The sequence below is a fragment of the Colossoma macropomum genome, unplaced genomic scaffold (assembly GCF_904425465.1).
Source record: "Colossoma macropomum unplaced genomic scaffold, Colossoma_macropomum, whole genome shotgun sequence".
Taxonomy (NCBI): Eukaryota; Metazoa; Chordata; class Actinopteri; order Characiformes; family Serrasalmidae; genus Colossoma; species Colossoma macropomum.
In genome coordinates, this window is record NW_023494792.1 from 23,206,298 (window position 1) to 23,263,964 (window position 57,667).

At 38.4% G+C, this 57,667-nt stretch overlaps 4 protein-coding genes across 5 annotated transcripts; 3 read left to right on the forward strand and 1 right to left on the reverse strand.

Annotated features, from left to right (window-relative positions):
* Positions 1–5,837: 5,837 nt before the first annotated feature.
* Positions 5,838–10,122, forward strand: LOC118811975 (dispanin subfamily A member 2b-like). The gene is made up of 2 exons (XM_036576601.1): positions 5,838–6,046; positions 9,777–10,122. Exons 1-2 carry the CDS (start codon positions 5,870–5,872, stop codon positions 9,954–9,956), a joined length of 357 nt encoding a protein of 118 aa, XP_036432494.1. The 5' UTR covers positions 5,838–5,869; the 3' UTR covers positions 9,957–10,122.
* Positions 10,123–15,303: 5,181 nt separating this feature from the next.
* Positions 15,304–17,251, forward strand: LOC118811334 (interferon-induced transmembrane protein 5-like). The gene is made up of 2 exons (XM_036575493.1): positions 15,304–15,580; positions 16,753–17,251. The coding sequence occupies exons 1-2, from the start codon at positions 15,374–15,376 to the stop codon at positions 16,972–16,974; spliced, it is 429 nt and encodes a 142-aa protein (XP_036431386.1). The 5' UTR covers positions 15,304–15,373; the 3' UTR covers positions 16,975–17,251.
* Positions 17,252–19,279: 2,028 nt separating this feature from the next.
* Positions 19,280–33,614, forward strand: LOC118811977 (uncharacterized oxidoreductase YjmC-like). 2 transcript variants are annotated; one of them, XM_036576603.1, is made up of 11 exons: positions 19,280–19,609; positions 22,914–23,062; positions 23,805–23,993; positions 24,275–24,336; positions 25,026–25,079; positions 25,696–25,794; positions 26,198–26,333; positions 28,745–28,863; positions 29,070–29,165; positions 30,165–30,275; positions 32,499–33,614. In XM_036576603.1, the coding sequence occupies exons 1-11, from the start codon at positions 19,596–19,598 to the stop codon at positions 32,559–32,561; spliced, it is 1,092 nt and encodes a 363-aa protein (XP_036432496.1). In that variant the 5' UTR covers positions 19,280–19,595; the 3' UTR covers positions 32,562–33,614. The 2 variants fall into 2 exon arrangements, with proteins under 2 accessions (XP_036432496.1, XP_036432497.1); XM_036576604.1 differs by having other exon boundaries at positions 19,294–19,601.
* Positions 33,615–51,552: 17,938 nt separating this feature from the next.
* On the reverse strand, positions 51,553–54,484 carry cdkn1cb (cyclin-dependent kinase inhibitor 1Cb). The gene is made up of 3 exons (XM_036576605.1): positions 53,171–54,484; positions 52,962–53,076; positions 51,553–52,612 (listed from the first exon to the last, which is right to left on the reverse strand). Exons 1-2 carry the CDS (start codon positions 53,730–53,732, stop codon positions 52,964–52,966), a joined length of 675 nt encoding a protein of 224 aa, XP_036432498.1. The 5' UTR covers positions 53,733–54,484; the 3' UTR covers positions 51,553–52,612; positions 52,962–52,963.
* Positions 54,485–57,667: the final 3,183 nt, after the last annotated feature.

Below are 57,667 nucleotides of genomic sequence, written 5' to 3' on the forward strand. Positions count from 1 at the left end.
CTGTGAAGCCACGCTGTTGTGATGGATGCAGTGTGTTGTTTAGCATTGTCTTGCTGTAATATTCAAGGCCTTTCCTGAAAGAGATGCTGTCTGGATGGGAGGATATGTTGCTCTAAAACCTCTATACACTGTTCAGCATTGATAGCGCCTTTCCAGATGTGTAAGCTGCCCACGCCATAGGCACTAATGCAACCCCATACCATCAGAGATGCAGGCTTTTGAACTGTGTGAAAATTCTTCTGAAATTGTTCCACAATTTTTAGACACAGTTGTTTGGAATTGGGGTTGTACTGTTGTCAGGATATATGACAAAAAGTTTTTATGTGGGTTACCTTCTGCAGCATTAATGCATCCTCTGGTTTGGTATGGTACTGCAGTGTGTGTTTAATTAAGCAATGTAGCATTTAATTAAAACCTACTACAAAGGCTGCAGAACAACCTGGTAGAAGGTATATGTGCCTAGGTATGGAATGTTAAAATATCAAAGCTGAAATTGCAGCTCAGTTACAATTATCTTGCTTTAAACCTCAGTAAAACCATGTCTTTAGCGGGTTTAAGCCTAAACCTTAGTGAAACCTGATATGCAGCGATATCTAGAGGAAGATGTGTAATTTAAATGACACAGATATTGGGTTGAATTTTACTCACAGGTACGCTTTAGAGTGCAGCTTTCAAGGACACAACGATGGAGTTTAAAAACCAACATGACTCATTTGGGTTTAAACTTGGGTTAAACTCTAAACCACACTACACTAATGAAAGCATAATTGCCCCAACAGGATCAAAGCAGAACACAACAACATTAAAGAAAGAACACAACAGTGTATATAAAGAACACAAGAATGTCAAGGAAGAACACAACAGCGTAAATAAAAAATACAACTACATTAATGAAGAACACAACAGTGTAAACAAAGAACACAACAACATTAATGAAGAACACAACAGTGTAAACAAAGAACACAACAACATTAATGAAGAACACAACAGTGGAAATAAGAACACAACAACATTAATGAAGAACACAACGGTGTAAATAAAGAACACAACAACATTAATGAAGAACACAACAGTGTAAACAAAGAACACAACAACATTAATGAAGAACACAACAGTGTAAACAAAGAACACAACAACATTAATGAAGAACACAACAGTGTAAACAAAGAACACTACAACATTAATGAAGAACACAACAGTGGAAATAAAGACAACAACAACATTAATGAAGAACACAACAGTGTAAATAAAGACAACAACAACATTAATGAAGAACACAACAGTGTAAACAAAGAACACTACAACATTAATGAAGAACACAACAGTGTAAACAAAGAACACAACAACATTAATGAAGAACACAACAGTGTAAACCAAGAACACAACAACATTAATGAAGAACACAACAGTGGAAATAAAGACAACAACAACATTAATGAAGAACACAACAGTGGAAATAAAGAACACAACAACATTAATAAAGAACACAACAGTGTAAATAAATAACACAACAACATTAATGAAGAACACAACAGTGTAAATAAAGAACACAACATTAATGAAGAACACAACAGTGTAAATAAAGAACACAACAACATTAATGAAGAACACAACAGTGTAAATAAAGAACACAACAACATTAATGAAGAACACAACAACGTTAGAATAAAACAACACAATTTTAAGAGAGAAAACAACAACCATAAAAGAGAAAACAACAACATTAAGAGAGAACACAAAAATATTGCTGTGTTCTTCCTGTGTGCCGTGGTATTTTGCCTCTCTGGCCCAATGTGTATTTATATGTCAGTTTCCTGTCCTTTGCAGAGGCAGGTTTTTCCACTGTTTGAGACTGAAATACACTGAAGTACATTTTATCTGATCTGCATGTGGTGATAAGTATTTTAAAATGAGAAATGTGACAAGAGGAAAATGAACGGACTATAAAAAACAAACAAGTTAAGTTTAGTTAAGTTTAGTTGCAAAGTTAAGTTTAGAAAAGCAGGGCAGGTCAGTGCTTCATTTCTGGATTCTGTTGCTTTTAATGCACGTAAAAATATTTAATGCAAAAATTTGTGTGTCGCAACACATCAGAAAGTCCAATTTGTGGTTCATGACACTCGCAACAATTCCTCAATCCAAATCAATAAATTTGGAAATCCACATCCAAATATAAGGGAACTGAATGGTCTTCTTCAAGTGACAGACCTCTTTTGCCTGACCAGCACCACTCTGCACGTTCTGTAGCTTAGACAGACAGTCATCACTTAATGTTAATAAAAGTAATAGGTAAGGTTTGGCTGCTGGCTGGTTTTTTTTCCTGTTTTACAGAACAGTGCATGTGTATACTCAGGGAGGAGCACCTGCCATGGCTACTTTCTCCAAGATTGAATACAGCTACTTACACCACTCACATCTACTCACATACAAACTCAGTTTGAGAACTCAACCTCTCTCAGCTCTTCCATGCCTCAGAATCTAAGACCAACTCCACACATCCATATTATCATTTACATTATCATTTACTTCTAACAACAGTGTTTGTGACTGATTGTTGCAAATAAATCTAGGTCTCTATCTGGCCCAGGCATGGCCACAACGTCAGATTGTTCAGGAATCTGTTTTTAAAAGTCTATATGCACAGCCTGAACAAATTACTAAACAATATTGTATCTTGACGATGCTCAAATCTGATCTGTTTTTACATCAACACTATAGCAATTTAATATAAAACCAACAATTTAAAAATATATATTATTTAAAATATGATCTTATATTTAATACAAATGCAAGCCTTCAGAGGAGGAAAGACTGAAAGCAGAGAGGTTCTGTTCTCATTCAGAGAACTTGTTGTTAGCTCTCCGCCGAACTGGTCAGTCTACTCTAATGAGGGCAGAATACAGTCCAATTACAGACAAAATAGAATACTGGCCTGTTAAAAAGAGTTAGTAGCCAGTAGTAGCAATATGATGGGGCCTAGAGGTCTCAGCCCACCCTCTATTATCATTGTCCCAACTGAATCAATGCTGAAATGCTCAAATTTAGTTCAAGTATTAAAGTTTTATGAATAAATAAACCAAAACCACAAATTAAATGGCCTCACAAAATATATATCAGATTTGAAATTCCTTTTCGATATCGATCAATCTAAAGCTCAGGTGAACCAGTAACTATAACTGTGAAATGTTTGCTAAGCCCTATTTCCTCCTGAGTTACCAGCACAATTCCAGACACCCAGCAGTTTTCAGCGCTGAATCTAAAAGCTTCTTAGAGACGTGTAAAAACATGGTGTTTTAAGCACTAAGGCAGACCATAGCCCATAACATTAAATAAATGCAGTAGCTACAAATTGTTACCCAAAAGGGAAAATTATGTGGTGTAAATGATAGAAATAACCAGCACATTACAGTTATAGTCATTATTGCTCCCATGTGCGAAGTAAGAGATACAAGTTGTTATTCTTTTTTTTATTATGAGCCCCCATGCTCTTAGTGCCAGTAACATTTTCTTATAAGGTGATTTAGGCTATCAAAATACCCTACATACAGTTTTATGTAGGGATCTACCTATAAAAATGCCTATACATACAGTAGCACATTTTGATAAGGCCAGAGTCTTTTTAATCAGTGTAAGCTAAGCAGTAGTAGAAAATTTTATGAGCATTTAGATTTAATTATAGGTCATTTTTTAAAAATGGGTGAATGTAGATTAGACTGAATTGCATGAGTCTCATAAGCCAAACGTCAAGTCTGTCCAACAGTAAGAGAGGTCAGGATCGCTCCTCTAATATGGGCTGTGCTGCTTTGTGTTATACCTCTCTGGCTGTATTTTAAAGCCTCAGTAAACACATTTTGATACACATTCACTCTTCGCTGCTCTCTCATGAGAACTGTATGAGCACACTCACAACCTAAAGTGCTGCTCCACTGGGGATTTAAAGCTGAGGAAAAACTGACCTCACAGGCAGTGATACTCATGAACTTGTCTGCTCTCTCTTACACTCACTTTCACAAGCCAATGTTCTCTCTCACCCACATTCTCTTAGGGAAAGTTTCCAAAGATGCTGGGACAGTGGAGATTAAAGAAATCAATACACGTTTAGTACAGAAAGCTTGCTGCCAAATTTCCAGTGGTGGGTAAATGTAATTCGTTACTGTACTTAAGTAGTTTTTTAGTGTATTTTTACTGAAGTATTTCCATTTTGGCCGACTTTTTACTTTCACCCGCTACATTTCAAAGTCAAATATCTTACTTTTTACTCCACTGCATTATGCAAAATCTGTTGTTCCTTTTGGTTAATGTGTGTATAAAAACGTAATGCCAAAATGAAAAAAACGTGAAGCAAGAACACCAACTGGGGTACAGCACGCACTTTGTTTTGAGCTTCTTTTGACCTGTTGGACATACCTAACCAGTCCAAGCACACGATTCAATGTCAGTGCAGCAGCGTAAAATTTAGTTTTTTTTCCAACATAAATGATGGAACTAACCTAACTTTGTGTAAATAGACCACAGTATAGAAATATGTACACATATGCAGTTGTGACTGCCGTGTGTCTTTTTTTCTGAATTTATACAAACACTATTTCATTTTATAGTAAATTTGTTTTTGCTAGTTTTGTGCAATATAGTAAAGGAAGTTTATGCTACAGATGCAATATAGTAAAGGAAAACTCATTTATGAACCTGTGATTAAAGCAAGTTTTTATTAAATTTAAACTTGTAACTAAAGTGCAAATAAATCTTAAACTGAAACTTTGCTTGTTTGCAAAAATTTGTTTAATAGCCACTTGGTTCTGCCTAATGGAAATTGTTTGCCTTCAGTGTTTCGTGCTTTTGATAATTTTAATAGACATGCAGCGTCAGACTAATTAATGACATTCTATTTAAATATTGGTGTTACAAGAGTGACACTGGAGTGTTTTCACCTAAAATGAGTTAATGAAGCAAGAGTCTTGTTACAAAAATGGTAATAGGACATTAGAGTCATAATTAATCTTTTAATACTTTTACTTTCAATACTTAAGTACATTTGAAGGCAAATACTTTTGTACTGTTACTCAAGTGGAGGTCTAAAGGGAGGACTTCTACCTTTACTGGAGTCATATTTTACCTTGGGTATTTCTATTTTAACTCAAGTACATGATTCGTGTACTTTGTCCACCACTGCAAATTTCTCGCAAACCATAAACTGGTCAGCAACTCCTTTTTGTATAAGTGGTTACAGAGTCAAAATGACTAAAGCTATGAAACTGTGTCATAATAGCTCTGAAACTGTGGTTTATCTAATTCTGCCTGTTACCTCAGTACTGCTCATGCGGATGGATGAAATGCCTGCAACATGTTCAAAATAGTTTTACAGGAGAATGTTTACCACTGTGTTACATCACCCTTCCTTTTAACAATACTTAATTTATGTATAAGGACTAAAGACACCACTTGATCAAGTTTTAAAATAATAAATTTACACAGTAATCACAGTTATACAATCATCAGCTGTGCAACCGTTCAAGGCCTTTGTTGTCGGCATTTAAGCTTAATGAAACACACATTTATAATGGGAGACGGTTCTGGACTGCAGAAAGGCCAGTCTCTTGTCAAATTTTGAAATAAGTGTGGACGTCCCTGAAAAATTAAAACAGAAAGCTATGATTTGTAAATATGCTTTGACCTAAATTTAAATTAAAACAGTATAAAGTCAGATGGGCAAGTTTGTGGAAATACCGTGGCCACTTCGATGTCACGAGGCCCACTTCCTGAAAGCAGTGTGGGCGCTGCTTGTGAGTGTAGATTTATCACAACCTCCACTCCTGCACACAGGCAGACAGATCCAGCTATTCAACAGCACAGGACTCAGACTGCTACAGAGATGCAAGGCTCTTCTAGACCCCTGGAGAATTTCCCCCTGCAGGGAGGTGCAGGAGATGGAACTGTGGTGATTCCCATACGCGAACATCCTAAAGATTACATAGTTTGGTCCTTGGCCACCATCTACTGTGGAAACCCACTCTGCCTGGGGCTGCTGGCCTTTTATTTCTCAATAAAGGTGAGTACAGCATAACAGAGTTGTAGAGATTCTCAGAGTGAACAATCAGCGTGTGGTTGTTATGAAAATGAAAAGCTAATTTATTTTCTTTAAACTGTTCAGAAGATTATGAGGTCATTTTTTTTTTTTTGAGAATTGTTCATTTCTTAACTTTTCTTAACTGTTTTTATTTTTCATTTTTTCTTATCATAATTTTATTATATGTATGTCATGGATATTTTAATAAACTTTTCTTTTAATACAAGTAATTTATTATACATAAGTATCTTTTACTGAGGAACCATTTAAAAAATATTCTGAAATAAAAGTATTAATTATGAATGTGACCACAGGCGTACTGCACATGAAATATAATATAATATAATATAATATAATATAATATACTTTTAAACTATAGACACATTTTAGATTGTTGTATATTAATACATCAAATGCATAATACAATATTCGGTAACACTTTACATTAAGGGATGCAAAATAATTGATCATTATCGGCTAATTAATAATTACATACTCATTATTTGTTATTAACTGCTTATTAAGAATTAGGTACAGATTAAGTACTTAGTAATTGAGTACATTGTTAATTTGTCCTTAGTTCACAGTTTATTTACTCATTAACTGTGTACTGCTGCTTTTTACACTGCTAGTGAACTGATAAGTGTGTTCAATCATATAAATAAGTAACATGAAAACTAGGAATTACTTATGTGTTAATCTCATTAATGATCCGTTAATTATTCTACAGATCCGCCGTTACATATTCCTCTTCTGTGCAGTAATGCATGGAACATTCATTGGGCTTTGCTGTACACTTCATGTGACCGCCACATATTCAGCTCAGACATATTCAGAGCTGTCTTTACATTTTCACCATTAATTACTCCTTACTTTATATCACTTAACCATTAATTACTATTTTATGTCTCCCTCCAAGTGAACTGATAGTCTTCATAATTGTTATAATTACAATTATACTACTTATATTACAAATGCATAATTTAGAGCAGCCTATACACACTCACTGTGAATCAGAGAAGAAACTAAAGTGGACATACAGGTCTAAAACACAGGCCCCTGATTAAAAGACAAATGTGGACAGTTGCCTTTAAAAACATAAGCATGAAATATGCACATACTGACAATATCTGTCATACTATTTTCTTATTATCTTAAATTAAAAAGTCTTTTTGGAGCAATAAAATGAAAACTCAATCTTGCATCTCTAAAAAATCTAAATCTGTTATTGGATGAGATGTGCAAGTATTAATGACTTGTTTTAGTTTAATAAAAAAAAATGAGCTCTTTATTGTATTAAATCATTGAGAATAAATGTTAAGTGATTATATATGTATATTTTTCTATTTATTAAAAAGACACAAAAAGAAGTAGAGAGAAATGTCAGCAACTAGTGAAGTCTTAATCATGAGTTTGTAGTGTAATAAATAGCAATTTGATCACTTTACTGGGAGTGACACAAAGTAGTAAATAATGAATAACAATAAATAAATTAATTAACAGGTAATTAATGGGAATAAAGGGGATTTTGCAAAACTAGGAGCCAGACGTCCAAAGCATTTAATGGCTCTAAAAGCTATATCCCATTAAGTTATTATACAAAATGGTTCTGAATGCGTTGCTCGATACCTGAAACATTGTTTTGTGGTAGTTTTGTTATAAAGTTTTGGCCTAAAACGCATTTTTAACATAAACTACTACTCCAGGATTAGTTCTGTGTCTCCTTTCAAAACAGCATTCTCAACTGAGATCAATGTGCGCAACCTAACGTGCTTTTGTAGTCACTAGCCTGTAGCTACAGCTGTTCAACACGACTAACCGCCGGTGTTTTATCCGATTCAGTTCCCCCCCAAATTCACATTCCCTTTGACAAATCAGATCCTCGGCCATGCGCATTCACTGAACAGAAAACAAAGCCAAGCAGCACTGGAAATACAGAAAGTAAAAAGGTTCAAAAATAGGTTTGTACAGCAGCTGTATTCACCCAATCGGTGACAAACAGTACAAGAAATATTTATGAGTTATGAGTATTATTTACTGTTTACTTTAATTGAAATTAATATTTTTCACATAATCTCAAATATGCCGTGTTGTCTTGGGTGGATTTAAACTGGGGATTGGGTGAAAACGAGCAGTCGTTTAATCTTTTTTTTTTAACCTTTTCGCTTTCCGTAGTTCCAATGTTGCTTGGGATTGTTTTTTTGTTCAGTATATGTGTGTGCCTGAGGACCTGATTCGTCAAAGGGAATGTACATTTGAAGGGGGGACTAAATCAGATATAACACCGGTAGCAGCTTTTATTTACAGTTTATTGGGAGAGAGAGAGAGTTTATTGGGACAAGAGAGAGAAAATAACCCGCCGAAGCAAAAGAACCCAGGGCAAATGGAAATTGACCGTGTCAACAACAAACTACTTGTTACTCTGCTCACCACTTTTTAGGGCAGGACAGTGAGAGAACTCTGATCTATCGCAGTGAAAACTCAGATAAACTATGAGTTTTGCGGACACAGTGTGGAGGAACGCCACCAACCCAAACAACACAAAAGGCGTGCAGGGCAGAGAGGTACCTACAGGGCGTTATAAGGAAAAAATAGTGCTCAAAAACGTATTTCTTTGAATTTAGCACTGTTCTACAATTATCAGCATAACATATAAGACTGTATAAGACACAGGTTAGTTCACTGGTCATTTTGGAAAGCAGATAAAATAGTGATATGTGTACTGTAGACATATGGTTCTTAGTACTATAATGGTGAACAATTTTGACTCAGTAAATTATTCTAGAAAGGCGCAGTTCACACCAAACTACTCTGAATGATTTTGTTTACATCTAAACGGTTGAGTGATAAAGTAATTTTGCAAAATTGGCGTCCCCTTTAACATATATATATATATATATAGCTCATTATTGAAGTAGTTAACATTGGAAGTACATTTACGGAATGAACAGACAGATTAACTAATGTAGTAACACTTAATAATCCATTATTCATAACAGATAATTACCATATTTCCTCGTGATTTATTTGTGCATCGTTTCTAGATTACTAAGGAATTGTATTGTAAAGCATTGCAAAAAAAGTTAAATTAGATTAATAATCTACATTTAGAATTTTGTTTTCCTTCACCATCCAGGGGCAACGCTAGGGTTAGTGGACATCAAGGGCTAAAATATATTATGACAATTATTTTCTGTAAAGTTCTACCACAGGTTTGAGTAATTTAATTTTAGACAGTACTACAGGAATATTGTATTAAGACGTTCTTATTATAGATATTACAGATCACTCATACAGAAGTAATATTGAGCTGCACTTTATTCGTTTATTTGACAAATACTGAGTCACAATACATCCATTATCACCACTGTTAGCGTTCTAGCTACTGTGGTAGGTACAGTCACAAATTTCTCTCGATGAAAAAAAACATGTCTGGTGGAAAACAGATGTTTGACTTTCTGGTGGTTATGGCACATAATCCTATTACATTACATCACTTTACTTCACAGGAATATGGTTTTGTGTCAGTTTCCATTATTTTGTTTCCAAAGTTTTGGTAAGGTTATTTGACGAGAAATCTATGTAATTTTCTGAACGCACTGATCATTTATCATTTCACATTTCATTTTCATGTTACATGAAATGTCATAGTAAATGAAATTGTCAGAATGCCCCAGTGTATTTTTTTGTATGACCTGTGTGTGTGTTTCAGTCCAGAGACCGGAAGATAGTGGGAGATCTGGAGGGAGCAAGAACATACGGATCTACCGCTCGTTGTTTCAACGGATGGGCCCTCGCTCTGATTATTATCACCATAATAATCGTCATCATCGTAGTGGTTATGGCTGTCAAGGGTGGCTTAGTGGCATACAGTCTGCTTAACAAAATATAAAAAACTGTTGTCTCTGTCTCAGCTTTGCTAAGCAAAAGGATCATTGTCAGAATGAAAGCTTTTCATGTTGATCTCATTAACATTTCACGCTTTGTAACTGGATGCTTTGTCTTGTTAGAGATATTTTTTGTGAACGAAAAGTAAAATTTCTCTTACTTTTATGAAAACTGAATAATTAAAGAGACTCCATACTCGAAACATTGACAGACTGTGTTCGTTAATGCGAGACATAACCCCTTGTGTATCCTTCTTTGGGTTTCTCTTGTTCTTCTGGGTTTTCCTTGAGTCCCTTTCTATAGTTTTCAGGGACATATTACATAGGAGTTCTCCTGAGAGAAAGTGCTGAGACCTCTCAATCAGTCACTTTCCGCATCCGGAATTCTTTGTCTTGGCTTCCTTGCTTCTTTATTTGTCTACCTTTTCCTTTTACACGGGTCCCCCTCTCACAGCGTAACTCACCCCCCTGGGTGAGTTACCCTATTACAACATGTCAAGTGTGCAAAAACCATGTGTTTATTCACACATGAAATTCATTACGAGACCAACATTCCAAAAATGTCAGGACAAAGAGGCGTCTCTTTCAACTCAGTCACATTGTATAAACATGGTAGAAATTTGTAACTGAACTGTTAGCACACCTGTCATTGTCAGGCTGCTGAGACAGACATTAACTCAAGAGCCCCCTCCTAGGAGGGGTGTCCACATCATTACTGGGCTTTTTGTGTAAAATTTGTGCATCAAAAACTAATTTGTTCACATTTTCTTTCAAACCAAAACAAGTCATGATGCAAAACCATAATTAGCTCTACACACATGGAGGAATAAATGTAACACCTCATCCAAAATATTCCATTAGAACAGCAACAGCAACATCCCATGAGTTCATAAGATGTCTCTCAAAGAAGTCTGAATTAAATACTTCTAAGCTAATTTACCTTGTTTGCTTTCTTTACTTTTTTCTGGGAAACACCGCAATTCCAACACTTATGATCTTTTCTGTTCTGGTTACTAAAAGATGGCCAGCAAACCTCTGAGATACCGAGTACCAGTCATGAAAAATATGAAAAATATCATTATAAAACAAGTTAGCCTATTTCCCTGCATACATTGTGGTGTTAGTGGTCTTTCAGGTATTTTGGGTAATCATAAAAGACAAAATAGTTTACAAACAAAACTGAGCTTGTTCTGAGCATGTTATGTGTTTGAGCCAGCATGTGTGTGGAGCCCAGAAAGGTACCTTTAATCTATATATTAACATAGTTATATAAAAAAGAGTAGAAAGTATGAATTAAATATAAAATTGTAGAAATGATGAAGTAATTGAAATGTATAAAAACCTACCTTACAAACTCACACACCCTCACTGTGCCATACATGCACACATTCACATTGCTCTAGTGCTGACTAGCAGAGTTATCGCACCCAGTTGTTACACTGAAGTTATTGCACAGGTTGATCCAAATTGCACACGAGATATGTAATTATGGTTGATAACAACTATATTGTTATCCAATTTATATTATTCTCGTCTTTTATTATTATTATAGCCGTTTCTTTGCCGCGTAACTAGTCCCGCAGCTTTTGAGATATCGACACCATTCCAACTCCAGATTGTCCGGCCTGATTGTGTGATGCGTGCTTGTATACAGCTTTTTGATCGGATGCACGGATTCCGTGTGGCAAGGGAATTTTGCAGAATTTTTTCCCATAGAGAATGAATGGGGTGAACATTTGCATGCCAATCTAAGGTACTTCTGCTTGTCCGAACGACACCGTTTTTCATACACTATCTCAGGGCAGGCCCCCAAGCATGAATCCACTTTCGTTCTGACCCGCACTCATCCATTTGTCGTTTTATTCCATCTTTCGTCTCTCTCATAGGCTTACATTGAGCGGACTGTTGGCAGCATGCCAGACATGATGTCACAATGGGCCGTTAACTCACACACCCATCCAAACTCACGCATGGAGCCCAATGTCTCACCCACTCCCAGCCTAATGCTCAGCAGTGTCAGCACACATAATGATTTTTTTAAGGTGGAACTGCTTTTAAGGTGGAATTGCACTTAGCTAGCACAAACACTAATCCACTGCCGTACTGACCTGCACTCCTCTTTGGGTCATTTTTTCATCCCTCGTTCCTCTCATTGAGTCTCATTCATTTTCGCCACCACTCAAATTCTATTACTTCTTTGCCCGACACCCACCAAAATGCAAGTACTCACTCAGGTTACTGCTCCACGCCCTAATGCACAGCCATACTGACCTGCACTTGTCTATTTGTCATTTTTTCATCCCTCGTTCCGCCCTTAGAGTCCCATTCATTTTCACCACCATTTAAACTGTATTACTTCTTTGCCAAACACCCACCGAAATGCAAGTACTCACTCGGGGCAACGCTCCAAGCTCTAATCCACTGCCATACTGACCCGCTCTCCTCTATTTGTCGTTTTTTCATCCTCGTTCCGCCCTTAGAGTCCCATTCATTTTCACCACCACTCAAACTCTATTGCTTCTTTACTCAACGGCAAACAAACTACATATACTCACTCAGTGCAGGTCCCCAAGCTCCTATCCAAAGTCATTCTGACCTGCACTCCTCTATTTGTCGTTTTTTCATCCCTCGTTCCTCCCATAGAGTCTCATTAATTTTTGCCACCACTCAAACTCTATTACTTCTTTGCCCGACAGCCACCAAAATGCATGTACTCGCTCAGGGCACATCCCCAAGCTCTAATCCACAGCCATACTGACCCACACTCCTCTGTTTCTGATTTTTTCATCCCTCGTTCCGCCCTTAGAGTCCCATTCATTTTCGCAACCACTTAAACTGTATTGCTTCTTTACTCAACGGCAAACAAACTACATGTACTTACTCAAGCCAGGTCCCCAAGCTCCAATCCAAAGTCATTCTGACCTGCACTTCTCTTTCTGTCATTTTATCATCCCTCGTTCCTCCCATTGAGTCTCATTCATTGTCGTCACCACTCAAACTCTATTACTTCTTTGCCTGACACCCACCGAAATGCATGTACTCACTCAGGGCACATCCCCAAGCTCTAATCCATAGCCATACTGACCCGCACTCCTCTATTTGTCGTTTTTTCATCCCTCGTTCCTCCCATAGAGTCCCATTCATTTTCGCCACCACCCAAACTCTATTACTTCTTTGCCCGACAGCCACCGAAATGCATGCACTCACTCAGGGCACATCCCCAAGCTCTAATCAATAGACATACTGACCTACACTCTTCTGTTTCTCGTTTTTTTCAACCCTCGTTCCTCCCACAGATTCCCATTCATTTTCGTTTCCTTTAGGAAATGCACTTTTCTAGTTACATTATGTATGTGTATTTAGACGTCTGTGAGTGTCCTATTAAAATACTATCATATGATGCAGTGTTCATGAGGATGACTGCCAGACGTTACTGAGACAACGTTATGTAGTGCATTGTCCATGAAGACAATTTCCCTGCTAAAGTAACTGTTCCTGAGCCTGGATATATGATTAGCTAGAGTCCTGTACCTCCGGCCTGATAGAAGGAAATGAAGGAGTGATGACTGTTCTGTACAGGTTTGTTAATCTGTTGCAGTACTTTCTGCTCAGTTTTGTTACAGCTGGCATATCACACTCTTCACTGTCTAATTGCACAGCACCTGACAGGATGGACTTCATCTTTTCAATCTTTGCAGGTAGTGCAAAGACTGTGCTTTGCCTGTGATTGAGGATATTTTAATGCCCCATAGCTGGTAACTGTATCTTTGAGTCACCTCAGGCCTTGTGGTCTGAGAAACTTCAAGACTCCTGGCATTCAGAGTTTCCTGGCTACTAGCCTGGTGCAGTATGCAGCATACAGTATATACTATAAATATGCACAGTATATGTACTGTAATATGTACAGCATACACTGGTGCAGTATGCAGTATACAATATTAGTGCAGTGTGCAGTATACAGTATTGGTGCAGTATGCATTATGTACCAGTACATACCATACTGCTGATGGTGAAGAAGAAGAGAAGCTGGCAAAAGAGAAGCTGGTAGCAGAGACGGCACAGGGATGGCCAGTGGCAGAGAGGATGGCGGAAGAGATGGTGTGATAACCAGCCGGCTAGGCACATCTGCCTCCTACAATGGTGAAAGTGTGTGAGTCATACTGTGCACATAATCTACAAATGGCAGACCAGCCATGATGGCCACCATCCAGCTGTGCCTGGCCCTGGAAGGAGAAGTGCTCCAGGTGCTCACGGACCTGCCAGCGGAACAACAGAGCGACCTAGCGGCATTGACTGCGGCTCTCCATGAGCGCTTTGGGCAGACATTGGCAGCGCTTTTACCCAGGAGGCTACTATTCTGCAGATGGAGGCTAAAGTGAAAACACGATGGTTCGACAGGCCATCTATGTGGCTGCTGCCCCTTGCTCTGGGTTGCAGAACGGGCGTGAGAGAGTTGTGGTATTCAAAACTACACTGCACGCTCTGCCTTGCCTCCAGTTGGTTTGAGGTGTGTTTTTGTGTTGTTTGTGTTATTTCTTGTTGGGCTGTGGTGTTATAGTGGGAGGTTGTGTGCCTGTCATTAGAAAAAAAACTGTATGGCTAGAAGTACCTGTTGCTCCCTGGCTGTGTTTATATGAGACTTTTCTGCTAGTGTAAATAAAAGAGCACTTCTTGTGGCAGAAATAGTGGTCTGTCCTGTGTCAAATTGTCAAATAGCAAGTCCCTGGGATTCTAATGAACATCTACGGAATGTAGATAAAATCTGAAAAATAGCGGAAATAATACAGCTTGTCCATTAGGGGGCAGTGCCTACTCATATTCTGACATACTTTATAATACCTAAGTAAGGACTGACTCACCAGAGAAAAGCAATGTTTAGATTTGTAGTGTTGATTAATGATGCTGTTATGATGATGGGAAATATTCACAGTTTTGTCCACATTTTGCTGTAAAACAATAGTTTGATTAATCTGATAAACTTGTTGGAACTGACTTATCAGAGAAAAGCATTACTGAGATTTTTAGTATCCACATTTTGATGTAAAACAGTAGTTTGACTAAACCAATTATATTGTTAATATTGTTAATTAACTAAATTAAGATTGGACTATTTCTTTGTTTAAAAGGTTTTATTTAAAGATCAGGAATGTAGGTGAGACACTGCAGCAGCAAAGTTAATATTTCTGATCAAAAATTTCTGTAGCAGAATCAGCTCAGTGTGCAGAGAGGCTGTAGAGGACCTGTATGGAGGGGCAGCAGCACCCTGCCCTGTTCTCCACATAATAACAGACCTCTCTCTCTCTCTCTCTCTCTCTCCCCTCTCTTTCTCTCCACCCCTGCATACTGTGGATATAAGCTGGAATCAGGGTTTCTGGGGCTGCAGTGAAATCAGTGCTCTCAGTCCTCTCAGGTCAGCAGCAGGATGGACAACGCCACGTACAGCTACTCGACCGACTGCACTCCTCTCACGAGCTGTAAGTCTGCTCGCAAGCCAGCCGGCTCCACAGTGGTGAATATGGGCGCAGCCGGGAAAAAGCCCCCCAACGACTACCTGGTCTGGTCCCTCTGCAACACCCTGTATGTCAACTTCTGCTGCCTGGGCTTCATGGCCCTCATCTACTCCATCAAGGTGAGAAACAACAGCAAGGTCATGTCTCTCTCTCCCTCTCTCTCTCTCTCTCTGTGTAGCAACCTCTAAAACTGTAAGAGCCTGGGTGTTGGTCCATACTTAAGTTTTTCCCTCTCATAACTACAAAACTTAGATATTATATCCATAGTAGTTAGTGAAAAATGTATAGTACTTACTAGATCATTTATATTAGTTACTGGAGAAGTTTTTATATTAATTGCTGAATAAAAAGGCTGCAGTTTAAAGGGTTAACAGCTGCTTCTGTGATGCAACTGAACAAAAAACAAGAAGAAGGTAAATCACATGAGAGTACCTACTCTCAGTGTGTGACAGTGTGTTAGCTGAAAGCAGAAATAGACCCTGTCATGGTCGTGTCCAGCACCCAGACCTATTGAGCTAGTAATGCTGCTTTCAGGTCTGATGTAAAAACAGCAGCAGACACATTTGAGCAGAAAGTGATTTAACCTGAGCAGAATGTACACTGAAAAAAGTGATGTACTGAGACAATGAAAAAGCATAGAAGAGAGCAAATTTAAGAGAAAGAAGGGAAAGAGAGATAACAAAAGAGAGAGAGGGAGAGAGAGCTAAAGAGAAATAAAAGAAAATGAGGAGAGAGAGAAACTGGAGAGATAAAAGAAAGAACAAAATAAGGAGAAGAGAAAGAGGACATAAAAAGGGGAGAAAGCAGAGAGAAAACAGGAGAGAAAGAGAGATAGAGAATGAAAAACAGGAAAGAGATGATTGAGAAAGAAAAGAGCAAGAGAGAGAGAGATAGAGAGAGCAGTAGCAGGCCACACTCCCTCTGCGATGCTGAAATTAGAGAGGCTGGAGTTTATAAATGGAGTGCTGTAATTAGTAGGTAGCTAATGGTACAGCCAGTCCTCCGGATTACAGACAGCACTGCAGACATTGCACTCTCTCTTTCTCTCTCTATCTGTCTATGTCTCTCTCTCAAACATACTCATACATTTATGTCTTGATTACACTGCAAAAAAGTACACACCCCAGTTCTACGCAGCAGAAACTCACACAGACATTCACCCACTGTGACCATCAACAATAAAATTTCTATTTAGCTAAACGGCAAACCAGACATCCGCGTATCTGATGAGCTGTGACTTCCTCAGACCATAACATGCTTGTGTACGTGCGTGTGCGGTTTCTCTCTGCAGGCGCGAGACCAGAAGACGCTGGGAGACTTGCGTGCTGCTCAGGAGTGTTCGGACAAGGCCAAATGGTACAACATCCTGGCCTCAGGCTGGAACCTGCTGGTGCCTCTGCTGATGTTGGGCCTGCTGGTGCTGCTGATCGTGCACTTGGGAAGCTCCCAGGGAGCCTTCGACTTCTTCGGAGAGGACGGCTTCCAGAACTTCATGAAGCTGTTCGGCAGGTAGACTGACAGACAGACAGCAAAGGAACCAAACAACAACAACAACAACAAGCCGTGGACTTATCACCCTCTGTGCCTCGCAAAATGTGTCTCTCTGCTCTTTGTTTTTATCTTATTACCAATGTCTTATTGTATTGTTATAATTGTTATGATTTTTTGTATGTTCAGAGTCTTGTATGCTAAATGAGAACTTTCCAGTCGTTTCCAAAAGACAATTTTCCCTCTTTATTTGAAGTAAATGTGACTTTTTAGTGGAATAAAATATTTAACTTCATGAATAACTTTGCTCTCATGTCGCTGTGTTGGGGATTTGTGGAAAGCGTTGTTAACTTGAAAGCTTCTGAGATCTCTCACTGAAAACTGCTTTTAAGGGAAATTAGTCTTTCATTAGTATTTCAAAAAATCATTGTTTTAATTATAAACATAAGTCACCTGGCTGACTTTTATTTGTTTAACCTCAAAATATTAAGTTAACAACACAACAATATTTGTTGTATGTATTGTTTGAAATTCAGTAAAATAAACATTTTAAGGTTGTCAGGTTACCTACTTAAGTTAAAATATAGTGAAAAGTTTTTACAGTGTATTGTCACTGTTTCAAAACCTTGTATCTCCATTTCATTTATTTATTTATTTATTTATTTATTTGCTAGCTGCCGTTTAGTGGTAAAATCTTGTTACTTTAACTTCCACTGAAGGTTAGGGAAGTTTTTTCCTTCTCCTGTAAAGTTATGTTTCTGGAGACATAAGGTTTTGTTCCAACAGTGCTAGTGTTTATGGAGACCTCCAGAGCAGAGCACTGGCCTGAATGATGCTGGTCTTTCACATATCCAAACTTTTAATGGTACCATTCATTAAGCAGATCTGACCACTCGCCACCTGTAATATCTTACAGCGGTAAGTGGTCAGAGCGGGTAGAGTTTGTTCTCTTCATGCTAAAAAGCCATAAGGATCATATAGAACCGTTTTTGTTGAATCTCTTGTGAGAGATGAACATGGCACTGTGGTCTCTCCTCTGTAATAGAGTGCTGTATGTGTGCTGTGGGCTGCCCTGCCCTGTTGGGTTCCACTGCTGACCACTCCTGGTCCTGCTGGTATTTATATGATCTAAATAACAGATCTGCTTGCCAGTGCTCCAGTCCTGCTCTATTTCTGCCGACTAAAAGAGTGGAGACAGATGTGGTACAGCACGATTAAAGAGCAGGAACACACACACACACACACACACACACACACACACACACACACACACACACGCACACACACACTCTCTGAAACACACACACATGCACACTTCAATTAAAGACCAAATATGCTCACCCAGAATACATTACAAGACCTCTGTGATCACACACATAGACCTTTAACTCTGACTCGTATTACATGACAGAAGCGGCTTATGCCAACAGACACACACCTGCCTCAGACACACAGCTAGAATTTAAAGGGGAATTCCTCTAGTTCTTCTAAATGTCTTCATAACTCAATCATCAAATTGTAAATAAAGTTATTTGCAGTGGATTGATTTGAAAAGCTCCGTTTTAGAGAAACTGACTGAGTCTGAATTGTTCACAGTGGTGGTGATGAAATGAAATGGCTATATTTGCACTGTGACCTCTGATTCCAATCAGCTGGAGTGTAAAGAAATCTGAGAAGTTTAATTTCTCTATAATCAAACCACTCTGAAAGACTCGGTACATCTCAGTGATTGAAATATGCAGTACGTTTAATAAAATCAGTGGAATTACCCTTTAACAACAGACTTATATGCTGTGCAATTCAATGATTTGTGCAATTCACTAAACAACACAAACGTAAAGAAAGAGGCTTTTATATTCATATTAACTAATTAATCCATTGACCTACACTGACACAATGGATGGCCTGAATTTAGTTGATTTAAATTTGTACATCATTTCTACATGGATAAAATATCAACAAAGTTATTGTCAAAAGACAAAACTGTGCTGGTGTAATATGTTTCATTCATGTAAAAATGATGTACACATTTAAATCAAGCAGATTCATCATGTTTTTCAGAGTAGGTTTTTTATTTAAGACATTATATTATATTGTGTTACATTCAAATATTATATTGTAATATATTATATTCTAAGGCCTAGCTTTAGTAAATCTGCTGTCCTAGTTTAACAACACATACAGGTCTTGTCCTAAAACATACTTTCCCCACAGGTCAAAAGATCAAAGGTAGTTGAGACCCATTTCAAATATTAGTGAAAAGCTAACAAAACTGTTCCACGCTGCAGAGTCTGCATGACCCCCGATTCCTGAACACGCCATTGGCCCTGAGGGCCTGACGTCGCTTTCACAAGCGCTTAAACACTCTCAATACAGGTTCGATGTGACAGAGCGGGACTTTACACCTGAATTGAACCAACACCGCCAAACCAGCTGAGTCTGCTCCTTATGACCGGATCCTAATGACCAGCTTCTAGCAAACAGCTGACAAGCTCCTAGCAACCAGACCCTAACGACCAGCTCCTGGCGACCAGACCCTATAACCAGCTCCTACTGACCAGACCCTAACGACAAGCTCCTAGTGACCAGACCCTAGCAACCACATCCACGCGATCCATCTCCTGGTGACCAACCTCACGTGCCATAATGAACGTGAGCAGGTACACTTTTGCTGTGACTAAACGATAAGCTATATCACCTCACAAAATATTTGGTTAAAAATACCAACGTCAGTGTAGGTATCCAGAGTTACTGTTTCCTTTTCATTAGTTTCATTTCATTAGGCAATTAAAACTCTCTGTGCAGACCTGTCTTCTTAAACAAAATCTAGCTCTATGAAGGGCAAAATTCAAACACTAATTGTTCAAAACATCAATTTGAGTAGACCTGATCAGGCCTAGACCGCAACTATTGAGATAATTGCCTGATTGCCATAGATATTTGAAGCAAAAAGGCTTAAAGAAGAATCAAAAAGGATAAAAATCTTTAATGAATATTGCAGACAATACGATACTGCCACACTTTATTAATAAATAACCAGAACTGGGTAGAGTGACCTAAACCCACATTTAAGTAAAAAGTGTTACTCTGGTGAAATAATGACTCAGGCAGAAGTAAAAGTACCTTTTCACATAACAACTTAAGTAGAAGTACAAAAGCACCAGGAAAAAATACTGAGTACTAAGTAATTAATAGAACTGCAATGGAACTTCATAGTACTTCTAGCATCGCCACACACTCTCAGAAAAAAGGTAACTGTCACTGGGGCAGTACCCCTCTTGTCACTGGGGTGGTACCCTCAAGGGTACATCTCAGTACCTTTAGTCAGGTAACATGATTGTACCATAATTATAAAATATAAAATTTTATTTTCTAAGTTGTATTGACTCCACACACCCTGTCTCATCTCCAGGCTTTTTATTTTATTGTTCTGTTTAAAAACATGTTAAGTTATGAAAAGGTACAAATATGTACTATTCCAATGGGAAAAAACATACTTAAGGGACACAACCTTTATTTCTAACAGTGTAGGAAGTGAAGTTTGTTGAGCCATGTTCTTTTGTTTTTGATGTGCTTTTGGTCTAAAATAAAATACTGTCACCTCATATAATTAATTTTATATTTACATATAATTCACTAATAGAATGAAATTGAACATTAAGAATTAGTACCTCAATGTGAATAACTTAAATGTACTGGGGTAAAAAGTAGATGTCTTTACTCACTGTTAAAAATCCATCAAAATTTTACTTTAGTACATGTAACTATGTAAATGTAACTAGCTACTACCCACCTCTGTAAATAGCCACAGTGGATAGCCACAGTTGGAGAAGAACCCTACAGTCAAACAGACTCATATAAAGACTCATACAATTTCATATTCATTCCATTTTACAGGTCTTGCTTAACAGTCAGGTCACATATTTGACAGAATGTAGGTTGTGTTTGCATATTTGCTGTTGAGGAGTTGGATGACCTCATGTTCCAGGCCAACACAAACTGTGAAGTTCTCTTCACATCAGAAAACGACCCATTAAGAAACTGAAAAGTGTTTCTACTTACAGTGTTTTAGGTCATTTTAACTTAACTGGATTTATAGTTGGGGATGGGTAGGTATTTTGTGTGACCGCGCTGGTGGTGTTTTAGGGCACTTGGGTGGATCACACACTCCATGTTCATGCTCACAAGCTAAAATTAGCAGCTGCAGCAGATGTCTATATAGAGTAGATTTCTGTGCTGTTGGAGTTTAAGGTATAATCTTCTCCGCTGGGAGATTTTACCGGTAATGATAAATGGTGCAGTTCATCAAATGAAGCTTTCTGGGTGTTGTTCAGATCCCACCCAGTTCCCGTAATAGCTTGTAAAAGCATGTATGCTATGGTACAGTCATGTGTCTGCATTCGAGCAAAAGTACTGAAAACCCTTTTTTGCGTCATGCTGTAGTGTTGACGTGGTATCTGTAATATGTGTAAACCCACTTAACTGTTATGGCTTGATTTTGATATCTAAACACACACAATTTTTATCCCCAAGGAACTCCAAAATGTAATTTTAATCAAATGCTTGTGCATGAAAGCCTATTCATCTTGCAATAGGATTCTGATGTTCAGATCAAAAGTGGTTTGCAACTATATCATGCTGTTGGTAACACTATATGCATGTTTTTCAGTCCACTTTTAGTCTTACTGAATGAAAGAGAGAGGCCACTTTAATGTTTTCATCTCGAAGTAATCATTCTCCAACAATCTACCAGACTGTTTTGGGAAAGAAGTCAAGCCTAGACTTCAGAAGTGCAATATTCAAACCAGTGACATAGAAAAAGTAACTGAAAAAATACTTTATTGTGAGATAAAGTGTGTTAGAACCTAAAGGTGTAAATGGACAATCATGTTTTTGTCTTCTTTTTCTCACCATGCATCCATTCTGGACACATTCAAAGCCAACCCATCTGACTCTACTATGAAACACAATGAACTGTGGGATTATGAGTTTAAGTGTGGATGTTTATTGTCCTGTTGACTTGAAAACAAAGGTTCCACAATTTTTTTTTTTTGAGCAATGCCATTGAAGAACCACTTTTTGTGCTTAAAAGATATTTGAATAAGACATTTCTAAATGCGAAGAACCTTTGAAAGGTTTAAAGGACCTTCATGTAATGCAAAGGCTGTGTACCAGTTTAATGGTTCTTCTTAGAACCTCTACATTCTGCTGAGGTTTTTAAACTTGAAAAAGGTTCTTGACACTCAAACATTTCATCATATGTCAAGGTTCTCCAAAGAACCACCCACTGAAAGGTTTTTTTATAGAACCTAAAGTTGTTCTTCCATGGCACGTTTATTTTAAAGAGTGCAGTTACATTGAATTGTGTTTGCCAGCAAAAACAGTTGGGCATTTTGTTGAGTAAGCTCAGTCTCAATCAAAACATTATACTCAGAGTGCAATGTCCTGTTTGGAGTTTAGTCTCTTGAATGTGAGTTGTTTAGAATTCGAGCCAAACGTTTGCTTCTCTCCATCACACTTGATTTGACGGCATGATAAACACTATTGATCTGTTCTGTTTGCACAGTGGATCTGTTCTGATTGTCCTCTGGCTTCTGTCACAACAAACCACAGCTAACTGTCTTCATCATACAGACAATCTAATCTATACTTTCTGAAATGGGCTTCTCACTTCCCACATCCAAAGGCAAATAAATAAATAAATAAATGAATGAATAAATAAATAAATAAATAAAATCTCTGTATAAAGAACTAAATGAGCAATCCATTGTGAGCTGTCCAGTGTCTACAGTCTACTCTCAATGTGTGTCAGAGGTTAAAGTGACTCAGTCGTTGTTTATTGTACAGCCAAAAAAACAAAAAGATCAGGCTAGAGCAGTGAAAGAACAGTGAGTGAAACAAATATATAGATAGGTCGATAGATGCTACTGTGTTTAAGCAGTCTGTGTTGTGTTACCTGTGCAGGTGTCTGCTGTTGCAGGCAGAGGTTCAGGCGTTTATTGAGCACTGCATGCTGGCTGTGGGCACCAGACCCAGTCATGCCCACAGCCTGGCAGAGGTGCTGGTGGAGGGAGACATGCGCGGTCATTACAGTCACGGACTCAACCGCCTGGGTGAGTTTACCAAACTGGAGTACATTAAAGAGAAAATTCAGGTATGAAGATGGCTGATCCTGCTGTTCAACTTATTTATTAATATACTATGGGTAGTACGTCATAAAGTGTCAGAAACCACATAAGCAAGTCAAATTAATAAACATCTTGTCACAGTTTGCAGAAGCATTGGGTGGTGATTTAGGAGGTTTTCATGATGCTAAGATACAAACTTCCATTATTTGTTAGCTACTTTGGCCTCATAGAGTTTGGTGTTTGGATGTTAGACCACTGAAACTCGTAGCTCCAGTGCAGAACTAAAAAAGCAAACTTTAGACACCAAAGATTTGTGTAAGTTAAAAGTTGTGTTAATTTGGATTTTTGTTGAACTCTTACATTAACCACTGTGCTGTACACACAAATCATGACTGTTAGACTTAGGCCTTTAGTTTGGGCTGTGAATGTCAAAACTCTGTCAAAAATAGGGAAAAAACACTTCTGTGATAAAGTTAATTTCTGCCAGCACCCCCTGTGATTTTTAGCTGTGTCTTAGTGCTAAGTTAACAGCTATTCAGTTGAATCACTACTATGCACAGCTTTACATTATATATTGACAAATAATAACAGACACTGTGATGTAACTTTGTAAATTAACTTTGAAGAAGTTAATTAAACCTGTTACTGAGAGGATCTCTTTCCATTCTGTTCCAAAAATACTGAACATCATGCTCCTGTATGTGTGTGTGCATGTGTGTGTGCGTAGATTTGTATGTAAAGGAGATCCATGCAGGAATCTGTGCGCAGGAGGGGGAGCCTCTGCTGGAGAAAGAGTCGTTGGCCACGGCCCTGGTGAACGGAAGGAACCTCTTGGGTCCGGTGGTGGGAAATTACTGCATGAGTTTAGCTCTAAAGAAAGCGCGAGAAGCGGGCATCGGCTGGGTGGTGGCCCACGGCAAGTCAAACACAGCTTCATGTTTCTAATGCCTGTATTTAAAACCCACTCTTCAGTTCCTCACAGCATAGCTTACATATAAGTCTCAGAGTACAAAGTTTTTTATTAATGAAAGTCTTACAATTAATAAATAAATAATAGGCCTGCTGTTTAAGAGTAGTGGTAATAGTGATAACATGGTTTTGATGTTTAGGTGTTTGACTACTGAAACTACATGTGTATAATGTAAATATATTGGAAGTGCACTGGTGTTACCATGCACTGTTTTTTGTTCTGTTCAGGCTCCAATCACTACGGCATTGCTGCTTATTATTCCATGCAAGCACTGAAAGAGAACATGATTGTGAGTAGTCTGTAAGTGTATGAGGGAGATGGTGTGTGAGTAAGAGAGAGAGAGAGTTAGAAGGGGAGAGAAAGAAGGAGAGAGAGAAAGCAAGAAAGAGAGTGTTGAAGAGAGAGAGTTATGGAGAAAGAGTGTTAGGGAGACAGAGTGAGAGAGAGGGAGAAAGAGAGTTAGAGTGAAAGAGAAAGAGGGATAGAGAGAGAAAGCAAGAGAGAGATAGAAAGCGAGAGTTAAGGACGGAGTGAGAGAGAGAGTTAGAGACAGAAGGATAAAGAGAGTTAGAGGGAGAGAGAGTTCAGAAGAGAGAGATTTAGGAAGAGAGTCAGAGACAGAGGGAGAAAGAGAGAGAAAGACAGAGAGAGTCAGAATGGAGAACATTAGAGAGAGAAAGAGATAGATAGATAGAGGGATAAAGACAGCAAGGAGGAGAAAGAGAGAAAGAAGAGGAGGGAGAGTTGAAGAGTTAGAGAGAGATAGAAAGAGAGAAAGGACGAGAGGAAGAGTTAGAGAGAGAAGGAGAAAGAGTTAGAGAAAGAGAGAGAAAGAAAGAGAGAGAGGGGAAAAACAATGAGAAAGAGTGAGACAGAATTACAGAGAGAGAGAGAGAGAGAGAGAGAGAGAGAGAGAGAGAGAGAGAAGAAAGAAAGAGAATTCAGTGAGACAACTCTAAGTCTGTTTTGTGCCTGCAGGGAATGTCCTTCACTAACACCTCTCCTCTAGTGGTTCCAACACGAGCTAAAGAGGTGAGTGTTCATTATGACCTCTAACCTGTATAACTCTTAACCCCTTAAATGGCCCAAAGTTTTATTACACACTTCTATAACCTGAGAATAGCTCGGCCAGTTCAGTGAATTCATGGTAGTTACTGAATAATAAGCCTTAGTGTGTAATAAGCCTGAGATTTTCAGGTCAATTTTAGTCCCCCAAGATACAAACCATGCAAATGTATCAAAGGTGCATCATGGTCCTTAAGGTCCAATATGATGTTTTATTTTTTTTTAAGTACAAAGATTACTTAAAATCTGGAGTCCAGACAGGGTGTATGGAGTAAAAGCAACTGCAGTAGAATCTGCTACAATCATTTTTGTTTTGTTTTGTTTTTTCTTTCTTGATAGTGTATTTGCATGTTCACAGTGTCTCGTCTTTATCAACACTCACTGTACATGATATTTCCTCTCAGAGGTCAACAGAAAAACTTTCAATTCAGTGCAGGATTTTTCTTTGCCTCGAATTAAAGTTTCATGCCTGCTATTCCTTATTAATTTATTTTTAATTAATGAATTATTAATGACACTGTTTCTGCTGACTTCATTACTAGTATTTGCTCTGTCTGTGTTTAATTGTGCATTCTCTGCTTAGTGCACTGTGGGCACAAACCCCATTAGTGTAGCAGCTCCTGCTAAGAATGGAGACAGCTTTGTTTTGGACATGGCAACCTCTGCAGCTGCCCTCGGAAAGGTATGGAAACACACACACACACACATTCGCATACACATACCAGACCATCAACCCTCCAGCTGTTGATAGAGTGTGTTCACATTACAGGGTTGAAGTGGCAAAAATCTGATTTTTTCAGGGCTGTGTGAACACAAAACTTTGAGCCACTTTCATATGTGCTCATAGATCAGACATGACTCATGGCCATGTGACCAGAGTAAGAATGGTCAGATCAAAATTCACACTAAGGGCAGATATTGTGCACTTAAAAAATGTGAGTGTGAACCAACAAGGCAGACAGATCAAAGCAAAAATGGATAAAAGAACATGAAGAAAGCCAAAATTATGTACACTGTCTTCTCACTTCATACATTGTGTCCGTTTCTCATCTCTCTCTGTCTTCTCACTGACCGTGTGTTTGTAGGTGGAGCTTCACCACCGTAATGGCATCTCCATCCCAGAGGGTTGGGGGTGTGACGCAGAGGGCCGTTTCAGTACTGACCCCAAGGCTGTGCTGAGTGGAGGAGGTCTGGTGCCGTTGGGAGGCAGCGAGAACACAGGTCTGTTTCTGTCTGTCTCAAACACTTCCTACTCTGTGAGGTCTCAGAAACCCCAATTAGACCCCACAGCATCCCACAGCCACCTATTAGCTGCTCATGATCCCTGTCATTACAGCCACTAATACTATCAGTTCAGCTTTTAGATACGCGCTGTAAGGAGTCATAATGATCAGTGCAGTTGAAACTGGCGAAAGACCTTGTTAGATTAGGGTGTGACAGTTCTGTCTAAAATCAGCGGTGCAGTTAGGGTGGGCGGTTCTGTTGATATTGTTGCTTGTATGACCTTTTCCACATTTCTCACAGCACCCTGGCTAAATGGGTTGTAGAATCTTTGTCATCTTTGATAGGTTCATTTGGAACAGATTTTTAAATGGGCATTATTCATCCTGGATATGTAGTGATTTTTGCAGGCTTATTATTCAGCTATTAATCGTATTAGGCCTACTAGTATAATGCAATTCAGTAACTAACATGAGAGAGTTATGTAATTAAGTTTTTCTTCATCTAAATGTTTTTTTGGATATATGTTCACATTTTTATGTTAAAGTATAGAAAATACTTTATTTGTTTCATATACAAAACTGTTGCTAAATCTAATGAGCTAACATAATTTATGAAGCATATTTTGGTCAAAACATTAGTTTTTTCCGTGTCACTACTCATGTTATTTCAAATGCATACAACGAAGTTACAGGCTTATAGAATTAAAATTTCATTATGTAAGTGTTAAAGTAAAACTTATTTACATAATTACAGTTGTTGATCTGTCATATAATTTTTTCCCAGAAATGTGTTTGTCTCACAGTTATACTTTCTTACTGTGGCACTGACCAAAATGACTTAACTCTTGTGTGGTGTTCAGGTTTGTGGGACCCATTTTCAATGTTTACCAAAAGAACACATGATGCAGTTTAGTATTATTTCAACCCCAGATTCCTTGGCATTTGCTCATTTTCTGTGAAGAACATATAAAATAATACATTTTCAATGACTTCACTCTGTACATTCCCATCCCCTTTATATTGTAGTGGGTAACACCTCTGCCTTCTACACTGTAGACTGGGGTTCAATCCCCGACCTTGGCAAGCACCCTACACTATACCAATAAGAGTCCTTGGGCAAGACTCCTAAAATTACATTCTCCTACCTGTGTGAAATGATCAAATTGTAAGTTGCTCTGGATAATTTACATAGATGTAAATGTAATACACATTTACATTACACATGTGGTGTTTAGGTGAACCCGCAGGGAATAAAAGTGCAGAGGTGCTATGTCCCTTCACTTTGTTCTCTTCCTACATGGCCTGCTGTTAGTGTGTGTGTGTGCCTGTGTGTGTATGTGTTTGTATATATGTGTGTGTGTGTGAGGGTGGACAACATGGACAGGCTGCTGAAGGAGAACCTTACGCTGACCATTTGTGATATTTTAAACATCTGGTATTTTTACATAAGTTGTTATAACTGTATTGATTGAAAAAAAAAAAAATAATAATGCGGTGGGTCCACCAGACCACTGAGTAACAAAAACATCAACACCACACAAGGGTTAATAAAAAGACTATGTTCTAACGCTTTACTTGAACCCTATCATATAACATCAACATAACCATGCCATAAACAGGTCATGGCAGATGTCATATCCTGTTATGAGTTGTTGTGACAGATTCTGTTCAATAATAGAACAGTGTCACGATGAAGGTCGTAATGTGTGACATCATAACAGCTAACTAAAATGAGCATGTCATGACAGTAAACATTATGGCAACATTACAATCACCAGTAAAAGTAGCATGTTACTGTTACATTACTGAACATAATCTGTCATGACAGCTCACAACAAGATGTGACATCTGCCATGACATGTTTATGGCAGGGTTATGTCGGTGTTTTGTAGCAGGGTTCAAACAAAGTGTTACCATTTATTTCAAAACCAAAACAACTACTTTCTACTTTCAATGGAAACATAAGTTAGCCAAAGAGCACATGGATAAAAGTGTGGGAGGTCTATTCTCGGTGTCCCTTGATGCACAAAATAGCATAGTAAATTTAAAAATGTATTATTGCTGTTGAATTCAAATATGATAGAAGCAAATGTAACTACTGCTCAATGTCCTTCATCATGCTGAAATAGCATTTAAACTGTAAACAAATTTTAAACAAAAATGTGGATCGCCAAAGCTGCTCATATTCATAGAAATATCCTGTTACGGGAGTGAGGTAATGAAATGTGGACCCACATACGTGCCCTTAGAGTTTAAGTGGATTAATAATAACCTTTATAATGTACTTTACATACCAAACAGGGCTTTAAAAAGAGCAGATCCTCTCAACTGAATGTGTTTTGTTGAATACCACTACAACACATCCAGCTGTGCACAAACTGTCACAGTTTTTTTCCGTATATGTGTCAGGTGGTCATAAGGGCTACGGCCTGGGCCTGATGGTGGAGGTATTCTGTGGGATGCTCTCTGGCTCCCAATACAGTAAAAACGTCCGCACCTGGAGAATGACTGACCGCAGAGCTGACTTGGTATTTCACTCACATGTACTCACAAATACACACACAGTCAGTCAATATGGAAGATAGATTGGGTCACTTATCACACTCATTTGCTGTTAGCTCACGTTTCTGGATGAAGTGTTCCTGTACGTGTGCCTGTGTAAACTGTGCGAGCAGTGTCCTCTAGTGGTTGGCATGTACTTTGAAACACACAAAGTGTTCTGTCTCCACTCCAGGGTCAGTGCTTTGTGGCCATAAACCCAGAGAACTTTGCTCCTGGATTCAATGACAGAATGGCAGATCTGCTGTCCATGCACAGAAACCTGGCACCAGTGAGTATCTCTCTCTAACCTGCAGCAAACACATCACATTGTTTACCCAGACTTATTAGTCCTACAGCAACATGGTATATACGTATACAGTGCTGTGCAAAAGTGAGGGACCACTCTTCATTTATTTAATTCCCAGTTAAATATGCACCACTGAAGAATGAATTATGAATTTTTCAGGAGATATTTCTGAGGAGATGAGATATATGGTGAACCTGTTTAAGGAAGGGGAAAATATGTCAAAAATTTCCAAAAACTAGAGCTCAAAAAAAAATTAAACATATAAAGAAAATGGGACTCCTAACAACCATACAATACCAAATAGACCACCAAAACTGTGTCCATCAGATAAACGTTACTTCAAGCTTTCATCTTTGAGAGAGAGGAGAAAACCAAGCTTTACTCGTCCTTCAGATCTGAATAAATCCACAGGATTTTCTGTCCATCCTTCTACTGTGAGAAGAACAACTCAACATTATGAGTCTAAAAGGATGTGTAGCTGTCAAGAAGCTGTTAGAGAGAAAAGAAAATAAGAAAATAAAAAAAAATAATAATAAAAAAAAAAGAAATTTTGCAAATCAAAGAAAGAAGCTGTTGGAATTCACAGTCCAGACCTCAACATCATTGAATGTGTATGGAATTATTTGGATCATGAGGAGCAGAAAATGCACCTGACTGATCTTTGGAGGTGTGAAAAATATCCCTGCAGATTTCTGAAAACTGAAAGCAAGTCTCCCAAAAACAATGGAACCTGTTACAAAAACAAAAAAATTGACACACTAAATACTGAAAAATGCTGTTGATGCTTCTGTGTTATTTTATGTTAAATATATGTGTTTGCTTTTTTCCTGATGCTGAAAAATTATTACTTTTTTGCCTTAAATAAATGAAAGGTGCTCTCTGACTTTTGCCCAATGCTGTGTGTAAGATGTATGAATATGTCTGTATTTTCTTCTTTAAGTGCCTGATCTGTGTGTGTCTGTTCTCACTGTACTGCCGTAGGCAGAGTCTGGGATGCCTGTTTTGGCTCCAGGTGACCCAGAAAGGAAACACATTCAGATGTGCAGAGACCTGGGGGGCATTCCATACCACCTGAAAGTGGTCAACCACATGGTAAACACATAACACACACACACACACACACATACACACACACACAGTCTGTACAGTTTAAGACACACTAGTTAAATTTTCCACATTTAGGGAAAGTGACCCAATAAAGCCCATGTGCAATAAAAGCCCACCTGTTCACTTTTTTACAATACAAAACATACAGGAGATATTATAAAAACCTGATATAGATAGATTAAGAATTTGTTTGTTTCACATAAAATGTAAAAAGATACGCTCATGATACTTTTTGGTGTTTTGTTTTTGATTTATGCACAACCTTGCATTCCTGCTGTGCTCTATGCATTTCAGAAATCACCTCTAAACTTTGTTTTATGAGAAGAAGACATTTTTCTGGAATTTGGCAACTAAACATACTGATGAGAATGATAAAATGAAGAGATTGAGATCAAATAAAGCCCTGTATGATGCATTTGCTTGTTATTTAAAAGCCTAATTTGGTATTTGAAAGATTGTAAGATTGTAAGTGTCTGTGTGAGCCTGTCATGGTTCAGAATGATGGTCACACAGATAAATACAGTAGATCAAAGGTGGATTAAAACAGCTGATGATCGCAGTGACTCAGAAGACTTTGGAAGCTTCCTCAGACACCAAAAATATTCAGTGAACTATCTATAATTATAAGATACACGTTTTGCTGTTTTCGGGCTAAAAAAAGAACAGTGCCATGAAAAACCTTATTAACACAAGTATTTAAGGTAGAATAAAGATTTAACAACTATACAAAAAATGTCTAAATAAAAAAATAAAATGTACTTTATTTTTTATTACGTTTTTGAATGTTTACATAAACTTTATGATAAATTATTTAGACTAATTTCCCTTGTACTACTTTTTAATAGTAACAAGCCTCCTGAGCTCAAATAGATTAATTCAACACAATTCATTTTGATTTATCAACTTAACTGCTTCTCTTCTTTACATTATAGCCTCTGCAGGGAGAGTAGGTAGGAAGAGAAATTATTATGGCCACTGTCTGAACATGAAGTCAGCCCATTACACTGGAACAGAGATCATTTTGTTAAGTGTTTTTAAGCAGAGGGGCAAAAGAAGGCCTGGGCATCCATAAGGAGATGGAGAGGAACAGTTTTAACCAATGAAAAAAAGACAGGAAAATATAAACATGAAATAAAATCAATATGTGACACATCAGCAAATCTTCTATTTATTCCAGTTTTTAGACTAGTCAGTGAAGTTTTCTATGTTCACTATGGCTGTCCTGTATGTTTACTTGAAAAGTCAAATTAACATAATATAATAGCTTTATGCAATATTCAGCGCTGTCTAGTTTTGTATTTGAATGTTTCTTTTAAAAAGAATTATCTCAAAAATGTCCAAGGCTAAAGATGTACCATATTGATTGATGAGATTTTAATCAACAAGAGATTATATATATATATATATATATATATGTGCTATTGAAAATGAAGTGGATTTATTTGGGACATGTGTGGGTTTAAAAAACTTTAATTCAATCATTTTATGACTAAATGTATGACAAGTGTTCACACGAAAGCCTGATCTTTCATTTTAAACTGACTTCATCTGGAAGAATTTCACATATCTGTGAGAAGACATGCTGTGTTTGATTGGGTCACCTCCACTATATTTCTATATAAGGGATTATAACAGATTCTGTGTGCATTATAAATTATTTTATTTGACACATATGGCTATGGTTTCTAGGACAAGTGTAATATTTATGAAGTTCTCTTCCTTGTGTTTAGGCCACAGCTGTGTACAGCTATGAAAGCAAAGTATTGTCCAAAAGTCTGGAATCTGAGAAAAATACCAGCTTTGGGCCAGTCAATGGTTCAATAAATTAAATCAGTGGTGCTGCTGATAGAATTTAACAATCAATTAGAATTTTTTTAATGTCCTACCAATAGGTGGCACCAGACTCAAAGCTCTTAATATAATCAATTATAATTTAATGAATCCATGCAATTGCTGAATAGAAAGAGGAACTAAACTTGTGTTCTTCTTAACAAAATCTCAACAGTAATTTTAAAACATGAGGTTCTTGTTGCATTTTACTGTTTATTGGAATGCATTCTAACGTAATGTGATGCTTGTATGAGCAAAAATCATTTTTTTAAGCTTTGATAAGTATTTTAAAATGATTTTCTTACCTGGTTTTTGCACAGTACTGTATACCCTGCCTACATTTTCTCTTTGTGTATCTTTCCTTCTCCTTGATACCAGAATGAACTTGCCAGCACATTAGGAGTGAGCCCCCTGCTGCCCACTCACAGACTCACTGAGTGAGACTGCGGCCTGTCTGCTCTAACCCACCTTCACTGAGTACAGCTATGGACACCTCTGCTGCTCTGTGGTGCCCTTTATTTGAAACAGCAGTTATTAAATGAAACATTATTAATAATTAATAAATTACTCAGTGCTGAGGACTGCAGCTTCACTTACAGACCTGCCAGCTGCAGACTGCTCATATCGGCCTGATGATTTATCCTCTTAAATGTGGATATGGGAAAGTGGAAATGTTGAAAAAAGATTTAACACTCATGTATTTTGCTTAAAGGGGAATTCCAGCAATTTCTTCTAATTTTCTTCATAAGTCAATTGTTAAGATGTAAACAAAGTCATTCTGAGTGGTTTGAAACGCTCTGTTCTAGAGAAACTTAACAAGTCAGAATTGTTTACAGTGGTGCTGATAGGAACCAGACATCTGAAGAGTTTTATGCCTTTAAAAGCTACATCAGATGTCATGAAATGGTAATGACTGCACTGCCAGATGCCTGAGATACTGTTTTATGATAGTTTTGAGATACTTTAGGGCTACAATGTACTTTTTAAAATCCATTAATGGTGGAGTGCTACATGTAGGGTATTATACGGCAAAGTAGTCCCTGAAGATAACTTTTTTTTCAGATTCACCACTGTTTTACTATTCTCAACATTACAAACAAAAACTCAGAAGATATGTGTAGATTCACAGGTAGTTTTGGATAGTAAATAAAATGGCTGAACTTGTGTTGTAGAAATTGTGACATGACCCCTGGTTCCTATCACCACCACTGTAAAGAAATTTGAGTCTGTAAGTTTCTCTGCAATGAACCATTTCACATCAAACCACTCTGAAGGTCTGTTTACATCTCACTGATTGAATTGTGCATACATTTTGAAAAATCAGTGGAATTCCCCTTTAAATCTACACACATCAGTAATTAGTCTGCTTAAACATCCTGTAAGCAATCTCACCAAAAAAAAAAGAAAAAAGCACAGATCCGAATGTAATTTTTTTTCTCAATATGTGAGATAAACACTGTATTACTGAATAAAGTGAGTTTAATTGTTTTTGCCCTTTGATGTACATGGATGCATTTATTATTACCTTCCAACAGGTGGTGCCAAACTTAAGGCTAAGGTGTTAGCTCTGTCCTCTGTCTTCCTCAGGCTTCAGATATAGAGAGGGTCTCATGTGCACTCACATTAACATTCTGTTCCTCAGAAGTATATTAAGATCATTCCTAGTGAAAGCTTATAATCTACAGCCCCCCACAGACGTTATGTCAGTTTAGATCTACAAGACCAAACCACAGCATATAATACAGTGTTCATACTGCCATATCTAAATGGCCTGTAGTGTAAAAAAATCTGAAGAGGGCGATTCAAGTGCATTGATTTTTTTAAGCTTAAAATCAATTGTAATTAATTAGAATTGTTGAAACTTAATTATAATACTATTGATTAACACACATTCTTATTTTTTAGCCTAAATGACATTTTCAAACATTAAAAAATAACTTGGTGTGTTGTTTTTTTAAACTATGTTCCAGTAATGTGTAAATTGAGTCTCCAGGCACACGTATGTCTTTGATATCAGAATACTAAATCATACTGAAATAACAATTTGAGATACACATACAAATGCCTTTTTCAGACATGGTTCTTTAAGAATCCAAAAGTGGTTCTTTTATGTTTTTAGAGTGCACTGGGGAGAGCAGGGAACAAAAGTAACCTGGGTAAAATGTAACATGGAGGTTTTATGTAGTTGAACAGGTTTTAGTAGAATGAGCTTTTAGTTATGTTCTCATATTCCCATAGCAACATCTCCAAATGCTAACAGCAGTCTGACAGATATTTTACCCTGAAAACTGTTTCTATACCGTAAAAATAAGGTTCTTTTCATCTTAAGTGTTTTTTTATAATTCACACCTGTAGTATTTTATTCTCCTTCTTGGTGGCTGTAAAAAAGCACCAATTTAAAGCAACTGGAAGTGGGAGGTAGACAAACTAGAGTACAGCCTCCACACACTTAGCATTGCAAGACTCTTCAAATATACAATGAGAGAAATCCATATCCTCCCATACAAACTCAAAATAGTCAAGTTTTGGAAGTTTTATGCACAGATTCATTAAAAACATACTATAGATGTCATGTTCATTAAATATATTTCAGTTTTATTGTTCTGTACAGAGCCCCTAAGGTGACTTGGTGATTATTTTTAATAAGGCATGGCCACAAATTAATATATTGAGGCCATGAGTTAAGTTTCTAATGGTCACATAGCCTCAATTATAAACCCCTTACCAAGCCATGGACCCGTCGGCGAGCCCAAAGTTTTATTACACACTTCTACAACCTAAGAAAAGCTCCATTAGTTTGCATTGAAGTCACTGTAGTTACTGAATAACAAGCCGTAGTATGTAATAAGCCTGGAATGTTAAGGAGTAAATTTGTGGCCACGTCTCATGAACAGTAATCACCATGCCATCTTAGGGGCTCCGTAGTTCTGATATTTCGTCTTCTTCTTTGTGATCAAAACTATATTGGCCACATTTCACACGGTTTCTTTTCACTAATCAGATTTATTTATTTTTATGTATTTAGGTTAGAAAACTCATCTCATTTAAATAATATAGAATGTTCATGTTGAATTAATTGTGTCTTGCATCAGTTTACCAGACCTTTCAGTGGCTGTTACAGCTATAGCTGCCCTGTCTGTTACAATTAGCCCCAGGATTAGCTGTAAAATTTGTACTGCTGACACTTTCGGCTGTACAACAGTAGTTGCTGGAGGCAACATCTGTGCTTGTGGCAGATATGTGTATAAAACGTTTTAACTTTCTGAACTGACAAACACTTTTGAAATTGTTTAGCAAAAACCAAAATGTGCTGGTTTGTGCCCCGCTCTCTTCTGCAACTTCTCTCCCACTGATTGTTATTTCTGTGTGCGTGTGGGTGTGTGGGCTTGCTTGGTGGACACGCATCACTTCAGAGCAGAGAAACAGATGGCACTGAGGGTTCAACAGCAGCTCCGGCCTATTCCAATTATCACACAGGAGAGCCAGAGACAGATATCAGAAAATCAATCCTATAGAGCTACAGAGAGAAGCAGTGAAAGTGAGGAATGGAGAGTGAGAAGAGTGAGAGCTGAAAGCCGTGTGTGCTTGTGAGTTCTCCGAGAAGAACATGCAGGCTGAGTAAAGGCCTGTAGGAATATGAGAGGTGTGGATTTAAACACAAGTTGAGCTGCGGGGCCTCCCAGAGAGGAGCTCATCACACCCCACCATCACCTCACACCAGCCCATTACATCCAGCTACACCTCACATCACTGCCCATCACACATTACTGCAGCTCACACTTCAGAGAGGACGCCAGTAGCACATCCTCACAACCCCACATTAGCACACATTCCGGACACATTAGCCAGCAATTTAGATCTGGTGCTCGTCCCCAGACTCCGCCCACACAGGAAATACTACCAACCGCTCTTTAACAGGCAGAGGCTCTTCATACACACGCGTTAGCCTTTAGCTTTAGCATGATCATCAGCAAGCTAGGCTAAAAGGTAGAGATAATGTTAGATCTTGTCTCCTAACAGTACATTCTCTGTTTGTGTGTGTTTGTGAGAGTGTGTGTGTGGTCTGCTGCTCTACTGGCTGACACACAGGATGTAGAGAGATTGTGAGAGTGGCAGAGCTGTGAGTTTAGTCACCAGTCAAGCTGTAGCACCTCCCAGGTGATAAGGTCATCACGTAGCATCACTTCACACCAGGAGTTGCACACTACTGTATCTCACACCCTACAGCAGAGGCCAGCAGCATATCTCCACACTGCCATATGATGCTAATTTACAAGGACAAAATTTGCCACCCATCCAACAGCCCCTCACCTAACTACATAAGAACCAATCATCTATATCACACTTCATTTTGGAATGTAGAGTGGGGTCCTAAAGTCTGAGAAGTCTTAGAAATCTGGAGTTTTATTTTCATTTTAACCTGGAAATAAACATGAGAAAGGTTTTTTTGAAAAAGTACAAATGTTATGACAAATAGAAGAAATATTCAAGCACTATTTTTAGGTCGCTATTCAAATTTAAGCAAATTTATGACTTTGACCATTAAGGCCTTCTTACATAGAGGTCAGCTTTTTTTAAAGTCTCATCTCTCCTATAAAAAGCCTGTGTTCAGATGATGCTTAGGTGGATTTGGTCTAGTGATCAGAGTCTTGTGCACAAACTTGTGGAGTCTCACGTGCATGCTGTCAGTAAAGCTAAAGGGGGAAATAAGAGCTAAGAAATTCTGAAATTCATGTAAATATTCTCCTTTTGTAAATGTGAAGATTCTACCTTTCATGCAAATTGTTACGCTGATAACATCATTTGAAGGGTTTCGCACCAGATCACATTGTAGAACACAATTTTCTCCTTTTTTTCATGATATACACTGGTGGGACTGGACTTTACAGATACAAGAAATATTAATGCTATATAATGATTAGTACCACCTACATTAGAGAAGAAAGTATGTGATTATTTTGTAAAACTTACATATGTATATCAAAATTTCTCACATGTAGATATATACAGCTTTTTGGAATAAACTCTTCATTTGTATTAAAAACTTTGTATTAAATTAGAAAAGAATGCAAAATAGCAACATTTTCAATACAGTTATAGACTTTTAAACCCCACTGTACACTGTTGCTGTCATTTTCTTATTTCCAAAATAATAACTTTACAGGAGAAGAGCAGCACACTCCTAACTGGTAATGTTACTAGCAAAATTTGCAAATGTAAATGTAAAACTTGTAAATGCATACCTTATAAATAGTAATAAGTAATTTTGGAATATTTCTGTTGATCCAATCATCATTTCATGTTTACACAATGTAAAGAGCAACTACAGTTTTGAACTGACACGAAATAAATAAATAAATAACAGAGATATGACAGTGATGCTTTGTGATTTTCAACATTGAAAGGACCAATTGGTGTAACACTGCATGAGGCCAATCATCAATTTGCCTGTTATCAAAGTTCATAACCAAACAGTAAATGTGGGCTAGTCAGGCTCACTGACAATAAAACTGGTTCAGGGAAGTGGCCTGATTTTAACACACCTGCGTTCAATATTGAGAGTCTCCTCTGTGTTTTAATGAGCTGAGGCAGGTGTGCCTGTGGTGGAATGAGAAACAAACATTCACTTTTGCTGTTACTCCAGGAGAGAGAATTGCTTACCTCTACAGTAAAAGGATGAAAGCAGAGCCTTCCAACCAGGACAAATAAGAAAGCATGTTTTTTTGGATTCTTATTGGTGGAAAAATAAACTAGCTTTGGTGTCAGCAACTGTTCAGTTTAGAAAATGCACAAAAAATCCAAGTAGAAACAGTTTCTATACATTCTGCACCAATCCACATGTTTTGATTTTGCCCAGATGTGGTGGAGGTCTACTTTGTTGAACTGTTTTAAGAATTACATTTCTTTATAACTTTTGCCTCTATGTTTTTCTTTTCCTCTTTTGTCAAACAATCTAAAACAATGCAATGGCCTTTTGATTCAATCATAGTCTTGCCGCACAATGATTTTCTTAAAGATGAAAAAGTAGATGAGGTTTTGTCTTGTATAGTAATGAGCCATATTAACCACATCAGCTTTGATTGCCACATTAGTCAGCATTCTGGCTCCCATACAGGTGTGGTGTGTTAACCAGATCACTCTTTTCAAGCTCACAGTTGTTCGTCATTAAGAAGATTAAGCAGTGATTAAGAAGATTAATGCTCTCTCATATGGTCTAGGGTTAGGGTTAGACCACAGCGCCATACTTGTCTACAGATCTGTGAGCCAGAGACAGAAAACTTCATTTCGAAACATTCAGAAAAGTAAAAATTCATCAATATTGTTCTTAAAGGGGAATTCCGCTGATTTTTCTGAATTTCTGCATAATACAGTGGTTGAGATGTAAACAGACATTCAGAGTGGTTTGATGTGAAATGGTTCATTGTAGAGAAACTTTCAGACTCTTTACAGTGGTGGTGATATGAACCAGAGGTTGTGATGTCTACAATACAAATACAGCCATTTTATTTGCTGCCCAAAACCACCAGTGAACCAGCACATCAGAGTATTAAATGCTATGTTGAAAATGAGAAAATAGTGGGAAAATAAGTAAATCTGGAAAAATTTTCTTTGGGGACTATTATGCCTTTTAAGGTCCCGCATGTAGTCCTGTGACATAACGGTATTAAAACATATGTCTAATTCACCTTTAATGAAACTGATTCAATGTATATTTGCTGTGGGACATGTATAGAGCACGACAAGCCATAAGAGCAAAAACTAGAAGAAGGAGGAGGAGGAGTGAGTGTGAATGTGAATGTGAGTGTGTGTGTGTGTGTGTGTGTGTGTGTGTGTGTGTGTGTGTGTCTGTGTGTGTGAGTGCTGGGGGGTGGGGGAGGGATGATACCCTGCTGTGGAGACGTTTAATGAAGGAAAGCCACTCTATTGTTCCAACAGAGACATATATTACTCTAGCTCTGTGTGTGTGTGTGTGTGTGTGTGGGTGTGTGTGTCACACCTCTGTGGACTCTGGTATTTAGTAGACTTTAGATTGATAATAGCCTTAGATTGTTGTCTTCGTGGGAGCTGAAATTTTCACACACACCTGTGTGTTCTCCCCACACTCTGATAAACTGTCTTTGACTGCTTCATCACAGTCCTATTTTACTGCTCATTATATCAAATAAGAAATAGAAAAGTGATACTGAATTAGCATCTACTTAGTATGTACATGTCTGTTTTGCAGAGTGGATCAGACATTTTGGTAAATCATGGCATGATTTATAAGAGTATCCAGATCCATTTCAGTAGAACTGGAAATGTTTTTAGGAGACTTACAAAAAGAGATATACCTAATTTTATTTTTAGTTACATATTATTGCAGTCCAAAAGCTCTAAAATTACTTTGAACAAAACCTCTTTACATTAACTTATATTAAATAATAAAAACGTTTTTTCTTTCTCCTGTAAAGTTACGAATCCGGAGATAAATGTTTTTCCTTAGACAGCGGTGATATGTGATTATATAGTCAGATGATTCATTTCTATGCTGATGAGGCCTAGATTTGGTTGTTCATTCAAATAAATGCACTGGAAGCTCCTGAACAGGACTACTGATGCACGGACCGTCATTTCTTTCTTCAATCAACGAACTTTTTGCATGGTGAAGTGGTCTAGAGACCTACAACTACTTTAATTTTTATGTAAATTCAACCTGCAGAAAGATATTTGTCCCAGCATGAATTATGAAAGTGAAGGAATTGTGTTACACAAAATGACAAATAAGTCTCTTGAGTCCTCAAAGAAATAGCCATTTCAAATATGTCAAATAAAATAAAAGAATAGAGTTGCCTGTAAAGACTTTATTCCACCTGTGAAATTCTTCGTCCTCACAATCCACCCATCATACTTTACATTTCAGATACTTTCTGCAGTCATTGTGTTTTTATTTTTATTTTAGATGTTGTTTAGATTCTTAGTTTCTTTTACATCTCAGCAAACCGGGCCAGGTTTAGTTGACTGTATTGCCAGCACTTCTCCACAGATCGTCTCTGTTCTGTAACACTGATCATGGTCTCTGTCTCCTCTCTCACCTCAGTGGAAACTCTCACTCAAACAACACTTCATTTTTCATGAATATTAATGACTTAACATTCTCTTCTTTTTAGCAGTTCATAACGCGCTCCTTAATGAATTAATGAGAAACACCTTCGAGGAAGATGAAGTGAGAGATTGGATGAGAATGTGTGAGTGCGAGAGAGAGAGAGAGAGAGAGAGAGAGAGAGAGAGAGAGTGTGTGATGTGGACAGGTGGTCACTCTTTAAAGCCATTAGCTGTTTTCCCTGCTCATCATTTTTGAACTGTTTGCACAGAGGTGACAGTTACTTTGATGGACAGGTCGGTCTGAGCACTGAACGACTCCTCAGACACAAATTAGCTTGGCTCAGTGTCCAATACCCTGTATGCTCTCTCACTGTGACCTCAGTGTCCAACAACGAACACAAACAGCACTACTGCTCTTTTTATTTATTGAGTTATATTGTGATCTATTTGAGTAAACATACATAATAAGGGCCCTGTAGAGACAGTGTTCTCTGTTTGTTTCTGCAGCTTTGTTGTGAAGCAACAGGTCAGTACTGTTGGTGAATAAACTGACATGACCACTATAGAGCCCTATATGAAGGGGGTGGGGGGGGGCGTCGATGGAGGGCTCTGCTGTCAATATTTCTGTATTTTCCATATGTCAATAATTCTCTGATTTCTGTATTATACAACAATCAGTACTGGCTACAAGTGCCTGTTGTGATTATTGCCACATTTTAATAGTTAATATTCTATAAACTTGACACCTTTGCAGACAACAAAGCATCATATATTTAATAATAATATATATAAATGTGTCTATGTATGCCTTTATAAATGGGTTAATGCATACTGCTACATATGGGTTAATGCACAGCTATAAATGTGGACACTGTTGTGTTAACGATGCTGTTCGTAAATGTGTTAATACGTAGCTGTACATGCTTATACATACATGTATATGTATGTATATATAAAACCTTACAGGAGAAGAATAACTTTTATTGAATCAGACTTTTTTCCAAGTCATTTTGGGCCATTTCTTTTGGTCCATTCATCATGAAATTTTGCTACAATATAAAGGGCAACAGGCATTTTCAAATTTTGTCAAAAAATGGAGATACAATGTTTTTATATACATATGAATATGCATATCGTTAGAAATGTGTTAATGCACACCGTTATAACGGAATGGACAGTTATAAACGTGTGCACAATGGTTGAAGGCCACTAAAATCCAATAAAATCTCATATATGTAAAATGTAAAATTCAGAATGTATGTATGAATGGATTTAAAAATGCAACTTGGAAACCAATAGTGACCAATGTTTTGACACATTACAAATGCATATTAACATTAATGTGACATACTTGTTTCTTGTCCTTTTGGCTTTTTTTATATTTAATGTTTTGCTCGTATAAAATATACATATTATGTGTTCTGTCATTTTGCTTTTTTTTGTATTATGTTAATATCATATATATGCTTAGTTTCCTTTTCCCAGTTTATTTTCCATTTTTGGAGCACCTAAAAAGAACTTTAGAGCTCTTAACTATAATCTGAGCACTTTCTTTCTTCTTGAGTGAAATTGAAATAGAAACTGAAATTAAATTAAATTAAATTAATCGAGTTGGATGCGTCAGTGTGTCAGCTGGTCCCCAGGCAAGTACTCTCCTTTGCTGACCCCTCCCCCTGTCCTTCCTGCTTGCTTTGGTTGGCCAGCTGGTGCTCATGGCGACGCGGCTGTGAGGTGGCTGAGAAAATTTATGAAGACCCCAACGCAGGAAGCCCCTACATCTGCTGCAAGAACGCCCCCCTCACACACACACGCACACACACCCCTCCGTCAGCTGAGAGATCAGAGGGACAGCTGGCTCTGCTCCTCCAGGATGCTGATGTCACCCTGTAGACCCCCTCTGAACTCCCACCCCCACCAACACACACACATACATACACAATCGGACTGACTCACATTTATGATTGTGCACTGACCATGGCACTGCGCCAAACGCTTACATTTTTTAATGGATTTCTTACCTAATTCAAATCAAAACCTTTAGTATGTGTGTGTGAGTGGTCTCTCTCCATCTGCCCTGTCATTGTGTGTGTGATCAACGAGGTCAGTGTATCATTTTATTAGGTGGCATTAGTCCATCTGTCACATTAGAGAGGTCAGAGGTCGCGTGTCTATTAGTGTCCCTTATTGATTTAGCACTAAAGCGTTAAATTCTTTATTGTTAACGAAACTTAATTAACAGTTTGTCATTATGTCTGGGTTGGATTAATTTTGCTCAAGTGATTTATGTGGAGAGAGTCATATGGAGAAATGAAGTCAGCAGCTGCTAGCTGAGTGTGATACCAGCCAGTCTGTGAACTCCAGCTCATAGAGCAGCTTATGATCATCACTTAACTAAACACAACAGGAGAGTTTAATCCTTTTTAGAAAGTATCATACTGAGAAAAGTAGAATAATCAAGGTAAAAAAAAATAAGATGATAAAGTGCCAAAGATGTGGTCCGTTTACTCACGCTTTTGTCTCAGTTTGCAACCAAACCTTCACAGCAGTGTTCCAACATCTAGCGTAAAGCCTTCTCAGAAGAGTAGGTGCTGTTCCTGTAGCAAAACCAGGACAAACTCTATATTACCCTTGATTTCAGCATCAATGTTGGATAAGCAGATGTCTACAAACCTTTGGACAGATAGTGTACCTCTGCTGTGTTGTTCAATTTGGTACCTACAGTGTTAAACTCATATTTCATCCCAGTTAGTGATCTGAAGTTTAATGGTCGAGCCTTTATGATCATCTCTCCATCCTCGTACTACTGAGTCACACAGCTTGGTTGCTTTGTGCATCTGTATGTGCTTGAAAATGGGTGGAAAAAAACTCTGAAATAACTCCTTCAAAACTGTGAGTCATTTGGAAAATCTTGATTGTTTCAAGCAACAGCTAGACAACAACCAAACACGCACATAGCATATATACTGCCACGCCTATAAACACATTCTCTGACTCAGCTAACCTAGACATCACAATGTTTGCCTCATGGTTTACTTTCTGGTGGTAAGCTGGGTAGAATTACCACAGATGCCTTTAAAGTCACTTATAGCAAAATTTCCAAGCCAATTTGCTGTGACTGCTCTAAAACATCAATAAGTAAGTGTTTGTTTAAAAGGATGTATGAATACTGAAAAAAAAAAACATTGCATCCCACAGATAGTTCCATGATATTCACAAAGCAACAAAAGAAACCAAATACATGCTGTCTTTGCTGGGTCTTCTGCTTTGTTTGGACCAGGAATTGAATTGTCTTGCTCTTCAAATGCATCATTCATAGTTAGTAGTGTTACAGTACTCGAGTCCAGTCTCAATGTTCAGTCTTCGTGGTCTCGGTATGGCTTTGGTCTTATCATTATTTTTTCTCAGACTTAGTCTTGGTCAGTGATGACTGATCATAATATTGGCTGGAAAGGCTAAAAACTAACACCTATCAAAAGCTGTGGTTGGTATAGTGCAGCGAGTAACACCTCTGCCTTCTACTCTGTAGACTGGGATTCAGTCTCCTGCCTGGGCAAACACTCTACACTATACCGATAAGAGTCCTTGGGCAAGACTCCTAACACTACCATTGCCTACCTGTGTAAAATGGTCAAGTTGTAAGTTGCTCTGGATAAGAGTGTTTGCCAAATGCTGTAAATGTAAAAGCTCACACAGCATCACATTTGAGAGGCCCTTCCAGCTGCAGCAATAAATCAATAAAATGAGCTGTCTAGCTAACTACAGGTTGCGTGTAAATGTTGATGTGCACAATGACCTAATGCTATAAGCTAACAGAGCAATTATACATTTATTTTTCAGGGCAGCATTGCACTTTTTATCAACTACAACATGAACAGAAAAATGACAAGATTTGAGTTTATTACTCTAAAACAGCAATAGACAAATTCTAAATTATGTATTACCTGGACATCTCTGACAAGCAGTGTTAGCATGACGCTGACATAATACTGCGAATTCAATAAGTTGCCATTCATAAATTGGTACTATTGTAGAAGTATAAATCAGAGAAATACAGGCTTCATATGAAGCAAAATGCTTATGAATTAAAAATTGCCAGGTAATGATTTATTTACAAGTTCACTGACTCTCAGTGTGAGCAAAATGTTTATTACAGTGACTGTAACTGGGTCTCAGCCAATCTAATTTTAGAACAGACCTAGTCACCACAACCAGTACTGAGTGCGGACTATGAGGAGGCGGAGCTGGAAGTTATGGGCTTAAAAACATTTGGCCAAATGTATAATTACTTTACGGATCATTTCACTCTGTGTTATGTGTCATAACACATTTCACAAAGAATCTACATCCTTGGCTAAAGGTAAATCAACACTCTATTAGCTAATTTTTTGTGCCACTATATTATCTTGTGTTCATAAATACCCAATAATCAGTTTCTAGACATTTCTTAACAGCAATTAAAACAATGTGGGTGCTGAAAATGAAAGGCCTCCTCTGAAGTTTTGCAGCTTGCCACTAGAAAATTGTACAAAATGCATTTTAAATGTTCTGAAAACTCATAATATGGTCATGGTCTTGACTACGTCTTGCACACTGCTGGTCTTGACTCAACACATTCTAAATTCAGGTATTTTGACAAGAACTGACTTGTGCGCTACAGTTTCTTTTTATGTGTAATGGGATTTTGCCAGCATTCTGTAAAGCTTGCTCAACCTCACACAGTGGCACATGAAAGGGCGCATTTGAGGGTGGAGCATGGATAGGTCAGTTCCCAGCTGACCCAACCTTTGGGAACAACTGACTCACAGCACCTGTCTCAACCTCTTGGGGATCACTGCGAAACTGTGAGCAGATACCAGCACACCTCTCAGTCACACTGCCCCCCGTGTCTTCTCCCAGCTGCTGTTTGCCCTGCTTTCACTAATATTTAGAGCTGTCCTCAAGAGAGTGAGTGAAATGTGTGTGGTCACCAACATGGAGAAAGATACATTGAGTTTGTAGCAACTTCAGTGAGTTTTTCACACTCATGCTGCTCTATGGGAGTGTTATTGCCTTTGTATACATAATGTCTGACCTCTACAATTGTTTAATGAATACAAATTATTGTTTTTATTTGCAAACACATGTAAAATAAAAGTAACTATGCACCCTAAGGGTAGGAGTATGGACAACTATGATCTCTGCAAAATTTCTAGTAAACTAATTTCTAGTAACTATTCATTTCATGATTAAAGGGCCCATACCCTGCATTTTTTTTATAGTTTTTTACCTTTTTGAAGTCAGCTTAATATTTGTTTCATTTTAGGCACCCAAGCATAGCAATTCTACTGTGTGTAATCTTTTTCCAACCTCTCTTTATTGCTCAAAATTAAACCAACTTTTTTGTTACTGTCCCTTTAAAACTGATGTATGTAAACAACCTCTGTTCTGATTGGCTGTGATGTATTGTACCTCATTCAAATGTCAATCCAGGCTGAAACACTCCTTATAACTTCAGTGTGAGTGTGCGGAGATAAACCGCTGTAGGCTGAATAGACGGATATGTGTAACTGTATTTAGTTGATATCACAAAAGCAATGAATTCAAAACAAATTTTGAATTTGCAAATGCAGATCACATGGACTGGGGAGTTAATGGTATGGTATCGAAATGTTATCAATGTATACATACATTAAGCCATTTTATTTCAATAAAGTTCAGAAAGTTCAGTTTTTCATGATATAGGCCGTTTAAGTCAGTACAGCAGTGTTTAGTACAATAGAGAGTTCAAAGGAGTTCAGGGCTCAAACAGTACCATCAGCAGAAAATACAAATCTGGAAGTAATAAAAGAAAGGAAAGAAAGGGAGAATGAGGCCAGGAATGGTGCGAGAGCTCAGCATATAAGCTTATTTGCTAACACTATTTTGAGTGAACCTTTGTATATGATTAATAAACTCTTTACAGAGTATCAGTTACACATCAACAACAGTTCATCAGTGAAGTGGCAATAGTGAAGCATCTGAATACATTGAGGTAAATATCTTGTAGATGTACTGTGAATACAGTAGATGAGTTGTTGATATGTTACATGAATAGACTTAATATGTTACTTCCTTTATGCAAAACTCAACCTTAACCAAAACATAACCCTAAACCTGGTCTTAATCCTAACCCTAACCCTTAACCTCAACCTAAAACCTAATCCTAACTCTCACCCTGGCCCTGATTCTAACCCTAACTTAAACCAGAACTTAATCCAATTAAACTCCAGTTACAGAATGGTGTGAGCAGCATGTCTATAACACCTTGTTGAGGATGTTGAGATGGTCTGTATTGACCCTGTTGCATGTTAAGTGACCTCTCAGGTTCTTGAGTGTTTATTTCATCTAAAAAAGAGCACTCAAAATAAAGTGTCACTTATTCTTTACTAAGAAGGTTTATCAGTATTACAGATGCCTGCCATTACAGTTGGGGGTCAAACACCCATCTCACACATGATACAAAAGAAAGAAATGTATATTAATGTTATCATGACCATTCGCTGTTACATTCCCCTAAAAAAACTGTTCACTATTTGCAAGTGAACTTCTCAGGAAGGTTGCAGGGTTGGTGTCCACTGCCTTAAAATCTAGAGTATTTTTCTATTCTGAAAAGCTAACTTAACATCACTTAGACAGGATATATGACAGCAAATATGATATTGCAATATTTCAGTATTTCACCATGCTGTTAATCATTTGCAGAAGACTGTGACTTGGAGGAAAAAAACAAGAAACACAGTGAAAAACCACCTCTTACCAAAGCTGAGGGATTAATTCACAAATAAATAGTTGGTAACACTTTACAGGAAGTACATAATGAAAATCTAAAACATTCATTAAATACAATCATTAATGAATAACTAACAATATAATATGAACTGAACTGAATGAACTGAAAACAGATTTTAGTGATGTGTAGTGTAAATGTCATGATATGATCATGGATACATTAAAATGCACTGAACAAGTATGATTTATGGTACATGGCATTCATAAGATACCTATTTAATATTTAATATTTGTCTCTTAATAACATTTAAGTTGTAGTTAGTAACATTTCACATGTCTTAATTTTATATGAAACTGCTTGTATGTTTCATAAGGTATTCAGTAATATTTCATAAGGTGATCATCTTGTGTGATAATGCAATTGCACTGTAATATTGCTGTAGGAACGTTTCATGTTTGAGTGGGTACTGCAATTTGCTATATTTCATATCAGTCAAAAAAGCTTAATGACCATAAACACTTTGAGCAATAGTGAATGTGAATTTGGATATCTCTTGAGTAGGCTTACCATGTGCACAGTATCATAGGGTGTATTTTTTGAACATGTAATGAAGTACACGGAGCATCACTGAGTGTGTTTTCAGTTCATTAGATTATATGTCCATTACACATTAGTGAATGTGTTTAATAAATGTTTAAATGGTTATGTAATTGTAAAGGCATTGTTACTGTACTGTTTATGAATATGCCATGAATGCTTCCTGTCAAGCGTCACCAAATCATTTACAATATAGCCTAATTACATACATTTATGTAACAGGCAGCAGCAGAGCAATATTCTTTCTGTTCCTAGAATTCCTAGCTACGCCTCTGGCTTGTGCAAAAGCAATGAATTTTGGCTTGAGCCAAACCACATACATAAAATATCATTTTTTCCATTTAGCGCTGCCAAACTTCATGGTATTACACAGGTAAAGGCGGGCAGGAGCAACGTTCTTTACTCTTTTGTTCATGCAACCCAAATAGAAGGGAAGTAGCATCAGTTTCATCATCCCATTGTGATGATGTCATGGACAGGTGTAAGTGACACTGTTTAGCTGGCCTGGTTTCATCCTGTCTGCTTTGTCTGCAGTGAACAGGAAACGCGGGGACAACAGAGCTCCCCATGGACAGGAGCATGCCTGCTTTACCTGCTTTATTGCAGACCCGTGGTGACACACACTGCAAAAGCCCCGCTCTGTGTGGCTGTGGTCAGGGCTTTGTGTGGCAGAGCTAGAGGGGAGACGAGTCCCCACTGCTCTCATCTTACAGATGTCTTTGGAAATCTGCATCATGTGACCTGCTGATGGTAGAGGTGCTCTGCACTGAGGGTGGGAAGAGAAAAAAGGATAGAGGAAAAACAAAGATCATGTCCTTAGAGGCAATTCTACACTCTAAAACATAAAAGGTCCTAAATGGTTATTGGCTCACAGTTCTAGGAAAGACCTTTAGTTGATTAGTTGATCTTGAACCTTTACATTACATGGTGGATCATTAAGCTTTAGGAAGGTTCTTCACACTTGTGCATTTACAGAAATGGGTCTTAAAAAAAACATCTACTCAAAGTTTCCTTAGGGAAACCAAAGTGGTTCTTCTATGGCATCACTCCAAAAAAAAAAGCCCTCTTTTGTCTATTCAGCAGAAGATGGTGAGACTGAAGTGTATGTGTTCAACGGAAAGACCCATTCCCAGCTTCATTAACATGTGCATAATAGTTAAGGACATGTTTAAGGAAGTCAGAGCAGGAAACAGGCACAAAAACTCTGCCTGAATTTCATTTGCATTCCATTAATTTTATTTATATCAGGAGAACTTGTGGCTTGAGTGGGAATATGAGGAAGACAATTTAGTAAAAAAGTGAAACATCAAGTCAGATGAATCACACTGAATTGCTCTTTCACTTAAAAAGAAGAAAATTGCCACAAGGGGTTTTGTGAGCAATGCCAAAGAAAAAACACTTGTTTGAGTAAGAGATTTGTGAGTGTTAAGAACCTTTTGGAGGTTTAAAGGATCTATGCATAACACAAAGGTTCTACAACAATTTAAGGGCTCTTCCTAGAAACTTTACAGTATATGGAGGTTCTATAAGCCTAAAAAAGTTTCTTCACATTCACGTGTCACATCTATAAAAATGGTTCTCTGAAGAATGATACATTGAAAGGTTTTTTATGGAACCAACAGTGGTTCTTCTATAGCATCACATAAAAAGACTTTATTTTTGGCACCTTTATTTTTGAGAGTACAGAACAACAGGGGCTTTTCCAACACATCATCATACATAAACCTCAAAGGTGTTTGTCATTTAGGGTTTGGCCTGGCATCGTTTGAGGCATTATCACAGTTTTGTGTTGCTGGTGAATCTACCAAGAAGGGATAACGTTTGAAATGGCATAGTGCTTATTGTATATACTGTACCACCATATCGTTGTTGTCAGAACAAAAGCTTGCATCTCCATCTTTGTCATTTTTCAGCTTTTCATTTACACTGTGTGTAAATTTCATGATGAATGGACTAACAGAATTTTACAAAATACTTGAATACTAACGTCTGGTTCTGTTGACTTACATTAAAATAAAGTATGTTTTTTCCTTCTCCTGTAAAGTTGGCATTTTGGAGATATGAATTTTGTTCTGACAACAGCGATATACTGTATACTCCTCATACATAGTATACTGTGTATAGTATCCAGGAGGTGACAATTAACATCAGGTACTGTGTACCATATTAAATGATCACCAGGTGGTTACATCTTTCTGAAATAAGTTGCATTATGGGATGCAGTATATCACAGAGATCACTATCTGCATACTGTAATTTTGATATTCGAGTAGATATCATCTGGGTATCTTTGCATACTTACAACTTCTGGGCACAATCAGTATATAAGCAGTATATAGTAGGCCGGGGTCATCAAATAGATTTGACCTAGGGCCAAATTTCCACTTAGCAGAAGCTATTTGGGGCAGACCCATGCTTCTATAGTCCTGTTTGATCAATTAAACAGTCACTGTGAATAAAGAACATGGTGAATAACAGAGCTGGCTTATGTAAGTTACTCTTTAACACACCCTACACCACTGTCTCATGAAAAAAGCTCTTTTCTATAGTACATAGTGCTTGAATATCCCCTATACATGTTTATAGGCTATTTGGAACAGAGCCAGTGTCTCATGTTTGCTCAGTTCACATTCTTTTACAATGTGTTCTGCTTTTTTAACCTGCACTTGGGTGTTAATAATCATATTCATAATAAATGACATAGTTACTAGAATTATTATCAGCAACCCAGACAGTGAAAATACTGTAGCAAGGTTTAAATCTAGACTTTCTTGGTTGTTACTTTATTGCTACTTTATGAGAGTGTTCTTTCAAACACCTGGGTGCTGCAGACTGCAGGTTAGGACTCATTTCTGGAGAATTGTAATAGTAATCTATGCAGCAATGTATATCAACTCTGTCTCAGATTCAGTAAACTGAGACAGAGCCCACTCTATCAATTTACAATGATTTTGTCCTGCTTGAACTTGTTTGCATTGCATAAACTGGTTAAGACCGGATCACCTGTCTATACAACAAATAGTATAGATGAAATACTACTGTGCTCTTCCTTTTTGGGTCAGAATGCCTGTAAGGAAGTCCTATACAAAGCATTAACTTCATATGATGAAGTCATGGGGATCAAGTGGCATGAGATTAGATAACATCACCTCATTTGAAACATGGAGAGCATTCTGCTCATTGTAGAGACATCTTTTTCAAACAACATGTGAAATGGAGCTTTGTAACTTGCAGTTCCAAGTGTACATTCCAGCACTTGTTTCACAGGTTCTGGATGTAACCAAGGCTCTGTGTATGAAAGAAATGCTACCAGTCAGCTGGCCCAAAGGGCTGGAAAACAATACATACATGATAAGAGTTTTGGTGGACTACATCAAAATACTGTGAATGTGGCATTCTGCTCAGTAAGCCATACAAACTGGGCACACATTAAATCTTTAACATTTGCCCACTGTTTCATAATGTAGAACTTCAGTCTTATGGCAAGCTCAAATGAACGCTGAGCACACCATAAGTGTAGATCACCTGCAGAAAATGCTCTTTTGACAAATCCCTGATTAAGTATATAACAATGACTATGGATGGACTCATTTTGTTCGCACTAAATGCACTCCTATTACAGTGACAGTAGACTATAATGTGGGTCACTGGGAAAGGCAAGTGATTAGCTAGGACAGTAACAAGTCAGTTTCTTATTACAGTCAAACTGCCTGCAGGTATGTATACGTCAGTACCTTTCAGATTATTTTGCATATTCGTACTCAGTGATAGAGGTCAACAAGCCTAAAAACATGTATGCATTGTTTTTTTCTGTGTAGATACTTGAAAGTAATTGCTTTGCATTATATCTCCTTGGTCATTAATACAAGTATCAGCTCTAAATCTAATGAAATAGTGACTTCCAAGGCATAGAACAGCTAGAATAACAATATAGTCAAATCTCTTTTCTTCCAAGTTAAAGGTATTTTCATGGGAAATAACTGCAGGAGGCATCATGTATTCATATGTTATCTTACAAAATTTATTTGTGAAACATAGTTGACAACAGCGACAAAATGGCTCAGAAGCATGATGGACCCTGTTTTCAGGGTGAATGCTACATCGAAAAGCTAGGCTACAATTCTGATTGCAAACACAAAGAAAAATTAAACAAGAGACATGGAAACATAAATAAATTAAGTTAAAACGTTCTTTACAATATATTGTGCATATTTACAAAAACAACAAACGGTTGGCCCAAAGGCCTTCTGTCTCTGTCTCTCTCTTTTTTTAAAGCTTTACTTGTTTCACCAATGTAGATAACTAGCCTCGGTCGAAGTGAAATAAGCTTTGTTCAAGCAGTTTTACCTTCAGATCTTGTGAGAAAGTTGTCGTGTTCTCTCTGGGCTGTACATACGCAATTGTTAACTAATAAAGACCCCCTACAAGGACTTGGTCAACCGGTTTTAAGAAATTTGCAGTTGAATATTAAAAATGAAATTAATCTGAACAGAGAACTACAAACAAGATGGTCACGCTTGAACAGCAGGACACACTTCTGTTAACATTCCTTCAAGAAACACTCTTTGATGCTCTTGTGGGGGGTTTTTAACTGTAAAAAATGGCTGGATTACATTCAGTTACGTGTAAGTAGAAAACCAACTCAAGAATTTCACATTTCAACGCTCAGGCTCCCTGCAGAAAAACCTCAAGGACATCAAATTAAACACACCTGGGTGATATCACCATTATGAACACAGTGTGGAAACCAGCAGGCCAAAGGACACAGTGTGGCCTACAACAAACGAACCTGAGCTACAGGTGTGGGTTAGGTGGTTAGTCACACAGACCACTGATTTCACTGTCTGTAACAATCCTATTAAAGAACCACAGTTTTGCTACATTTCTTCCGCAGTTTCTCACGCGGGGACCGATGGACTTCACTGTAACAGTCCTGAGGCTGACTCATATTTGGCTTGTCACGCGAAGAAGCTCCTTCCTTCATTCACTCAACGTCCTCTGGATTTTCCGGCTACGGAGGGCAGAGAAGTCCCCTCTTTCTCCCGAACAGCAGCTCTGCAGAGACCTGTAAAACAGAAGGGTAGCGGGTCCTCGGTCAGCGCGGGTGTACACAGTCAACAGTGGAGCTCAATCTCAGCCTGCTGTAGCGCGGAGTGACCGCTGGAGCAAAAATCACAGCCCTCCCTCACCGCTCCTGCGGAGTTTCCCGCCACAGTGACGCGCGCGCTCCCCTCCCCCTATCAGCTCCCACCACACCTAGCCGGTCGCCATGGCGCCGCGAGCGAGTCACTCCGCTCAGATAAACAGCGGCGCTCCAGTTCACACATGACAACGACAAAACACCACTAGACGCCCCAAAACAAGAGAAAAAACAACAGAAAACCGTAAAGTCCACACATTTCCCCCCTACACACCTTCATCTGATCCGTTTTCGGGGCGTTTGCTCCTCCGCGGCCGGAGGGAGGGACTTTCGGCTGATACTTTCGCAGCGCGTCGCTCCGCCGCTGTTCCTTCGCTTTACATAAAAGTCTGGAAAAAACAGAGAAATGTGTTTTAGTTCAGCTACTTTAAGCTGCGGTATAACTTTAGTGTTGTTATTTATGGACTCAGTCTCCAGTCCTACCTGTAATGAGGGTCGCGTTCAGCGCTGAGGAGGGTCTTTTCCTCAGGACGCCCCTGCAGGTCAGTCTTCCTGAGGGGCTGCTGCTGCCTGAGCTCTTCTTCTCCGGGGCTGTTCTCTCTGGTAGATCAGCGCGGAGCTCCCTAAAGCTCTCACTCTCTCTTCTGTTAGAGTCAGAGTCCTCCTCTTCTTCTCTGGGCCGTTTTGCGGGTGTCTGGCTCGCCCTCTCAGCCCTGCTCCTCTTGCCCACTCGCACGCACTCCTGGTAGAAAGCGGGCGAGGTTTCTCCAGGCGTTTCCTCCCACTCGTACTCCCCGAGCAGCGGCACTCCGGTGCCGAAGTTGAAGTTCCACCTCCTCTGGTCGCGCTCGGCGATCTCACGGAGCTTCTCCTTCATCTCGCGGTTCAGCTCTTCGTGGTCCACCGGTCCGAAAAGGCTTCGGCAGACTCTGGCGTGCGGCGGCGGCGTGTCCCTGCGGATCAGAGGGGAGCTCCTGGAGGAGGAGGAGGAGGCCAGTGTCCCCAAAACACTGCGGCTGCTGCTGGAAAACTGAACCGTGGACATCGCGGCGTTTCAGAGTCAAAACCGAGAGAAAAGCTGATATACGAGCCCCAGAGGGACCAGAAACGTGTTCACGGTCTAGGAGCGAATCTCAAACCCCACCACGCGCACAAAGTTAGCCGTTACTGTGCAGCACTGAAGGATTGTGATTTAAAGTCCCCTCGGCTCTGCAGGTACGTGTAGCTCCACAAGGACCCTCCCCTTCGGGTAGAGCCCCGCCCCCGCCGCGCTCTCATTGGCCTACAGCTCCTTTGGGATGGCGCCAAGGAGTGAGAGACTCGTGATTTGTGTTTTAGGTGGTGGGGGGTTTGGAGGGCCGTTTGAAGCTGCTGAATTGTTGAGCAGCGCTGCAAGCGACTACATTTTACTCGGCCCATCCCCCCTCGACCCCAGGCCGAGTTTACAACCGGCTGGACACAACAGCGCAATCGATAGTGTTCAGCAGGACTCAGTAACGGTTTAAAGCAAAGCACGTTCATTTTCTCCACGCCAAACCCGAGAGGAGAGGACTACAGGCTTATCAAACGGCTCACAGAACTGAACACTTCAGCTGACCTATTTACAGTAGAAGTGTTTCAGCGTTATAGGTCTAATTAATGTATCTCGAGTTTGAATATGTTTTTACTGATGTGAGGGCCTATTAAAAGACTTCTCCACCATTAGAACTATTAGGATTAGAACCCAATGATTTTGCTTTCTAATGAGAATTGACTTAATGTCTACCATTTGGGACCTACTTACCCGTAGGACACCTTTAGATCCCGTTAGGAGACCATCAGATGCATCTATAATCAGTTTCAGACCACCTGTTAAACCATTAAGTTTTATTACACTGTTATATCAACCCATCAGGAAAACACAGAACACATTACTGACTACTAAACACCACCAGGACGTTAGGTTGAACGAACCTTTGTGTTGGTGTAGCCTATCATATGATAGCAGATTTCCCAAATGTGTCAAAGTGAGCTCAAAAACACATCTGGGGGCTTTAATGTGGAGCTTCATGAGCTACAGCAACTGTTCAGTGGGTGGGTTTGATGCACCCTGTCCTGACCTACTGGTGTCTGGTAGTAGAGACTAAAAGCCTTAACAAGATCGCCCTCTACAGGCAATTTGCAGATGCAGGAAAAAGGCCTCTTGTTAAATCGTTGAAAGACGTGGCAGGATATAACATAACAGGTTGGTAACACGAGTCTAATAATGGGTAGCTGCTAATACGACGAGTTTCAAGCAGAATTAACTTTCCTATTAATTTCAGGGTCTCACTTTATTGGAATGGTCAGCAATTTGAATGGATGTTAGTTAAAGATACACTGAGCATCTACAGTGGAGCATCCAAATAAAGTGTTACCAATTTCAGGAATGTAAATTGCGTTCAGTTTGGGACACAGCCTATTGTCTGTTACTGTCTTTTGTGGTCATGCAGTCAGAACCACAACAAAGCTGGTAATGACACTGTAAAAGATTGCTGTAACTTCTTCACAGGAATATTGGTGCTCCTAGTTATCTGTGTAGTTCATAGTTAGCCTATCAACAGGATGACAGTCAGTTCTTGACTTTTTAGTTCTCTTATTTTAGGGTTTTTCAAATGTAACCTATCTAAACCAAGAACTGTCTGAAAACAGGGCCCAGGCGGAATTCTTTCAGGTCAGATCAAATCATGTGGATTTAAATAGAAGGTTAAAAAGGCTTCAAAAATGTACTTCTAAGGGGAAATGTTTGTACTTAATTTTGTGTATTCAAGCAAAACCTGTGGCGCGCACCAGTAACGCGTCAGAAAACCACTAGATGGCAGCAGTGCTAGGGCTGAGTTCACAGGGCTTGGCCAGCAGAGCAGAGAACGTGGTGCTGTGGTATCAGATATATCAGTGTTTTTGAAACCTTGCACTCAACCAGAGAAATGAAATCCAGTAGCTAGACACCGTTTTAAGACCAGCAGTAAAAAGTTACATATGGTGATGGTTATCTGCAGTGCTTCAGACTGACTTTGAAAGTAATACTCTATCGTCATCTACAGATTAAAAGTGACTGATAACCCAGAGGAAAAAAATCTTTCTTAAGATTGTCTCAGAGAAATAAAGCAGATTATATTAACGAAGGTTCACTGATTTCTGAATTTTTTCTTCTAAACCTTCTTAGGAGAAAAGAGGAGATCAACATCAGCATTTCACTATGAGAAGTTCTGGTGATAAAGGAGAAATACGTGAGCTCTGCTTCTGCACTGATGAAGTGCTGAAAGAGTTCTGTAATATAGAACAGAGCTGTATAAGAAAACGATGAGATCTTACACTTTTCTTACACATACCAAAGGTTGAAACTGTTTTTTTGAAAAATATGTGCCCATTTGAACTTGATGCCAGCAACACGGGGACAGGGGCATGTCTACCGCCGTGTTGTATCACCTTTTCTTTTAACAACACCACATAAGCGTTTGGGAACTGTGGAGACCAATCGGTGTAGTTTTGAAATTTTTTCCATTCTTGCTTCATATAGTATTTCAGCTACTCAAAAGTTCGGGGTCCCCTTTGTCGTATTTTTTGTTTTATTATGTGCCCGATATTTTCAATGAGTGACAAGTCTGGACTTGCAGGCCAGTTTAGCATCCGGACTCTTTTACTATGGAGACATGCTGTTGTAATGTGTGCAGAATGCAGTTTGACATTGTCTTGCTGAAATAAGCAAGGCCTCCCCTGAAAAAGATGTCATCTGGATGGCAGCATATGTTGCTCCAAAACCTATATATATTGTTCAGCATTAATGGTGCCTTCACAGATGTGCACGTCACCCATGCCATGTGCACTAATGCACCCCCATCATAGATCACCCCCATCACAGCATCTATGCTGGCTTTTGAACTGAAAACAAGCTGGATGGTTCCTCTCCTCTTTAACCTGGAGGATGCAGCTTCCATGATCTCCACAAAGAATTTCAAATTTTGATTATTCAGACCACGGGACACTTTTCCACGGTATATCATCTTTAATTAGGTCAGGCCTAGAGAAGGTGGCAGCATTTCTGGATACTGTTGTCTGGATATATGATGTCTTCTTTGCATGGTAGAGTTTTAACTTGCATTTGTACATGCATTGATGAACTGTGTTCACAGACAGTGGTTTTCAGAAGTCCATGCAGTGATTTCCGCTACAGAATCATGTCCGTCTTAATGCAGTGCTGCCTGAGGGCCTGGAGATCACAGCCATTCTATATTGGTTTTTGGCCTTGGTCTTTGCATACAGAGATTTCTACAGATTCTCTGAATCTTTTAATGATATTCTGCAGCGTAAATTGTGAAATCCCCAAGTTCTTTGCTATTTTTTGTTGAGAAACATTATTCTTGAATTGTTTGCCCACGCATTTTTGCACAGAGTGGTGAACCTGCCCCATCTTTACTCCTTAAAGACTCAGCCTCTTTGGGATGTTCTTTTTATACCCAACCATGTTACATCTGTTGCCAATTAACCTAATTAGTTATAAGATTATTTTTTTAGCATTACACAAAAATGGTCATATGTTTATTCAAAATGGGCATATATTTTTCAAAAAACAACAACAACAAACAAGTTTCTCAGTTTTAACATTTGATTTGTTGTCTTTGTACTATTTTCAAATAAGTACTGGGCTTCAATGATTTGCACATCATTGCATTCTGTTTTTATTTACGTTTTGAACAGCTACATTTTTGTCTCAGTTTTTTTGGAAATGGGGTTGTACCTGAAGTCAAGAGGAGATCTCATTTAGAATATTTCTTTCCTCTGCAAAGTGACTATAAATGAATATGTGGCTACTTATGCACTCTTTGGGCTCAGTTTGCTTGTAGGCAGCCACCTTACTCAGAAGATCACTAATTAATTCAAGATTGTTAGAAGCTGTCTTGATGGAGTGTGTACGTGCACCTGTGCCCTGGAAATTGTTTGGCAATATGGCTCAGGAAGGCA

What these genes read in the sequence shown, in the direction of transcription:
- LOC118811334 (XM_036575493.1), top strand. Translation starts at nt 15,374, where the DNA reads ATGGACAACGCCACGTACAGCTACTCGACCGACTGCACTCCTCTCACG. An exon ending in CCCTCATCTACTCCATCAAG is followed by an intron (nt 15,581 to 16,752) that starts GTGAGAAACAAC and finishes TTCTCTCTGCAG; the next exon opens with GCGCGAGACCAGAAGACGCT.
- LOC118811977 (XM_036576603.1), top strand. An exon ending in TCACGGACTCAACCGCCTGG is followed by an intron (nt 23,063 to 23,804) that starts GTGAGTTTACCA and finishes GTGTGTGCGTAG; the next exon opens with ATTTGTATGTAAAGGAGATC. An exon ending in CTGCAGCTGCCCTCGGAAAG is followed by an intron (nt 25,795 to 26,197) that starts GTATGGAAACAC and finishes GTGTGTTTGTAG; the next exon opens with GTGGAGCTTCACCACCGTAA.
- cdkn1cb (XM_036576605.1), bottom strand. Translation starts at nt 53,732, where the DNA reads ATGTCCACGGTTCAGTTTTCCAGCAGCAGCCGCAGTGTTTTGGGGACA. An exon ending in GAACGCGACCCTCATTACAG is followed by an intron (nt 53,077 to 53,170) that starts GTAGGACTGGAG and finishes TGTTTTTTCCAG; the next exon opens with ACTTTTATGTAAAGCGAAGG.
- LOC118811975 (XM_036576601.1), top strand. Translation starts at nt 5,870, where the DNA reads ATGCAAGGCTCTTCTAGACCCCTGGAGAATTTCCCCCTGCAGGGAGGT. An exon ending in CCTTTTATTTCTCAATAAAG is followed by an intron (nt 6,047 to 9,776) that starts GTGAGTACAGCA and finishes TGTGTGTTTCAG; the next exon opens with TCCAGAGACCGGAAGATAGT.